The following is a 72,089-nucleotide window of genomic DNA, read 5'->3' as shown; positions in this document are numbered from 1 at the left end:
AGCAATGGGGAGACAGATAAAATAATAGTAAGCATGTAGGAAATTCACTTAGTTTTTGCCTTGTAATTGGGGAAAAAGCTTTCCATTACCCTCTTAGGAAATCTGGCTATGTCTGAAAATTAAGTTATTAAAGACATTGACAGGAGAAAAGCATACAAATGTTACTGAATTTTAACATGTATATGAGAGTCTTCACAAGACACTGAAGATTCTAAAAAGTGATCAGAGCAGGAAGCTATAACTTTCAGACAAAGAAAGAATAAACTTGTGAAGAATTGATAAGACAAAGGGGCTTGACCTAGGGATAGTCCAACTGGGACTAGGTCATGATGAGGGTTAGTTTAACAAGGTTAGTTTGTAGATTCCTCTGGGCTGACAAAATTCTGTCTCTAGAAAGAGAAGTATTTATATTCTGTCCATAAACAGAAAAGAAAGTTTTTTTCTGTGTTTACTGCTTCTTGATTGCCTCCAGCTTATGACCATATTATGTTAAAGGGGCAAATTTTGGAATGATATATTCTGATTTCCTGATATGCATTATGTCCAGAGCACTGTAAAACATAGTTGGACATTGAAGGAGGTCAAAGCAATTTTTACAGAGAAGATGATGCCTGGATAAAATCTTAAAGAATAGGATGGGTATACTCAGATGAAGGGTGTGGGTCAGCTGTGGCAGTATGTGGGTGGGAGAATTTAGGCAGTAGAAAGGATGAACCATGAAAAAATTTAATGCACTTAGAAAATTTTAGAGTATTCTGTATGACTAGATTAGAGTGGAGAGAAATGAGGCTAGACCATCAAAAGATAGCACAGCTGTGTTACACAAGGAATGTAGCACATTTGAGTTTCACCCCAAGGGCAGTGGAGAGCTAATGAAAGATATAAACAGTGACATGATTGTATTTGATTTAAAGGAAAAAAATTTTTCTGGTAGCACAATGAAGAGTTGAGTGGAGCTAAGACCAGAGCTTGATGGCTGTGTTAAGATGGCTATTGCATGCTATTTTAAACATTTTTTTAAAAAAATTCTCAACTGTTTGTTGCTAGGATATAAAAATACAACATAACTTTGTATGTTGACTTTGTGTCCTACAACCTTGTAAACTCATTATTTCAGGTAGTTTTTTTAAGATTCTTATTCCTATTTACACATTATTTCATTCTCAATTAAAGTTTTACTCCTACGGAAAAAAAGATTGCTATTTCAGTTATCCAAGTGACAGGCGACAGAGATGTAGGCAATAGTAAGGGTGATGGGGAGAGGGGCATGAAATACCAAGAAGGTCAGAAAAACAGGATTAATTATTGCTGAATGTGTGCAGTAAGTGAGGGAAGAGAAACTAAGAATGCCATTCAGATACATCTTGAATGCGATGACCACTTAGGACAGAAAATGAAATACAAGGGAAGGAATGATTAGCAGTATAAAATAGTACAGTAAGTCCCCTATGTATAAACAAATTCTGTTCTGAAAGTGCATTGGTAAGTCTAATTTGTTTGTAAGTCTTACAAAATTAGCTTAGGTACCCTACTAACACATTCAGCTATATAGTACTGTACTGTAATAGGTATATAATACTTTTCACTCAAATAATACATAAAAGCAAACAAAAAAGAAAACATTTTTAATCTTATATTACAGTACCTTGAAAAATACAGTAGTAGTACAGTACAGCAGCGGGCCTACGGGGACTGGCATAGGGTGAATAGGCAAGAAAAGTTACTGGCTGGAGGGGAGAGAGGGAGTGGGAGATGGCAGAGCTGAAGGGCCGTCAGCAATAGGAGACTGAGGCTAAGCTGCAGTTTCACTCATGCCTGACGTTGATGGCACAGGTTCTGGTTCCTTGCTGGAATCAAATGTATGCTCCCATCTTTGAAAGTTCACAACTTGAAGGTTTATATGTAGGAGATTTACTGGACTGAGAACTATGGAAATATTGACTTGGAAATTGGGGAAGGTTTGAAAAAGTAATAGTGTTTGAGATAAGCCGTGAATGATGGATGAGTTTCCTGAATGAGAGTTGCTTGTGATCCTTATAAGGATGACATCGTTAGCAAAGACTTGTAAGTGATGTGTACAAGGGTAGGTAATGTTTGCTTTCACAGGTAGGTAATGGTCTGTGGTTCATAGTGTTTATTGCCAGTGTTCACTTTCTCATTTGACTGCAATGACATTTTCATGAGAAGAACTTAGTAACTGAATGGTCTCTTTTTCAGAGGTGAAGATGCTGACACGTGGGTTAAATGAGGCTTCCAAGCTCGTCGTTTTGTAAGTAGAACCATGGCTTGAGCTCACATCGCACCGAGTAGAAGGCAACATAAAGCTGGATCCAAATGGAAGGTCAATCAGTTGCAGCTCATCTGTCAGGTAAGGACCTGAACAGAAATTGCTCTTTCAAACCAGATTCTGTTTTAGCAGTAGAATCCAGTCATGCTTCAACTGTGTCCTAGAGGGCAAATCTGAACCTGGAAGAGCAGCACAGGAGTTTTAGAGGAATCTTCAAGGATACTGTGAACCAACAAAAACCACTGAAAGGCAGGAAAGACCTTTATTCTTTTACTCCTGGAAAGTAGTAGCTTGCATGTGGCCATTTAGAAGGGTTATACCATAAATCCAGGTATTATAATAATAATTATTACTGTAATTCAATGTGATTTTATTTTGTTGCTCAAATTATTTCATCTTTGGCCATTGGGAGCTTTTTAAGTTGTTTCCTGTGTTCTTCTGACATACCTTCCTCATTGTGAATATTTATTTATGAATAAATTAGCACATACTTACTTTCTGGCACTATGGGATGTTTCAGGCACATCTTATACATTTTCTGTCCCAGTTCTAGAATCAGTAGACTCAGCCATTTTTACAAAGAGGACTTAGTTGGTTCTGTGTGTGTGTGTAACATTGGAACCAAGACCTGGGTGCTTGATGTGCTTTTTGTAGCTTGGGTGCCACAGCTTCTAAGCAGTCTCAGCTGACAGAACAATACAATATATTAACTTGTGTGTATGTGTATATATATGTGTGTGTGTATATATATATATTTCTCTTTAACTGTCTGTGTCTATATTAAGCTAAATAAGGGTTTATCTTAGTGTCTCTAACTCTAATCCATTTCCACATGGATCGTTATAACCTACTCCCTTTGTTTATGTGTAATTTCTTGTTTCAGCAATGAAAACCTGCCTCCCACCATCTGTTAATCAGTCTTAATTGTCCCAATCCAGGATGCATGCTTTATTGCTTTAGAGTTGTTCTGTACTCTCATGGGGCAAAAGGTTTTATCACTAGAGTGCAGTGCTTACGTGTAGTTCCCTTTGCCTTTAATCTTATAGGCTCCACAATTTTCAAGGTCAGGTTTATTCCATTCCTACAAGTAAGGGTGTGTCATACATTTGTACTACAGTTAAATTCCTCCATCACAGTTTGTATTTCATCCTGAGATTCTCTGATTTTCTAAATCATCATTTTTTTTTTTAAAGTTTGTGTGTTAGGTTCATTCTTTGTGCTATAACGTTTTATAGGTTTTGACAAATGTATAATATCATATATCCACCATTACAGTACCACACAGAATAGTTTCACTGCCCTGAAAAATCCATTGTGCTTTAATGCCCCTCTTCAACTCCTGGAAACAAGTTATCAGTTTACTGATTCTATGAATTTGTCCTTCCAGAAAGTAATATATATGGGATCTCCAAGACGTCCCCAGGTTTGATGATTTGTTAGGAGAACTTACAGGACTCAGCATGTAATACTCACAGCTAAGATTTACTACAGTGAAAGAATGCAAAGCAACAACCAGCGCAGGGAAAAGGCACATAGGGCAAAGTCAGGATGAAACCAGGCACAAGTTTCTAAGAGTTCTTTGCCAGTGGAATCACAGTGGATGTGCTTAATTCTTCCAGCACTGAGTTATAGCATGGTAAGTGTTGTCTACTAGGGAAACTCATTAGAGACTCAGTGTCAAGGATTTTCATCAGAGGCTGGTCCTACAGGCACACTCTGTCTAGTATATACCAAAATTCCAGGCTCCTAGAAGAAAAGATGTTTAGCATCCACCACATTGTTTGTATAAGCATTTTCATCACAAGGATCTTCTCTTATAAATACTTGCAATGGTAGGACTCTTCCTGAAATCTGCTTCTTGAAATACCAGGCAAGGAGCAGCTTACACACAGATCTTTCTAAGGATAGCAGTCTCAGGCCTGTTATGTTCATTCTTTTACACGCATGGTATACATGAAGTCACACAGTATGTAATTTTCTCAGATTGGCTTCTTCCACTTACCAAAATGAATTTAAGATTCATTCTTGTCTTTACATGGTTTGATAGCTTATTCTTTTCTAGTCTCTGAGTAGTATTCCATTGTTTGAACATACCACAGTTGGTTTACCCATTCACCTAGTGAAGGATATTTTGGTTGCTTCCAGTTTTTGAAGGTTATTAGCATTGATTCTGTAAACATTTGTTGGCAAGTTTTTGTATGGACATGAGTTTCCTAATCAGTTGTGTATACCTAGCATGTGGTTGCTTGCTTGTGTGGTAAGACTGTGTTTCATGTTATAAGAAACTACTATACTGGCTTCCGAAGTAGCTGTACCATTTTGCATTCTCACTAGCAATGGATAAGAGTTTCTGTACTCCACATCCTTGCTAGCAATTGGTATTATTTGTTTTTTTTAATTTTTATGTTAATCATTTGAATAGGTACACAGTAGTATCTCATTTTCATGTGCATTTTTTAAAATAACAGTTGATGTTAAATAGTTTTTCTTGCCATCCTGTATCTTCTCTAGTACAATGTCTTATCATATCTTTTGCATGTTTTAAAGTAGGTTGTTTTTTATCCTTGATTAAAATTTTGTATGTGTACATTTCGAATCCAGTCCTTTACTAGATATGTTTTACAATTATATTCTCTTAGTTTGTGGTTTGTCTTAATAGTGGCTTTCACAGGATTGAAGTTTATAATTTTAATAAAGTCCAACCTACTAATTTTTCTCTTTTATAATCATAATCATGGTGCTATATTTTAAAAGTAAAAGTGCAAGTCATTCAGTCATGTCTGACTCTTTACAACCCCATGAACTGTAGCCTGCCAGGCTCCTCTGTCCATGGAATTCTCCAGGTCAGAATACTGGAGTGGGTAGCCATTCCCTTCTCCAGGGCATCTTTCCAACACAGGGATCAAACGCAGGTCTCCTGCATTGCAGGTGGATACTTTACAACCTGAGTCACCAGGGAAGCCCAAGAATACTGGAGTGGGTAGCCTATCCCTTCTTCAGAGGATCTTCCTGATCCAGGAATCAAACTGGGGTCTCCTGCACTGCAGGCAGATTCTTTACCAACTTCAAAGTCCTCTATATTTTTCTTCTAGAAATTTTAGTTTTACCTTTTTATGACCCATTTTGAGTTTAAAGTGTAAGGTCTGTATGTAGGTTCATTGTTTGCATATAGGTTTCCAATTATTCATCATTGTTTGTTGAAAATACTACCCTTTATCCATTTAATTGCCTTTGTCCAAAACCATTTGACAATATTTGTCCTGGTTTATTTATGGGCACTATTCTATTCCACTGACCTGTGTTTCTGTTCTTTCACAAAAAACACACCATTGGTATACTGTAGTTGGTAATAAGCTTTGAAATTGGGTAGTGTGTCTTGAAAATGTTCTTCTTTAGTATTGCATTGGCTATTCTAGGTCTATTGACTTTCCATATAAACTTTAGAATTAGTTTGTTGACATCTACAAAAAAACTTGCATAATTATGTATTTTTAATTAAAGCACTTCTCAGAACCAGTGGAGAAGGAAATGGCAACCCACTCCAGTATTCTTGCCTGGAAAATTCCATTGACAGAGGAGCCTGGTGGGCTACAGTCTGTGGGGTCGCCGAGTCAGGTACAACTTAGCGACTAAAGAGCAAGCAGCTTAGAATCGTTAGTATACTAATGTCAATTATGAATATCAAGGGAGAATACATACTCGGCAGCGTTTCTCAGACTTGTCTTCAATATTATTTTTTTTCCCGGACCTGTGTTGTGCTTAGTCACTCAGTTATGTCCAACTCTTTCAACCCCATGTACTGTAGCCAGCAAGGCTCCTCTGTCCATGGGGATTCTCCAGGCAAGAATACTGGAATGGGTTGCCATGACCTCCTCCAGGGGATCTTCCCAACCCAGGGATCAAACCCGGGTCTCCCACATTGCAGGCAGATTCTTTACATCTGAGCCACCAGGGAAGCCCTGGACCTGTGTTATATAACCCAGAGAGAATTCCTTTCTTTTAACAAAACAAAGCTCTGAAGGTCTCAGAGGAGGAGTTGTTTTGGCTAGGGTGATGATTTTATTAGGATTGAGGCCTGGGGTAGGAATCTATTTATTCTGAGGCTATAAATATATTTTGATCACTTTTATATATGACATACATCTCCACTTTCAGATAATTTTACAGTTAGTATAAAAGCTCAGAGAATCACACTGTAGATATTGTGAAAGATTTCATTGATTCATGGTAGATGAATGGCTTTTTATTCTACTTATTCTCAAATAATAATGAGTGATTAAATGTGATAGTATATTGTATATAATAATTTTTATCCATATTTTGATGTAAAATTGTACAGCTTATTAATGTTGTTGTTCAGTTTCAAAGTCACGCCTGACTCTTTGCAACCCCATGGACTATAAGCCTTCTAGGCTTCCCTGTCCTTCACTATCTCCCAGAGAATGTGTAAATTCATGTCCATTGAGTCAGTGATGCTATCTAAACATCTCGTCTTCTGCTGCCCTCTTCTCCTTTTGCCTTCAATCTTTGCCAATATCAGGGTCTTTTCCAATGAGTTGGCTCTTTGCATCAGGTGGCCAAAATATTGTAGCTTCAGCAACAGGCCTTCCAGTGGCAAGTAGAAGATGTGGTTTCGATCCCTGAGTCAGGAAGATCCCCTAGAGAAAGGAATGGCAACCGGTTCCAGTATTCTTGTCTGGAGAATCCCATGGACAGATTTGCCTAGCAGACCATAGTCCATGGGGTCACAAAAGAGTCCGACATGACTGAGCAACTAAACAACATTATTAGCCCCTCAGTTAAAGGCTGCTTTCCTGAAACTCTGTCAGTTTATTCAAGCACTTCTGAAGGGTCATTGAAGTCATCCTCAAGAGCCCCAGGCTAAGTGTTATTTTACAGAAATGTGTGCCTCTCTTAATACCTCAGCTCTGTTGATTTAGGTCTTTTTATTCAAGTTGGGGCAACTTGGGTAAACAGTACCAGTGGATGATTCTCTCGGTGGACTTGTGGCTTTAGTTATATAACCAGGTTAACAGTGCCTGTCGTTAGCCAAAATCTCGGCCTTCTCTGTCCACCAAAGCTGAATGAAAAATACGGAGACAGAGTTTGGAGGAAATAAAGCTGGCTTTAATTCTCAGCTGGCAGAGAGGGGAACACAATAGGCTCATGACTCAACAACTGTGCCCCCCGAATCCATGAGGAGTCTAGGAGCTTGTATAAGGCAGGGGCTTCCAGTCAGGAGTTGGTGATGAGGAATAATGGTGATAAGATCTTCATTTCTTCCTCTTGTATTGTTTCAAAGACAGTCATAGACGGTCATCATTACCTAGAAATTGAGTCTGGCAGTTGAATCTCTCTGTGGCCTTGTTTCTGCTATGTAACTAGAGGGTACATGTGTTTGTAAGGGTAAACGCCAGATACAGGATATGTTTAGCGTAGGGTCAAAGGAAAAAATGTGAATTGTAGCTCCTGCAGGGTTAGGGGGCAGAAAAGCAAATTTAGTTATACACATACAGAGTTAGGAGTAGTTAACAGTTAAAAAAAATATTGGAATGTTCAGGCCTGCTCACTGTTTTGTCTTCTTGGTTCTCAGGAGAGGGAAAGAGAAAAACTCATTCCTCTTTTTTCCTTTTCACTACAGCAAAATGAAGGCATAGTTTGTTATGTTAATGAGGTGACTTGTTGAAAACCCTTTGTAAACCTAAGGATGAGGCACTGGTTGCCAGAAGAACCAACTTTGTGATTAGAGGGTTTGGTGGAGCTAGAGGCTTTAATGGCTGATCATTCATGCGTCTGAGATGAACCATCAAAGACAGGGTTTGGAAAGCTTTTGGGTTGGTGATGAGAAATGGAGTATTTCCTGCCATATCAATAGACAAGGGTGTTGCAGTCATCAGTGATTCCAGCCCTCTAGGGCACTCAGGAAGGAGCAGAATACCTGGTGATCTGGCAGCCATGAGGCTGCAGCTGCTCCCTACACAGAGCCCTAAGGAGGTTGGGAACGTGAGAACACAGGATCAGTCCAGTTCAGTTCAGACCCTCAGTCATGTCCGACTCTTTGCGACCCCATGGACTGCCCCAAGGCAGGCTTCCCTGTCCAACACCAACTCCTGGAGCCTACTCAAACTCATGTCTGTTGAGTTGGTGATGCCATCCAACCATCTCATCCTCTGTCATCCCCTTCTCCTCCTGCCTTCATTCTTTCCCAGTATCAGGATCTTTTCCAATGAGTCAGTTCTTCTCATCAGATGGCCAAAGTATTGGAGCTTCAGTTTCAGCATCAGTCCTTCCAATGAATACTCAGGACTGATTTCCTTTAGTATGGACTGGTTGGATCTCCTTGCAGTCGAAGGGACTCACAAGAGTCTTCTCCAACACTACAGTTCAAAAGCACCAATTCTTTGGTGCTCAACTTTCATTTTGGTTCAACTCTCACATTCGTACATGACTACCAGAAAGACCATAGCTTTGACTGTATGGACCTTTGGAAGCAAAGTAATGTCTTTGTTCTTTAATATGCTATCTAGGTTGGTCATAACTTTTCTTCCAAGGAGCAAGTAACTTTTAATTTCACGGCTGCAGTTATCATCCGCAGTGATTTTTGAGCCTAAGAAAATAAAGTCTGTTGCTGTTTCCATAGTTTCCCCATCTTCTTCCCCATGAAGTGATGAGACTGGATGCCATGATCTTAGTTTTTTGCATGTTGAGTTTTAAGCCAGCTTTTTCACTCTCTTCTTTCACCTTTATCAAGAGGCTCTTTAGTTCCTCTTCCCTTTCTGCCATAATGTTGATTATTGATATTTCTCCCTACAATCTTGATTCCAGCTTGTGCCTCATCCAGTCTGGCATTTCACATGATGTACTCTGCATATAAGTTAAATAAACAAGGTGATGATATACAACTTTGATGTATTCCTTTCCCAAATTGGAACCAGTCTGTTGTTTCATGTGCAGTTCTAATATTGTTGCTTCTTGACTTGCATACAGATTTCCCAGGAGGTAGGTAAGTTGTTCTGGTCTTTTCATCTCTCAAAATTTTCCACAGTTTGTTGTGATCCTTTAGAGAAGTCAATGAAGCAGAAGTAGATGTTCTTTTGGAATTATATTGCTTTTTCTATGATCCAACAGATGTTGGCAATTTGATCTCTGGTTCCTCTGCCTTTTCTAAAACCAGCTTGAACATCTGGAAGTTCATGGTTCACGTATTGCTAAAGCCTAGCTCGTAGAATTTTGAGCATTATGTTACTAGCGTGTGAGATGAGTGCAATTGTGTGGTAGTTTCAGCATTCTTTGGGATTGCCTTTCTTTGGGATTGGAGTGAATACTGACCTTTTCCAGTCCTGTGGCCACTGCTGAGATTTCCAAATTTGCTGGCACATTGAGTGCAGCACTTTTACAGCATCATCTTTTAGGATTTGAAAGAGCTCAACTGGAATTCCATCACCTCCACTAGCTTTGTTTTTAGTGATGCTTCCTAAGGCTCACTTGACTTCACATTCCAGGATGTCTGGCTCTAGGTGAGTGATCACACCATCGTGGTTATCTGTGTTATTAAGATCTTTTTTGTATAGTTCTTTGTGTATTCTTGCTACCTCTTCTTAATACACAGGATACTGGCCCCAGATAGTGAGGTGCGTATGAAAGGAATGATTTCAGTGAAACCAGACTCTTGCAAATTCCCATACATAGAAAAGCACTAAATTCCTTAACTTGGAATAACTGGTTTCCTTTAATTTGCTATAATTTCTTGATGTTCAGGCTACTTGCCCTTTGTTGTAAAACTTCTATGTAACCTGGCTCCTCCCCTCACCTCATCAGAGCAGTTCTCCCAGGGTTATTTGAGATGCTGTGTTCTGGGCTTAAAGTCCTAAAAATTACCACCGAACAAAATACAACTTTCACTTTTTAGGTTGTGTGTATTTTTGGAGGTGTTGGGAAGATGGCTAATGACACACCTGGAGAAGGCTTTGAAGCTGCCTGTCCTTCCTCTACACCTTACCTGCCTTTCCCCACACCTCTCTTCTGTCTGGTTGTTCCTGAGTTTTATCCTTTTATAACAATCCTGCAATCTAGTAAGTAAACTATTTCTCTGAGTTCTGTGAGCTGCTCTAGGAAGTCAGTTAAATCAGAGGAGGGAGTCTTGGGAATCTATGATTTATAGCCAATTGTTCAGAAGTACAGGTAAGAACTTAGGCTTGTGGCTGATGTTTTAAGTGTGATGGTGGTAGGATTGACCCTTAACTGGTGGAATCTGATGCTGTCTGGGTAGCTATTTTGTTGTTTAGTCTCCAAGTTATGTCCAACTCTTTTGTGACCCCATTGACTGTAGCCCTCCAGGCCCCTCTGTCTGTGGAATTTCCCAGGCAAGAATACTGGAATGGGTTGCCATTTCCTTCTTCAGGGGATCTTCCCAACCTAGGGATTAAACCTCCATCTCCTGCATTGCAGGCAGATTCTTTTACTCTGTGCCACTAGCGAAACCTGCGTCTGGGTAGAAAGTGTCACAGTTGAGTGGAATTGTAGCACCCAGTTGGGGTGCTGAGAATTGCTTGTTGATGTGGAACTGTCTTCCCTTCCCCACACCTGCCCCCGACATTGGCACTAATACCAAGACCTATCTGATAGGTTCTCAGTAAGTTTTATTGAGTAAATGGATACCATTGAATGGTTGAATTCTAGGATATCAGAGTTTAACAGCCCCAGGAAACTAACCTAACTGTCACAACTGGCTGATGATAGAGCTCCAGAAATGGGAAGTATCTTACTTATATGTTTTTACTTTATTTATTCATGTTTCCCAATACATGGGCTTAGTTACTTATTTTTTAAAACTTGATCATTTTTGGCAATGGAGAGCAACCGATAGATAATAAAATACCTATGTTTATACGAGACTGATTGATTTTACTTATATATATGAAAAGTATAGGGGCTTCCCAGGTGGTGCTAATGGTAAAGAACCTGCCTGCCAATGCTGGAGATGCAGGAGATGCAGGTTCGATCCCTGAGTTGGGAAGATCCCCTGGAGGAGGACATGGCAACCCACTCCAATATTCTTGACTAGAGAATCCCATGGACAGAGGAGCCTGGCGGGCTGTGGTTCATAGGATTGCAAAGAGACATGACTGAAGCAACTTAGCATGACATGCATGCATGAAATGTATATATTATTTTACATATTGCTATAATTTAAAATTTTTACCCTTAGCAATTTGGAAAGAGACTTAAAATCCCCTTCTGATCTTCAGCATCTCAGAAGCTGAAAACAAATTCTAAAACCATAGGATAACCTTGTGGTTTATATGAAATATAAAAGTACATCAGGTTTTATTCATTACTTTATCTTTGTGATACCGTTACCTGCATTGTTGTAATAACCTAATAACTGTCTCCCTTTTTCTAATTCATGCAACCTTTCCTGCTACTGCTAAGTCACTTCAGTCATGTCCGACTCTGTGTGACCCCATCCCTGGGATTCTCCAGGCAAGAACACTGGAGTGGGTTGCCATTTCCTTCTCCAATGCATAAAAGTGAAAAGTGAAAGTGAAGTCGCTCAATCGTGTCTGACTCTTCGTGACCCCATGGACTGCAGCCTACCAGGCTCCTCCGTCCATGGGATTTTCCAGGCAAGAGTACTGGAGTGGGGTGCCACTGCCTTCTCCAGCAACCTTTCCTACATATGGACAATTGCATCTTCCTAAATCTCAACTTTGATTCTGTTTCCCCCACTTAAATGTTTTATTCTGCCTTCACATTTCAACATGGAAAGCCCAAGCTGCTTAACCTGGCCCTAGCCAATCTCTCCAGGTTTATTCCCTCCACTGCCCACTTGTTAAAAATGTGTAAACATCTTCCTGATCACTAGACCAGTGCTGCTCAAACTTTAAAGCCTGCATGAGTCACTTGGGGGATCTTGTTACAGTGCAGATTCTGATTCACTAAGTCTGGAGTAGGAACCTGGGTTTTACCTTATAAGTAAGGCTAATAAAGTGGGCCCTAGAACCACACTTTGAATGTAAGGCCCTGACAGTATTATGGCCATCTCCTGTATGCACTCGTCACCTTTCATTGTTATGTGTTTAGTAACTGTCTTCCCATCACTGGAGAGTATGTCTCAGAGGACCGTATCAGATCTGTTAGGTTCACTGTTAGGTCTATTGTATGTGCTATCCCATGCTGAGTTGCTTCAGTCATGTCTGACTCTTTGTGACCCCATGGACTGTCACTCTCCAGGCTCCTCTGTCCATGGGATTTTCCAGGCAAGATTACTGGAGTGGGTTGCCATGCCTTCCTCCAGGGGATCTTCCTGACCCAGAGATCAAACCTGCATCTCTTATGTCTCCTGCATTGGCAAACGGATTCTTTACCACTAGCACCACCTGGGAAGCCCCTTTAAGTATATTAGTACCCATCAAAAGGAATCTGAGATTCTTAAAACTCTAGCTTTGGACATAACCTCATTTGTCCCTCCCCTCCAAGTTTCAGGCAGAGAATTGAATTCAGAGAGGGAAAGTGACCTCTCCATGGTACATGGCAAGTGGTGGCAGAGCTGAGAGGAGGAACTGGTTTCTGGAATAAATACCTATTGTGTTGCAAAACATCAAGTAAAGGTCTTAGGGCAAGTAGCAGCTTATTCAGAACTTGCACCCCCAGGTATTGGAGACTTAACAGAGAACTCCCATTATAAGCACTTTGGCAAGTTGCAAGTGTCTGTGAGTAGGCAAGAAGTACCTCTGGGGTGTTTCTCAGAGTCCAGGGAGCCTCCACAATTAGACTAATAGCTTATAGGATAACTAGAGTGTGGCCAATTGAGAAGGATTGACCTAATTCTTCCTTTTTAATTACCTTAATTTTATGCATCAGGTAATTAACTGAATGACTTAGTGATTACAAATGCTTTCTCTATTTCCAGCCAGGAATGAGAATAAGTTACATAAGAAGCATCAGTGGGAAAAGGAGGAGAGATTAGGACAAGGACCACTTGTTAAGAGTCTACATGAACCCCATGCTGTTACGCAGAAATCACCATAGTTTTTTTATATCTGAGCAATGGAGACCCTGGAGCGGGAAATGGAATCCCATTCCAGTATTCTTGCCTGGGAAATCCCCTGGACAAAGGAGCCTGGTGGGCTACAGTCTATGGGGTTGCAAAGAGTTGGACATGACTGAGTGACTAAGCATGCACACGCCCATACACATGTGCACACACATACAATGTATTTGTTTGCTCATAGAAGAAAAAAACAGGAAATGCGCCCCCCCACAAAGGTTTCTAGGACAAGATTGGTGTTTCTCAACTTTGGCACTATTGACATCTTGAGCCATATAATTATTTATCGTAGAGAACCATCTTGTCTGTTAAAGGATTTTCCCTGATGACTCAGATGTTAAGGAATCTGCCTGTAATGCAGGAGACCCAGGTTCTATCCCTGGGTTGGGAAGATACCTTGGGGAAGGGAATGGCAACCCTTTCCAATATCCTTGCCTGAGCATTCTATGGACAGAGGAGCCTGTGGGCTATATCTGGGTTTGCAAAGAGTCAGACACGACACAACTGAGCAACTAACACGCACACCATCAGCATCCCCTGAAGTTATAACAATCTGAAGTGTCTCCAGACATTGCCAATTATCCCTGAGGGAGAGCAGATCTTCTCCAGATGACTCCCCAGTTAAGAACAACTGGACCAGACCGTTGGTCAGGCTCAGTATGTCCATAGCACTTTGCTGCAGCTACACAAGTTGTGCAATAACAGTTCCATGGTGCACCATTCTTGTAGACTTCAATAACGCTTGGGGCAACTTATTGCAGATTTTGATAATATCTGCAATCTGTGTCTTTGACCTTTGATAATGAACCATTGTAGGCTAAATATGAAGTGACTAATTCACAAAAACCATGTGCTTATCAGAGTATCCAATGACTTCAGTATCTAAAAAGATGGTTCATTGGTCGCCTTCATCTCCAGTATTATTCTTATCTTCTGCCCCACCTCATCCTAAACCTTTATATCATTCACTGTCACCTCTGAAATCTTCAAGTATCTTTCTCTCTGATTACCTACCTCTGTGCTTCTGACTTGATTAATCATTTAGCCCTCCCAACAATATTTTGACCCCAACTAGGTCTCCAATGCATTGATCTCACCCATTTGCTTCACTGACTATTCCCTTCTTATCTCTATTTGCCTATTTATTCAGTTCAGTCTCTCTTGTCCACCATAGAAATCATTCTCTTATAGAAACCCTTCATAATCTTGCCTTTTTAACCCCATGATGTGTTTGCCTTGTTAAATCTAAGGCAGCAGATTGAATCTTATTACTCACCTTGTCTGTTGTGGTGGTGGTGTTCAGTCACTAAGTTGTGTCTGACCATTTGCGGCCCTGTGGACTATAACCTGCCAGAGTCCTCTGTCCATGGGATTTCCCACGCAAGAATATTGGAGTGGGTTGCCATTTCCTTCACCAGCAGATCTTTCTGACCCAGGGATCAAACATGGGTCTCCTGCATTGGCAGGTGAATTCTTTACCACTGAGCCATCTGTATCTACATCTAAACAGATTAACATCTGCACCTCAATGGAAAAGACATATACAGTATTATGACTAATCAACTGCAGTTTAAGTTTAAGATTACAAACCCCAAATAAGCACTCACACTGTCTGGATTTATTCCTTTGCTCCTCTCTCGGACAACTCTTCTACACTTCACCCCTTCAGATATCTTACCACTTGCATGCCCTCTCTCTTATCTGATAACTTTGCTTGAAAACAGAAGCAGAGGGATCTCTCGTATTTACATTATCAAATGAGAATGTATCCTTATTTAGACCCATATATTCTGTTTGTCATTCTTTTTCCGCTTCTATTAAGGGCCAGTCTCCCCCTGTGCTGTCTATTCCAGCCCTTATGACATCCTTATGTGTTTGTTTCTGTAGTTTCCCCATCTCCTGCATCACAATTGTTTCCTTTTATCCAAATCATTCCCACTGCATATAAATATACTGCAGTTGCTCACAGTTTGCCTTCTCGTGATCTGAATTCTACTTCTACTACCATCATATTTCTCTGTTCTCCTTCACAGTAAATCTTGAAGAATTGGTCTATACTCACTGGATCCTTGTCCTTATCTTTCACTATTTCTTTAATCTGCCTCAGTCTAGCTTTCACTATCATTACTTCTCTAAAGCCTTTCCTATCCATGATCATCAGATTGCCAAAACTAATGAACACACCTTCAAACTTCTTACTCATTATTTACTGTTGACCACACTTTACTTCTTAAAATTCTCATCTTGGTATCTAGGATACCATCCTTTCATAATATTTTAGTTGCCTTTTTATGTTCTTCTTTCTTCCCCACTCCCACATTTTCCCTTCACAATCCTGCCTTTAATTGTTTGAGTTCTCCACTAATTGGTCCCAGATCAGTTCTCAGTCTGCACATTTTCCCACAGTGATCTCATCTACCTCACGGCTTTAAATACCAAATGGATGAAAATGGCTCCCAAATGTGTATCTGCATCCTGTATTCTTTCCTGTGTTCCAGATTTATATATCCATCTCTTTACTATTTATAACTGAATATATGATAGGCATGTCAAATTATCATTTTCAAAACAGAATTTAAAAAATTTCTCCCTCTTCTTCTATACTCAGCACTTCCACCAAGACAATTTTATATCATTAAATGGCTCCTTCATCTATCTCAGAACCCACTCAGAGACTCTTCAGGCTGAAATCTCAGGAGTCAACCTTGATTTGTTCCTTACTTTCATTCCCTATTTATAATCCCTCATCACAATGTTTCATTCTAGTTCTGAAATATGTTCTCTTTACCTGGTCAAAGAGCAGCAGCTCCAAAAACTTGTTAAAGGTGACCAGACAGATTTTATTCAGACTGATGTAGTAAGGGAGAGAGACTCTAGTTTAAACTGAACTCAACTCCAACTAAGACAAAGATAACTGAGGTTTTTAAAGGGAAAGCAGAGAGAGATCACAAAGGGGCTATGGGAGAGAGAAAAGGAGGGACAAAAAGGAATTAGGGACTGTAGGAAAATGGAAAATTACAGAGAGAAGAGAATTACCGAAAATGGTTTGGCAGTGAGAGTTGGAACAATGCACATTTTGCAGCTTGGCAGAGTTGCATTTTCTTGAGCAAAGACTCAGCACTGGGCTGGAGTCACCTTTAGGGACATGACCTAGTGCGGGTGGAAGACAGTCTATAGTTAAGTCAGTTTCCTCAACACAGTGTTTGTGCCCTGGGAGTTCAGTATTCACAGCCTCCTTACTGTTAACACCTTGACCGTCATTTATTATTGGACTTTTGAAAGAGCTTCTTCAGTGATTTCCTTGTATAATTCCTTGCCTTGTGTCAATTAAATCAGTTGTTCTTTAATCATTAAGGAAATCATTAAGTCCAAACTACATCCTACCATTTCATATACATTGGGATGGCTATAATTATGATTAAAAAGACAGACAATAGCGTGTCAGTGAGGATGCAGAGAAGTGGGAACCTTCATACACTGATGTTAGAGATGTAAAATGGTACACCTGCTTTGGAAAACTGTTTGCCAACTATTTTAAATATTAAATATTGAATTATGATATGACCAAGCAATTCCTTTCCTAGATTTATCTACGCAAGAGAAATGAACACATTTGGCCACACAAAATATGGACTAACTAATATTGTCTCTTCACTATAGATCAGCAGAGGGATTCTACTTATTGAAGTTACTTGAGGACCTACGATGATGAAGTGGCCAGGATTCCTACCAACAGTTGTTAGTTGCTATTCTAGAAAGAAAACATAACTCTGGCAGATCTCACATAAGCAATTAAGTCATACAGATTACTTCTGTTCACAATTTAGAGGCTGGAATTAACTATGAGACCCCATCTAATACAAGAACAAGGAAGTGCAATTCTGCATGTGTCTGGGAGGTGGAGAACCAGAATTCGTCAGCAAGCATGCTAACAAATTATTTGCCTGGGTCCTTGCTGTTTCCTTGACTTGATATGATTTTCTTTTATCTATGTGCAGAGCTGGGTCCTTCTCACCTTTTAGCTTGCAGGACTTCCCTGAGAGAACTTCTGTGAAAAGTCTGTCCCAAGCAGTGTCTCTATCTCTTGCACAGTCCTTTTGAGCTGTGTATCCCATCTTCTAATGTTTTATGACCCTGCTTATTTCATGATATGAAATTGTTGGGTGTATTTCTATGTTCATTTTCCTATTTGACTAACTCTTCCCACTTGAACATAAACTTTTTGAGGCTGTAATTTGTATTCTTCTCTGCTTTATTCATTTCCAAATCCCCAGCATTTAGAACAATGCTTAGCAAACTCATAATAGAAAAATCAATAAATATTCATTAAATGAATGAATGGACATCCTTTTCTGCTTCCCTAGCATTTTCATGCTATTCCTTCTTACTCTTCTTTCAAGCAAAACACTATATATTCTCTAATGTTCATCTTTTTCTTGGGTATGGTCTTGATCCCTGTCTCCTGTACAATATCACGGACCTCTGTCCATAGTTCATCAGGCACTCTGTCTATCAGATCTAGTCCCTTAAATCTATTTCTCATGTCCACTGTATAATTGTAAGGGATTTGATTTAGGTTATATCTGAATAGTCTAGTGGTTTTCCCTACTTTCTTCAATTTAAGTCTGAATTTAGCAATAAGGAATTCAAGATCTGAGCCACAGTCAGCTCCCAGTTTTGTTTTTGCTGACTGTATAGAGCTTCTCCATCTTCGGCTGCAAAGAATATAATCAGTCCAATTTCGGTGTTGGACATCTGGTGATGTCCAGGTGTAGGGTCTTCTCTTGTGTTGTTGGAAGAGGGTGTTTGCTATGACCAGTGAATTCTCTTGGCAAAACTCTGTTAGCCTTTGCCCTGCTTCATTCTGTACTCCAAGGCCAAATTTGCCTGTTACTCCAGGTGTTTCTGGACTTCCTACTTTTGCATTCCAGTCCCCTATAATGAAAAGGACATCTTTTTTTGGGTGTTAGTTCTAAAAGGTCTTGTAGGTCTTCATAGAACTGTTTAACTTCAGCTTCTTCAGCATTACCGGTCAGGGATAGACTTGGATTACTGTGATATTGAATGGTTTGCCTTGGAAACAAACAGAGATCATCCTGTCGTTTTTGAGATTGCATCCAAGTACTGCATTTCGGACTCTTTTGTTGACTATAATGGCTACTCCATTTCTTCTAAGGGATTCTTGCCCACAGTGGTAGATATAATGGTCATCTGAGTTAAATTCACCCATTACCAGTCCATTTTAGTGCACTGATTCCTAGAATGTCGATATTCACTCTTGCCATCTCCTGTTTGACCACGCCTAATTTGCCTTGATTCATGGACCTAACATTCCAGGTTCCTATGCAATATTGCTCTTTACAGCATCAGACCTTGCTTCTATCACCAGTCACAACCACAACTGTGTATTGTTTCTGCTTTGGCTCCATCTCTTCATTCTTTCTGGAGTTATTTCTCCACAGATTTCCAGTAGCATATTGGGCACCTACTGACCTGGGGAGTCCATCTTTCAATGTCCTGTCTTTTTGCCTTTTCATACTGTTCATGGAGTTCTCAAGGCAAGAATACTGAAGTGGTTTGCCATTCCCTTCTCCAGTGGACCACATTTTGTCAGAATTCTCCACCATGACCCTTCCATCTTGGGTGGCCCTACACGGCATGGCTCATAGTTTCATTGAGTTAGACAAGGCTGTGTTCCCTGTGATTAGAAAGAAAAAGAAATGCAAAAGAAAGAAAAACAAATGCAAAAAATCCAAGAAAAAAAATGCAAAAGAAATGCAAAAAATCCAAGAGAAACAAATGCAAAAAAGCAAAATGGCTGTCTGAGGAGGCCTTACAAATGTCTATGAAAAGGAGAGAAGTGAAAAGCAAATGAGAAAAGGAAAGATAAACCCATTTGAATGCAGAGTTCCAAAGAATAGCAAGGAGAGATAATAAAGCCTTCCTCAGTGATCAATGCAAAGAAATAGAGGAAAACAATAGAATGGGAAAGACTAGAGATCTCTTCAAGAAAATTAGAGATACCAAGGGAACATTTCATGCAAAAATGGGCTCAATAAAGGACAGAAATGGTATGGACCTAACAGAAACAGAAGATATTAAGAAGAGGTGGCAAGAATACACAGAAGAACTGTACAAAAAAAGATCTTCATGACCTAGATGATCATGATGCTGTGATCACTCATCACCTAGAGGCAGACACCCTGTAATGTGAAGTCAAGTGGGCCTTAGGAAGCATCACTAGGATCTAAGCTAGTGGAGGTGATGGAATTCCAGTTGAGCTATTTCAAATCCTAAAAGATGATGCTGTGAAAGTGCTACACCCAATATGCCAGTAAATGTGGAAAGCTCAGTAGTGGCCACAGGACTGGAAAAGGTCAGTTTTCATTCCAACCCCAAAGAAAGGCAATGCCAAAGAATGCTCAAACTACCACACAGTTGCACTCATCTCACACGCTAGTAAAGTAATGCTCAAAATTCTCCAAGCCAGGGTTCAACAGTATGTGAACCATGAACTTCCAGATGTTCAAGCTGGATTTAGAAAAGGCAGAGGAATCAGAGATCATATTGTCAACATCCACTGGATTGTCAAAAAAGCAAGAGAGTTCCAGAAAAACGTCTATTTCTTCTAAACGTCTACTGACTATTGTCTGTGCCAAAGCCTTTGACTATGTGGATCACAATAAACTGTGGAAAATTCTGAAAGAGATAGGGATACCAGACCACCTGACCTGCCTCTTGAGAAACCTGTAGGCAGGTCAGGAAGCAACAGTCAGAACTGGACATGGAACAACAGACTGGTTCCAAATAGGAAAAGGAGTATGTCAAGGCTGTGTTTTGTCACCCTGCTTATTTCACTTCTATGCCGAGTACATCATGAGAAACGCTGGGCTGGAAGAAGCACAAACTGTAGTCAAGATGCCAGGAGAAATATCAACAACCTCAGATATGCAGATGACACCACCCTTGTGGCAGAAAGTGAAGAAGAACTAAAGAGCCTCTTGATGAAAGTGAAAGAGGAGAGTGAAAAAGTTCGCTTAAAGCTCAGCATTCAGAAGACTAAGATCATGGCATCCAATCCCATCACTTCATGAGAAATAGATGGGGAAACAGTGGAAATAGTGGCTGACTTTATTTTGGGGGGCTCCGAAGTCAGTGCAGATGGTGACTGCAGCCATGAAATCATAAGACACTTACTCCTTGGAAGGAAAGTTATGACCAACCTAGATAGCATTTTAAAAAGCAGAGACATTACTTTGCCAACAAAAGTCCATCTAGTCAAGGCTATGGTTTTTCCAGTAGTCATGTGTGGATGTGAGAGTTGGACTATAAAGAAAGTTGAGCACCGAAGAGCTGATGCTTTTGAACTGAGGTGTTGGAGTGGACTCTTGAGAGTCCTTTTAACTGCAAGGTGATCCACCGACTCAATGGACATGTGTTTGGGTGGACTCCGGATGTTGGTGATGGACAGGGAAACGTGGCATGCTCTGTAGAGTCTTCCCCTAGTTAGAGGTAAAGTCTAGCTCAACCACACTTTCATAAAATTTAACTTTTTTATTAATAGCTAACAGTCTGCCTTGTATCTTTCCAGTTGTATGTATGATTCTCCGTTGCTTCCTAATCCATACTTAATTCAATTTACAGAGTCTTTTTAAGGCCAAGTATTATAAGTATTTCATATTCTAGTGCCCAACTCAGTCAACATATATTTGGTGAACATCTCTATTCCAGGCAATATTCTAAGTGCTGTCAATAGAATTATGAACAGCTTAGAGTCTGTTCTCATGGGGTTCATTTTCTAAAGGGACAGACAGACCACCCAAGAAATAAATATATGACATAATTAAGATGTGATAAGTATTTCACATAAAATTAAAGTAAGATATGGAGGATAGACAATGAAGATGGAGTATTGGTTAGGGAAAGCTTTTCCTAGATGTGACATTTGAATAGACATCGACATAAAGTAATATGCAAGCTGGCAGAACATCTGGGAGAAGTGTGTTACAGAGAGATAGGACAGCCAGCACACATGCTATGAGATGGGAATGAGCTGAGAATAATTGATAGAATAACATTTGTTGCTAGGAACGATGGTCACTTCATCATCCTAGGTCCCTGAATAATTGCAATAAGCAGAGCCCCTCTGTTGATCTATTAAGAACAGATAATAGTAGTTAGATTAATTTTTTGCATGGATATAGTATATGTTTTCATTTCTCCATGTGGGTGGAGTACGACTGAGTGCAAGTCAGAGAGCTGTTAGGATCACATTCTATGCATTCTGTGGCCTCTCTAGGCCATGAGGTAGTTTTGGGTTTTGTTCTAAGTGTGTTGGCATGTCCTTAGTAGATTTTGAACAGATTGAGAGTTCTTAAAGCATGAAATCAACTATCACTCCATCTCCTGTGTATGGGAAACAAAAGTGGAATCAAGAAAAGTGGCTAAGAAGTTTTTGATAAGGTAAGGGAGGAGGGCTTGGATTAAAGTGGTAGTGAGGAAATGTTTGAGAAGTGGACGGAGGGTGAGTGTAGTGTCCACGGAGCCAAGTGAAGAAAGAATTCAATAGGGAGGAAGATGAATTCAACCAATTCTGTGGCAAAGATGAGCAAAAAGAGCCTTGGTAATTGACCCCTGGAGTCACTGGTGGGCTTAATAAATGTGGTTTCCTGGGAGTAGCGGAGGAAAAAAAAAACCTTACTATAGTGATTTCAAGAAAAGGTGGAAGCTGAGAAAGTAGAGACAGAGAATATAGACTCTTGATGGAATTTTGCTATAAAAGAGAAGCAAATAAATGGAGGGAAAGTATATAGTGTGCATAAAAATGCTTGTTTAGAGGATCAAAAGTTTTAAAAAACACAGTCAAGGAAGGGGAATGGATTTATTTATAACTATTGGGCACTTACTCTAATCTTAAATGGACCCTTGAGACTGCCTAATTCCTACAATAATACTTACTCACACGAGACAGTCTTCTCTGTTTACTCCTTTCACCTCTCGCTATCCCCAGGGAGGAGAAAGACTGCCTATGGATCAGGGATGAAATGGACTCTGAGGACCAGCCAGGCTACCTTGCTAGTGGCAAAGGTTCTAGAGGAAAACATAAAGTGGGAAACTGCAGCTCTGTACTGGACAAAAGCTCTCTTGTCCCTTTTAGGATCTCTCTCGCTTGTTCTCATTTTTTCTTGGCCATGATACTCTTTTCCCCTGTTTTGGGTTTCTGCCCAGTGCTTTTGAATTTCACTTTCCAGAAAGCAAGTTGTCCTGGCCAGAACTCTTAATTGCAGATTAAAAAGAGAACAACAGAAAAATCAAAACAGTAAAATTCAAAGCAAAAACTAACTCTAATTGGTTTAGCTCAAAATGATGAATCAATTTTTTTTCTTTTTCTTCCAATATTTTTCCCCATCAAAGAAATAAGACCTTAAAAAATAGCATTAGGTGAACCTAGGAGAAAATGCCAAAAAAAAATAATTTGCTTATATTGAGTCTATACTAGGATCAGCAAACCATAACCCATAGACCAAATCTGGCTTATTACCTGTTTCCTGTAAATAATGTTTTATTGAATCACAGCTATGCTAATTGATGTACATGATGTCAGTAATTCCTTTTATGCTACAACCACAGTACTGAGTCGTTTTGAGAGTGGGTGGTTGTACAGATCTGATACTTACTTAGTTCAGTTCAGTTCAGTCGTGTCCGACTCTTTGCGACCCCATGAATCGCACCACGCCAGGCCTCCCTGTCCATCACCAACTCCCAGAGTCCACTCAAACTCATGTCCATCAAGTCGGTGATGCCATCCAGCCATCTCATCCTCTGTCATCCCCTTCTCCTCCCTCAATCCTTCCTAGCATCAGGGTCTTTTCCAATGAGTCAGCTCTTCACATCAGGTGGCCAATGTACTGGAGTTTCAACTTTAGCATCAGTCCTTCCAATGAACACCCAGGACTGATCTCCTTTAGGATGGACTGGTTGGATCTCCTTGCAGCCCAAGGGACCCTCAAGAGTCTTACTCTCACATCCATACATGACCACTGGAAAAACCATAGTCTTGACTAGACGGACCTTTGTTGGCAAAGTAATGTCTCTGCTTTTTAATATGCTCTCTAGGTTGGTCATAACTTTCCTTCCAAGGAATAAGTGTCTTTTAATTTCATGGCTGCAATCACCATCTGCAGTGATTTTGGAGCCCCCCAAAATAAAGTCTGACACTGTTTCCACTTTCTCCCCATCTATTTCCCATGAGGTGATGGGACCAGATGCCATGATCTTAGTTTTCTGAATGTTGAGCTTTAAGCGAACTTTTTCACTCTCCTCTTTCACTTTCATCAAGAGGTTTTTTAGTTTCTCTTCACTTTCTGCTGTGACCCTTTATAGAAAAAGTTTGCTGACCCACAAGTCTATACTACTGTTTCCCAAAATGTGCTCTCAGTAACATTACCACAGTGGGATACGGTGAACACACAGGCATGAAAACTCCAAGGTAAATAAGGTTAAACAAATCTTTCACTGTAGGACTTCACAGAGCCTTAAAATGCCACTATGACCATGAGTCCCTAAAAGGGGGATAAAATGTGCTTTGCTGGTTTAAGAATGAAGTTTTAGGGTTATTATTAATAGGATGGTATGATGATTCTGGTTCCTAAAAAATGCCCAAATTCTTGGCTGAAAGATGTCTCTTCTTTCCATAAATTTAAGTGAGAACAAACTGCCACTTTATCAGTAGCTGCTCAAGTGTCCAAAACTCCAATACCGGGCTCTCCTGTAAAAAGCCATAGTGAAACACACAATTTATCATTTAAGACTACACAAGAGACTTCCTATCCTCCCCCGACTTAAATCTTGGAATATTACTGTCTCATGTCAGGCTATGGATAAAGGAAGTTGAAGGGAATGAACAGAAAGTTACATGCCAGGTATTTTTGTAGCCAAGATAGGTTTATTCAAGATCAGTAGAGAATAAAAAATTGAGGTCTACAATTGTAGTGAGCCACATACAAGTCCCCATGCAGAAAGGGAAACAAGGAAAGAAAGGGAGAAAAGCAAGTTGGCAGGGCTATATATTAAAAAATGTTCATGGCTTCCAGGGGATGAGTCCTTGCCAGGAAAGGAGTGTTTCTTCTCCTCTTGGGCTCTGCTTTCTTACAGAGCATGAGAGCTCCCCCTACTGGTCTTCAAGTTCTGTTTATTCAGTAATTCAGTTCAGTTCAGTCACTCAGTCCTATCCAACTCTGTGACCCCATGGACTGCAGCACACCAGGCTTCCCTGCTCATCACCAACTCCTGGAGCTTGCTCAGACTCATGTCCATCCAGTTGGTGATGCCATCCAACCATCTCATCCTCTGTCATCCCCTTCTCCTCCCTCAATCCTTCCCGGCATCACGGTCTTTTCCAGCGAGTCAGTTCTTCACATGAGGTGGCCAAAGTATTGGAGTTTCAGCTTCAGCATCACTCCTTCCAATGAACATTCAGGACTGATTTCTTTTAGGATGGATTGGTGCGATCTCCTTGCAGTCCAAGGGACTCTCAAGAATCTTCTCCAACACCATAGTTCAAAAGCATCAATTCTTCAGTGCTCAGCTTTCCTTATAGTCCAACTCTCACATCCATACATGACTACTGGAAAAACCATAGCTTTGACTAGACGGACCTTTGTTGGCAAAGTAATGTCTCTGCTTTTTAATATGCTGTCTAGGTCAGTCATAGCTTTTCTTCCAAGGAGCAACTGTCTTTTAATTTCATGGCTGCAGTTACCATCTGCAGTGATTTTGGAGCCCAGAAAAATAGTCTCTCACTGTTTCCATTGTTTCCCATCTATTTGCCATGAAGTAATGGGACTGGATGCCATGATCTTAGTTTTCTGAATGTTGAGCTTTAAGCCAACTTTTCACTCTTCGCTTTCACTTTCATCAAGAGGCTCTTTAGTTTTTCTTCGCTTTCTGCCACGAGGGTGGTGTCACCTGTGTATCTGAGTTTATTGATATTTCTCCTGGCAGTCTTGATTCCAGCTTGTGCTTCATACAGCCTGGCATTTCACATGATGTACTCTACATATAAGTTAAATAAGCAGGGTGACAATATACAGCCTTGATGTACTCCTTTCCCAATTTGAAACCAGTCTGTTGTTCATGTCCAATTCTAACTGTTGCTTCTTGATCTGCATACAGATTTCTCAGGAGGCAGGTAAAGTGGTCTGGTATTCCCATTTCTAGAATTTTTCAGTTTGTTGTGATCTACACAGTCAAAGGCTTTGGCATAGTCAGTAAAGCAGAAGTAGGTGTTTTTCTAGAATTCTTTTACTTTTTTGATGATCCAACGGATGTTGGCAATTTGATCTCTAGTTCTTCTGCCTTTTTAAATCCAGCTTGAACATCTGGAAGTTCACAGTTCATGTACTGTTGAAGCCTGACTTTGATAATTTTGTGCATTACTTTGCTAGCATGTGAGATGAGTGCAGTTGTGCAGTAGTTTGAGCATTCTTTGGGATTGCCTTTCTTTGGGATTGGAATGAAAACTGACATTTTCAGTCCTGTGGCCAGTGCTGAGTTATCCAAGTTTGCTGGCATATTGAGTGCAGCACTTTCACAGCATCACATTTTAGGATTTGAAATAGCTCAACTGGAATTCCGTCACCTCCACTAGCTTTGTTCATAGTGATACTTCCTAAGGCCCACTTGACTTTGCATTCCAGGATGTCTGGCTCTAGGTGAGTGATCACATCATCATGGTTATCTGGGTCATAAAGATATTTTTTTGTATAGCTGTTCTGTGTGTTCTTGCCACCTCTTCTTTAATATCTTGTGCTTCTGTTATATCCACACCATTTCTGTCCTTTATTTTGTCCTTATTCAATAATTAAGGTTTATAAATTAATTTTACTTTGCATTCTTCCTCGTTTGATCAAGATCTTTCTTTGAAAGCATCGCCGTTCAAGAGTAGGGTTGTCAGTTTCAGTGTTTTTGTTTCTTGTGTTTTTTTTTGGTCCCTCAATGCTAGGAAGAAACTTTCCTGGGTGTAGTGCTGGCAGGAATGTGCAGATTGGAAACTTACTGAGGTCACATACGAGTAACAGGGGAGAACTCTCAGGCACTTTTTATCTAAAGTCCATATGTTATCAATATCATAGACATTGGAGGGCATTGGAAGCCATTACATTATCATCAGGGGTTTGGCAATAAATTCTAACAAGCCTTTTCTGGATATCTTGGGAAAACTGTCTCATCAGATGTCTGCTTCAATTCTGGGAAATCTTTTTTCCCCACACACATGTTTGCTTTAATCAGTAATGCCAAAATTAACATATTTGTGAATAGTCATACACTCATGTTTATGCTCAGGTCACAAGATAATGTGCAGGCCCAGCAGGGTTTGGTGCCTTCTCTAGGTGTGAATCCAACAGTGTATTCCTTGGAGTTTGGTTGCAGGGGCATTTCTAGCAAGGCTGAAGAGAGTTATTCTGGAGGTATCTTTTCCAATAGATGGAATCCTTAAGTTGCAAAGTGTGATCCTTCAGGTCTTTGTCTCCTAAGACTACACTGTGAAAAGATTTTTCTTCCAAAATATGGTTATTTTTAATAGAAACAATTGGCCTTTTGCATATTGGAGTCTCCATCTCTCCTTTTATCACCATGGGTCAAAACAAACAGGAGGAAGTGCATAGGGCATCCTGTGACTATTTCAAAGGGTGAGGGGTTATAAATTCCAAACAGGGTGAATCTGAGACTTAGAAGGACCAAGGGCAATGTTTTTGGCTATGGTATTTGGAGGGTCTCTACAAATATTATACATTAAGTCTTAATAATATCTTTGATGCATTCAACTAAATCAGACAATTGAGAGTGATGAGCACATTGAAAGTGTAAAGCCAGTCCAACAGCACACTCTTGATGAGTTACCTGACCTGTAAAATGGGTTCCTTGGTCACTGTGAAGTTTGACGGGAATTCCCCAAGATAGGGACAGTCTTCCTCAAAAGGATCTTAGCCTATAAGAGGCAGTGGCTCATCTGTAAGGGAAGGTTCAGTCCAGTGAGAAAACATACAATCTATGATTGAAACTTATTTGTATCCCTTAGATGGAAGAAATTGTATGAAACCCATTTGCCAGATCTCAAATGGCCCATTAGGCAATTTTATTTTATTTATTTTTATTTTTTTCATTTATTTTTATTAGTTGGAGGCTAATTACTTTACATTATTGTAGTGGTTTTTGTCATACATTGACATGAATCAGCCATGGATTTACATGTATTCCCCATCCCGATCCCCCCTCCCACCTCCCTCTCCACCGCAATCCTCTGGGTCTTCTCAGTGCACCAGGCCGAGCACTTTTCTCATGGCCATCAACCTGGGCTGGTGATCTGTTTCACCCTAGATAATTAATGTTTCGATGCTGTTCTCTTGAACATCCAATCCTCGCCTTCTCCACAGAGTTCAACGTCTGTTTTCTGTATTTCTCTGTTTCTCTTTTTCTATTTCGCAATATAGGGTTTTCTTTACCATTCTTTCCTAAATTCCATATGTATGGTGTTAGTATACTATGTAATGGGTTTTATCTTCTGGCTTACTTCACTCTGTATAATGGGCTCTAGTTTCATCCCATCTCATTAGAACTGATTCAAATGAATTCTTTTTAAATGAATTCTTTTTAATGGCTGAGTAAAATTCCATGGTGTATATGTACCACAGCTTCCTTATCCATTCATCTGCTGATGGGCATCTAGGTTGCTTCCATGTCCTGGCTATTATAAACAGTGCTGCGATGAACATTGGGGTGCAAGTGTCTCTTTCAGATCTGGTTTCCTCAGTGTGTATGCCCAGAAGTGGGATTGCTGGGTCATATGGCAGTTCTATTTCCAGTTTTTAAAGAAATCTCCACACTGTTCTCCATAGCGGCTGTACTAGTTTTGCATTCCCACCAACAGTGTAAGAGGGTTCCCTTTTCTCCACACCCTCTCCAGCATTTATTGCTTGTAGACTTTTGGATAGCAGCCATCCTGACTGGCGTGTAATGGTACTTCATTGTGGTTTTGATTTGCATTTCTCTAATAATGAGTGATGTTGAGCATCTTTTCATGTGTTTGTTAGCCATCTGTATGTCTTCTTTGGAGAAATATCTGTTTAGTTCTTTGGACATTTTTTGATTGGGTCATTTATTTTTCTGGAATTGAGCCTGCACGGAGTTTGCTTGATATATTTTTGAGATTAATCCTTTGTCTGTTGCTTTGTTTGCTATTATTTTCTCCCAATTGAGGGTTTGTCTTTTAGCTTGATTATAGTTTCCTTTGGTTGTGCCAAAAGCTTTTAGTTTCATTAGGTCCCATTTGGTTTATTTTTGGCCTTTTTTATTTTCCAATATTCTGGGAGGTGGGTCATAGAGGATCTGGCTGTGATTTATGTCGGAGAGTGTTTTGCCTATGTTCTCCTCTAGGAGTTTTATAGTTTCTGGTCTTACATTTAGATCTTAATCCATTTTGAGTTTATTTTTGTGTATGGTGTTAGAAAGTGTTCTAGTTTCATTCTTTTACAAGTGGTTGACCAGTTTTCCCAGCATCACTTGTTAAAGAGGTTGTCTTTTTCCCATTGTATATCCTTGCCTCCTTTGTCAAAGATAAGGTGTCCATAGGTTCGTGGATTTATCTCTGGGCTTTCTATTCTGTTCCATTGATCTATATTTCTGTCTTTGTGCCAGTACCATACTGTCTTGATGACTGTGGCTTTGTAGTAGAGTCTGAAGTCAGGCAGGTTGATTCCTCCAGTTCCATTCTTTTTCTCAAGATTACTTTGGCTATTCAAGGTTTTTTGTATTTCCATACAAATTGTGAAATTATTTGTTCTAGTTCTGTGAAAAATACCATTGGTAGCTTGATAGGGATTGCATTGAATCTATTGATTGCTTTGGGTAGTATAGTCACTTTGACAATATTGATTCTTCCAATCCATGAACACGGTATATTTCTCCATCTGTTTGTGTCCTCTTTGATTTCTTTCATCAGTGTTTTATAGTTTTCTATGTATAGGTCTTTTGTTTCTTTAGGTAGATATACTCCTAAATATGTTATTCTTTTTGTTTCAATGGTGAATGGTATTGTTTCCTTAATTTCTGTTTCTGTTTTCTTATTGTTAGTGTATAGGAATGCAAGGGATTCCTGTGTGTTAATTTTATATCCTGCAACTTTACTATATTTGTTGATTAACTCTAGTAATTTTCTGGTAGAGTCTTTAGGGTTTTCTATGTAGAGGATCATGTCATCTGCAAACAGCAAGAGTTTCACTTCTTCTTTTCCTATCTGGATTCCTTTTACTTCTTTTTCTGCTCTGATTGCTGTGGCCAAAACTTCCAACACTATGTTGAATAGTAGTGGTGAGAGTGGGCACCCTTGTCTTGTTCCTGATTTCAGGGGAATGCTTTCAATTTTTCACCATTGAGGGTGATGCTTGCTGTGGGTTTGTCATATATAGCTTTTTATTATGTTGAGGTATGTTCTTCTATTCCTGCTTTCTGGAGAGTTTTTAATCATAAATGGATGTTGAATTTTGTCAAAGGCTTTCTCTGCATCTATTGAGATAATCATATGGTTTTTATCTTTCAATTTGTTAATGTGGTGTATTACATTGATTGATTTGTGGATATTAAAGAATCCTTGCATTCCTGGGATAAAGCCCACTTGGTCATGGTGTATGATTTTTTTAATATGTTGTTGGATTCTGTTTGCTAGAATTTTGTTAAGGATTTTTGCATCTATGTTCATCAGTGATATTGGCCTGTAGTTTTCTTTTTTTGTGGCATCTTTGTCTGGTTTTGGAATTAGGGTGATGGTGGCCTCATAGAATGAGTTTGGAAGTTTACCTTCTTCTGCAATTTTCTGGAAGAGTTTGAGTAAGATAGGTGTTAGCTCTTCTCTAAATTTTTGGTAGAATTCAGCTGTGTAGCCATCTGGTCCTGGGCTTTTGTTTGCTGGAAGATTTCTGATTACAGTTTCGATTTCCTTGCTTGTGATGGGTCTGTTAAGATCTTCTATTTCTTCCTGGTTCAGTTTTGGAAAGTTATACTTTTCTAAGAATTTGTCCATTTCTTCCAAGTTGTCCATTTTATTGGCATAGAGCTGCTAGTAGTAGTCTCTTATGATCCTTTGTATTTCAGTGTTATCTGTTGTGATCTCTCCATTTTCATTTCTAATTTTGTTAATTTGGTTCTTCTCCCTTTGTTTCTTAATGAGTCTAGCTAACAGTTTGTCAGTTTTGTTTATTTTTTTCAAAAAACCAGCTTTTAGCTTTGTTGATTTTTGCTATGGTCTCTTTAGTTTCTTTTGCATTTATTTCTGTCCTAATTTTTAAGATTTCTTTCCTTCTACTAACCCTGGGGTTCTTCATTTCTTCCTTCTCTAGTTGCTTTAGGTGTAGAGTTAGGTTATTTATTTGACTTTTTTCTTGTTTCTTGAGGTAAGCCTGTAATGCTATGAACCTTCCCCTTAGCACTGCTTTTACGGTGTCCCATAGGTTTGGGGTTGTTGTGTTTTCATTTTCATTTGTTTCTATGCATATTTTGATTTCTTTTTTGATTTCTTCTATGATTTGTTGGTTATTCAGAAGTGTGTTATTTAGCCTCTATATGTTTGAATTTTTAATAATTTTTTTCCTGCAATTGAGATCTAATCTTACTGGACTGTGGTCAGAAAAGATGACTGGAATGATTTCAATTTTTTTGAATTTACCAAGGCTAGATTTATGGCCCAGGATGTGATCTATTCTGGAGAAGGTTCCGTGTGCACTTGAGAAAAAGGTGAAGTTGATTGTTTTGCTGTGAAATGTCCTATAGATATCAATTAAGTCCAGTTTGTCCATTGTGTCATTTAAAGTTTGTGTTTCCTTGTTAATTTTCTGTTTAGTTGATCTATCCATAGTTGTGAGTGGGGTATTAAAGTCTCCCACTATTATTGTGTTACTATTAATTTCCTCTTTCATACTCATTAGCATTTGCCATTAGGCAATTTTAAATGTCCAGTAGCAGTTCAAATAAGTTTGCCTGTGTTCTATCTGGGACAAGCAGGATAAGTGGGACAGGTACTTTTTGTAGCCTTGTTCTTGCTTAAACAGCCAATGTTCATTCACGAATGCTATCACTTTGTCAGTAGACCAGTAGTTTAACCCACAATGGAGAGGAGTGGAGATTTTAGAGTTTTTAGTAGGACTGCGTTGTTTTTTTGTTCCGAGCCAGAGCTTTCTCCTTTTATCAGACTGACATTTGTTGAATTTCTTGACAGTCTTATTTTTCTTTTTCTGAGGCCAGTTGTGGGTTTCTCTTGCCATGTTTTCTAAATTATCATTTGGGGAAATATCCCTTTAGATCATGGCAGTGATTTGACCGTTCTTAATCTCTTTAAGGACATAATTTCTTGCAGGAATATCAGCAACACGATTTCCTTTAGCTTTCAGAGAGTCGAGTTTAGATTGTCCTGGAATTTAATAACAGCAAAAGTGTCAGGTAAAATTTTTTCTTCCAATAATTCCTGAACATAAGGGCCATTTTAAATTTTATTTCTGCTGGAAATAAGGGAGCCATGGTGCTTCTGCAACAGTCCAAAATTATCAGATACTCTGAAAACATCTTCTATCAGTTAAATATTGGCAGTTTTGCCCTTGACCACAGTACAGTTGTGTGTGTAAGAGTGTATAATTGAGCCTGTTGGGCTGAAGTAACAATAGGTAAAGATGCTGCCTCAACAACATCAAAATGAGTTGCAATAGCATACCCAGCACAATATTTACCATTGTCATCTCTTAAATAAAAACTACCATTGAATCGTGAGAAGTCAGCGTTACCCAGGGGAGTTTCCTGTAGATCATAGTGAGGAGTCAGGAGGTGGTAAATTAGTATTAAGTAGTCATAAGGGACTTGATCCCTGATGGAGGGCAGAAGAGTAGTTATTATAGCATAAAAGAATTATGTGAGAGGCAGTTAACAAAGGACTTCTTAGGAGGTAAGGTGGCTGAATGAGAAATGTTGACTCTTACTAGAATTCAGAAGAGCTTCTACTGCATGAGGTACAAAATTGGTTAAAGGAGATGACACAGCAAATTTCTTGGTGATCTTAAAGGAAAAAAACAGTGACTGTTCTAACTTTCAGGCAAGTGGCACATCCCCATTCCACCGGATTCAGTTGCTGGTTATGGTATCTTCTGAACTAATGGTGGTCCTCACGTTTTTGGGTGAGTACCCCAAGGGAAATGCCTTCCTTTCTATACATAAAAAGGAAAAAGAGTCTGATAATTGAGATGACAAGGGCAAATAGGTTCATCAAACTCTCCTTTAAGTGCTTAAAAGCTATGTTGTTCTGTTCTTCCCATAAAATTGGGTTGGGGTTGTTATTGTTTTCTAAAGCATACAGAGATTTGACCATAAGAGAGAAATCTGGAATCTAATTTAGGCAATAACCAACTGGCCCAAGAAATTGTCATGGTTGGTTCTTAGTTTTGAGTTTTGGAATCATAGTTCAGTTCAATTCAGTTCAGTCCCTCAGTCGTGTCCAGTGCTTTGCGACCTCATGAGCCGCAGCACACCAGGCCTCCCTGTCCATCACCAACTCCCGGAGTCTACCCAAACCCATGTCCATTGAGTCAGTGATGCCATCCAACCATCTCATCCTCAGTCGTCCCCTTCTCCTCCTGCCCTCAATCTTTCCCAGCATCAGGGTCTTTTCAAATGAGTCAGCTCTTTGCATGAGGTGGCCAAAGTATTGAAGTTTCAGCTTCAACATCAGTCCTTCCAATGAACACCAGGACTGATCTCCTTTAGGATGGACTGGTTGGATCTCCTTGCAGTCCAAGGGACTCAAGAGTCTTCTCCAACACCATAGTTCGAAAGCATCAATTCTTCAGTACTTAGCTTTCTTTATAGTCCAACTCTCACATCCATACCTGACTACTGGAGAAACCATAGCCTTGACTAGGTGAACCTTTGTTGGCAAAGTAATGTCTTTGCTTTTTAATATGCTATCTAGGTTGGTCATAACTTTCCTTCCAAGGAGTAAGCGTCTTTTAATTTCATGGCTGCAGTCACCATCTTGCAGTGATTTTGGAGCCCAGAAAAATAAAGTCAGCCATTGTTTCCACTGTTTCCCCATCTATTTGCCATGAAGTGATGGGACCAGATGCCATGGTCTTAGTTTTCTGAATGTTGAGCTTTAAGCCAACTTTTTCACTCTCCTCTTTCACTTTCATCAAGCAGCTCTTTATTTCTTCTTCACTTTCTGCCATAAGGGTGGTGTCATCTGCATATCTGAGGTTATTGATATTTCTCCTGGCAATCTTGATTCCAGCTTGTACTTCCTCCAAACCAGCATTTCTCATGATGTACTCTGCATATAAGTTAAATAAGCAGGTGACAATATACAACCTTGATGTACTCCTTTTCCTATCTGGAACCAGTCTGTTGTTCCATGTTCAGTTCTAACTGTTGCTTCCTGACCTGCATACAGGCTTCTCAAGAGGCAGGTGGCCTGGTATTCCCATCTCTTTCAGAATTTTCCACAGTTTATTGTGGTCCACACAGTCAAAGGCTTTGGCATAGTCAATAAAGCAGAAATAGATGTTTTTCTGGAACTCTTTTGCTTTTTCGATGATCCAGCGGATGTTGGCAATTTGATCTCTGGTTCCTCTGCCTTTTCTAAAACCAGCTTGAACACCTGGAAGTTCATAGTTCATGTATTGCTGAAGCCTGGCTTGGAGAATTTTGAACATTACTTTACTAGTGTGTGAGATGACTGCAATTGTGTGGTAGTTTGAGCATTCTTTGGGATTGCCTTTCTTTGGGATTGGAATGAAAACTGACCTTTTCCAGTCCTGTGGCCACTGCTGAGTTTTCCAAATTTGCTGGCATATTGAGTGTAGCACTTTCACAGAGTCATCTTTCAGGATGTGAAATAGCTCCACTGGAATTCCATCACCTCCACTAGCTTTGTTCGTAGTGATGCTTCCTAAGGCCCACTTGACTTCACATTCCAGGATGTCTGGCTCTAGGTGAGTGTTCACACCATCGTGATTATCTGGGTCGTGAAGATCTTTTTTATACAGTTCCTCTGTAGGACACCATGAAATATATCTGGATGTAGTTTCAGCTGTAGTTCTGATATCAAATTCTCTAAATATCAATCCTGGATTTGGGCAAATACAGTTTTTCTTTGGTGACCTTGTGTTTCTTTAAGGTTAAAAGCTTTAGCTAGTGGATACTGTCTCCCTGTGAAGAGGTTTGAGAGGGAGAGCAAAGAAGCAAATCATCCACATACTGCAACAATGTTGAACCTCTATTGAATCTTATATCATCCAGATGGATTAGCCTCCAGGATTTGTGAGAAATAAGGACTCTCAGTAAAACCCTGGAGTGTTACTGTCCAGGAGGATTGTTGTTTTTCCCAAGTGAAGGCCAAAAGGTACTGGCTAGCTTCATCAGCCAGAATACTAAAGAGTGCACTGCATGTATCAATTACTGTTAAGGAATTTACTTCCAGTAGGAATGGATATCAGTAATGTAAAAGGATTAGGAACAATAGGGTGTGTGGGATAACAGTGCTATTTATTAGGTGGGGATTCCTGGCAAATCTCCACCCTCAGCCCTTAGGTTTTCTCAACAGCAAAATGGGAGTGCCACAGCGACTAGTACAGGGAATAAATGAGGCCTTGTGCTTTGTAATGTTCTGCTATGGGCTCTGTGCCTTGAAGGACTTGTTTACTTATAAGCTACTGATTAATTCTGGGTAGAGGTTTTGAGAGATCTGTTTGAATCTTGATGGGAGGTGCACTGTGAATTTTCACTCACTTGGAGCTTTTGCTCATAAGGAAGGTAGTAGCTGATTCAACAGGGACAAATGATTGATGTTTCCAGAATCAGCTGTAGTGTCATCAGAGATAGGACCAAAAAAAAAAAAAAAAAAAAAGATGTCAAAGGGTCATTAAATTTCCTGGTTTGTTACTTTGATCATTACTGTCAATTTTTAGAATTATTTCCTCCTTTTGTGAATAAGAAATTCTGGCATGTTTCTCTAAGAAGTCTTGACTAATAAAATGGATAGATAGGCATAGAAGAACTAAGGAGAAAAATGTGCATCTCTCTCAAAGGGCCTAAACAAAGAAATTATATTCAGAGACTGAAACCTCTTGAGGTCTGTTAAAGATGCCAGTATTTGAACAATTTGCTCTGAGCAGAGGCTGTTTTATGCTAGTGGAGTTGAGCACCAAGAGTGTGGTTCTGGTGCCAATTAGGAATAGAAGATATTCTTCCCCAATCTGCGAAAATGTTTTTCAAGCTGCTTAAGAGGAAGGGATGGGACAAGCCCCTGTAGCTCTTTGGAGCCCTATCACTGAGAATTGGGAGGGCTTTGGAGGGCTGAAGCCACCTGAAGTGCTTAAATTTGTAAGAATATTGCTTCCAGTGTCCTGTGTTTGCAATACTAGCAGAAACTAGATGGTTTTCCTTTTGTATAGGAGTTTTTATTGGTTGGAGTTGAAGAGTTTTGGCTGTCTTCCTTTGAGATGGCTCATTTACAGTATGAGAGAGCTGGTTTTGCCAGATTAACTGAATCTGGAGTGGACTTCGTTTCTCATTCCATACTGGTCCTTTTTACTAGAAGGGTTCCAGTTCAGTCCATTAATAAAGTGTTAAAAGTACCTGGTTGGAATTAACATATGAATGAAAACTAGAATTTTATTTAGAAATAATCTGAAGTCAATTGTAATAGTCGTGAATAGATTCATCATGTTTTTGCATGCAAAGCTCCAGGTTTGGTAAAGCCCTAAGAACTGCTCAATGAAGTTGCCTTGCCTGATCATATAAGTTAGGAGGCTGGTTTCCCAGTTGTGATTCTAGAGACCTTTTAGGATTTTCCCACTCAGAAGTTTTCATCCAGCGCTGGACTTGCCTTCACTGACAAGCATGTGAACTAGCTGATACAAGTCAGAGAAACCAAACTGATAAATTTGAATGACTACATAACATTCCTCAGCCAATCTGCGAGGATCTTTGGTTACTTTGGGAGAGACTTTAACTATGGCTGACATATCAGCTTTAGTCCAGGGAACATGAGATTAGGTGTTTAGCCTCTGGATACTTTAAAAGCCTGATTTTAAAGGGACAGGTTCTGAGATGTTCAGAGAAAAAGGGAGTAGGGAGAGTTTCAGAGGAAAGGGGAAGTTTAGCAGGAGAATTGGTATGGGAAAACTGAGGGCGTCGAAGGGTCGTAGGTGGCAGTGAAGTGAAGTGAAAGTCGCTCAGTCATGTCCGGCTCTTTGAGACCTGGACTATACAGTCGATGGAATTCTCCAGGCCAGAAACTGGAGTGGGTAGTCTTTCCCTTCTCCAGGGGATAGTGGCATAGAAAGGAGTGAAAATGATTGTGCCAGAGGTGGAGTCTAATCTTGAGGAACTAATGGAGAGAAACAAGATGGCGCCAGAGGCAAGCCTGAGACAAAGGAGCCGAGGAATACTAGACTGAGGCTTCAAGAGTCAGTTTTTCTTTCTTCAGTGATTTGTTTGTCTCCATTACTTTAAAATCTTACTTTGCAGAGGGGAGATTTTAGACTCCTGAAAAGGTCAGAAAACCTCAAGATACCAGTTGAAATAAGCTTTCCATTCAATTCTGGACATTTTTGAGCTATTCTAATCCAGTTCAGCTTTAACAAAATTACATTTGAGGATTTCAAAAGTTCCCCATAATGACCATTAATACTGTAAATTACCTTTGGTCAGGTTGGTGCATTTAGTTAAAAATGCACATGAGGAAGGAACGCAGTTTTTAAACACAAAATCTGCCAGAGTCCCTGTGGAGCAGGGGTGGGGGGAGGCACCCTCAAGATATTTAGATAACTGGCATCCCATTTCTTGGAGATTTTTCTCTAGAGTAAAAGAGCAGTTTTCAAGTAGCTCACATAGCTCAGTGTAGACAGCTTGCAACTCATACAGCCTGCAGGCCTAACACCTGCCAATCCTAAGGAGGCAGCTTAGTCTCTGACAGCCCCTATTTTAAAAGAATGAGCCAATGGCTGAACTGGCACAGATTCAGTGAAGCAGCCCTTGTTCCTGAAGGAATGAGCTGCTGGCATTTCAGCCAGCTTTAGCTGAAACAGTCTGATCTCAAAATCAGACTGAAGTGTCAAATGACTACTTGCATACAGAAGAAAGCCTTAACCCGTAAGATGAAATCTTAAAAGGGATCCCTAAAGGGACTGGGGAGCTTCAAAAGCAAAGAGACTGTGAGCTTGGATCCAGGAGAAAGATACACATTTAAACTCCAGGGATCAGCAAGAAAAGCAATGAGCTCAATGGGTTCAATTTTGGATACCAGACCTGTTTGCTCACTAGCTGTGCAGTCTTTTTTTTTGGGGGGGGGGGTTGGTGCTCTTCTCTTGTCCCTATATAGAGCATCAAAATGTTGACCTAGAATAAATAGATTACCAGGTATTTCTCCAGCCAAAATGGGTTTATCTGGGATCAGCAGGGAATCGCAATTCAGAATCTGCAACTGCATGTGAGTCTCATTTAACAAAGGAAGGAGAAAGCTTTTATAGAGGAGAAAGGAAGTTGGGAGGGCTGTAGTTAACAAACAGTCCATGGCTTTTCATTGGCTGAATCCTTGTCAGGAAGGGAGAGGAATTTTTCTTCTTTTGAAGGGTTCTGCTGTCACTGGAGGGCCTGGGAACTCCCCTTTCTGGTATCCCAATTCTATTTAATTAAGATTTCTGTTTATTAATTTTTTTACAGGAATTCTTTGTATCTTAGGGACAGTTGAGTCTTTTTCACAAAGGAAACAATATTTGGATGGGTTTTTAGGCGAAGGCCCCAGAAATGTTAAAACCTAGTTCTCTGCCTTATTTGAATATGCTTTCCAGAGAGTTGTAGTGTCTCCTCTTCTGGAAATCACTAAGAACATTAAGAATAGTGTAGGTTACGTTAGCGATCTTGCATGGATTGCAGACAGTTCACAAGGAAAATGAAGACTTACTAGAATAACTATATTGGAGCTGTCTGCAAAGAGAATGAGCTGCCTGGATAGGCAGCAAACTTACATAACTAAAAAAAGTTCAAGCATGAGATACATTGTAGAGGGAATTCAAATATCTCACTCATTCTAGGATTCTAAATTTTACACTTGATCTTAGCCAAAAGGCCGAGAAGTTCTAAGTTTTATAGTCCCAACCAGCTCTGAGATTCTGAGTCTGATGTATAAGCATTGCATACCATTTGTTGTTGTTGTTGTTGTTTTTCAAAGACAATGCCAATTTTGTACTTTATTTCTATAAAAATAACTTATATGTCCACTTGGGGGTAGTAAAGTATTTTTCAGTATCTCCAGGGAACTTTCAGTATTTTCTCTGCAAATACATTAGATGTAAGTGAAAATAGCACCGACTAGTTGTGTTATTTCTTTTATTTTATAAGTGACAGTTTCTTCTAGTGCATAAACAAACACAATAGGAATTACAGGCAAACAGATTTCATTTCCTTTTTTCCCCCTGTAATGTCCAGAGATTTAAAAACAACATACAGATTAAAACTCTTTTATTAGCAACAGATATGCCCAGAAGCTGAATGATATTTGAGTTAACTCTATAATGGTAGTTTCATTATATTCAGTTCACTAAGATAGTCCCAAGATGGTTTGAAAATTCCTGAGTTGTAAAGATTGGCCAACACTTGAATTATTCTCCTCTTAAACTGTTTCAGAATTTTTACTGTTTTTTTTTTGGTTTTTTTTTTACCACCATAATAACAAATTACTATGAAACTCAGTGGCTTAAAACAATGAACCTTTATTATCGCACAGTTTCTGTGGATCAGGAGCTTGGGTGCAGTTTAGCTATGTAAGCCTGGCTCAGAATTTCTCAGGAGGCTACCATCAAGGTGTCCACAGGCCTGCTGTCTTTTCAGGGCTTGACTGGGAGACAATCTGCTTTCAAGCTCACTGGCAACTAGCTCCTCTGGAGAAAGCTAGCTAAGAGAGAGGGAAAAGGAGGGCATGTCAGGAGAGAAGCCAGTCTTTTCTGTAATTTAATCTTAAAAGTGACATTTCATCATAGGCTATTTGTTAGAAGCAAGTCAGTATCATCTCGCCCAGACTTAAGGGGAGGGAATTACAAAGGACATGCGTTCCAAGGGATAGGGATTATTGCAGGGGGCTGCATTTTATAGGCTGCCTAACACTAGACAGATTTCACAGTTATGTAATTTTAAGTTATTTCTCTTTTGAATTATTGCTAAAACAGTGTTCAGCACTTAATCAGATTTCCACTTTACGGGTGGTCCACTTTACGGGTGGAATAACCAGAACCTGTCTTGCCCTGGTGTCAGTCAACATGGATTCTGGCCTTTCCTCTGTGCTAACTAGCTGTATTACCCCAGGTTTAAGTCCTGAATCTTGGTTTCCTTATCAATAACGAGAGGCAATTTGATTATACTCTTTTTTAGAATTTAATTTTTATTTTATATTAGAGTATGATTGATTCACAATGTTATGTTAGTTTCAGGTAGACAACAAACTGATTTAGTTATACATATGTGTATATTCATTCTTTTTCAGATTCTTTTTTCATATAGGTTATCCCAGAATATTGAGTAGAGTTCTCTGTGCTATGCAGTAAGTCTTTGTGGATTATCTGTTTTATGTATAGTTGTGTGTATATATTAATCTCAAATTAGGAGTTTGGGGTTTCACTCTTTATTAATAAGATCCCTTCTAGTTTGGTTATTGTTTTCCAACAAGAAAGGTTCTGTTCTGTTCTGTTCAACTCTTTCCTTTAGACAAGAATTTCTTAGCCTCAGCACTGTTGATATTTGAGGTGGATTATTCTTTGTGGTTGTTGCATGGTGGAGGTTGCCTTGGGCCTTGTAGGGTGATGAGCAGATCCCTGGTCTCACTTGATGTCAGAAATTTGTGCCAATCAAAATGTCTCTGGACTGTGAGGACCACAGATCTAGGCAGAGCTATACTTAATCTAGCAACAAAAATGATTTCCTTTTCTGCAATATTTTGATTTTTCTCCACTAAGAAAAGAAAAAAAACCAAACTACAAATTAGCAAATACACAAGAGTTAATTTCTGTATTATTTTGAGTTACTTTCTGCAATATTTTGATATTTTCCATTAAGAAAAAACTCTATAAATTAATAAATACACAAGAGTTACTAACTTAACAAGTATTTGTAGTTTAAAAGAGAAAGGATCTTTGGAGGCATAAATTCAAGGCCTAGAGAAAACAGTATTGCTGTTTTCTTTTTTTTTTTCCATTTATTTTTATTAGTTGGAGGCTAATTACTTCACAACATTGCAGTGGGTTTTGTCATACATTGACATGAATCAGCCATGGAGTTACATGTGTTCCCCATCCCGGTCCCCCCTCCCACCTCCCTCTCCACCCGATTCCTCTGGGTCTTCCCAGTGCACCAGGCCCGGGCACTTGTCTTATGCATCCCACCTGGGCTGGTGATCTGTAGTGTTGCTGTTTTCAGTGACACTGTCAGGGAGTGGGGTAGAGGTAAGACACAATTCATCTTAATCATGAAAAATACTTATTCCACAGAAAATAATGAAACTACTGGATAATATTTTCCAGGCTTCACAGAAGTGATTGTGTGAAAGTACACATCTGTGATGGGTAATTTTATGTGTCACCCTGACAGGATCATGGGGTGGGATCCAAACATTTGGTCAGACTGTTTTCTGGTTGTTCCTATGAGGGTGTTTCTGAATGAGGTTAACATTTGAGTTCATCTGGATTAGAAGAATGAGTAAAGCAAATTGTCTTCTCTAATGCAAGTGGACCTCATCTAGTCAACTAAAGACCTGAATAGGACAAAAAGGCTGAGTTAGAGGGAACTTTGCCTGCTTGGCTGATTAAGCCGGGCTACTGGCCTTCTCCTGTCCTTGGGCTGGAAATTATATGATGGACCTGCCTTTCCTGATTCTCAGGCTTTCAGATGCATACTCTGTGACTACACTACCAGTTCTCTGGGACTCGGTCTCCAGCTTGCTTAAGATCCTGGCTCTTCTCTGAGTTCATAATCACATGAACCAGTTCCTTATGATTAATCTCTTTCTGTCTCTGTCTCTCTTAAGATGGATGGAAGAATTTCAGGCAAGTCACAACTTTTCTAAGCATCATATTCCAGGGCCCAGCACTATGTAGCACTTGGGACATTTCTCTGTCCACCACAGGGTCCTCCTGTTGCCATTCTCAACTCCCGAAAGCCATTGACAAGGATGTTCTCTTTGGTCAGACTTTCGTCAGCCTCCTTGGAGCCCTCTTTTTGCTGAGGCCTCTCTTTGGTCCCTATCTTTTTTTTTTTTTTTTTATTGAAGGATAATTGCTTTATAGAATTTGTTGTTTTCTGTCAAACCTCAGCATGAATCAGCCATGAAGTGAAGTGAAGTCGCTCAGTCATGCCCGGCTCTTTGCAACCCCATGGACACCAAGCTCCTCTGTGCATGGGATTTTCTAGGCAAGAGTACTGGAGTGGGTTGCCATTTCCTTCTCCAAGGAATCTTCCCGACCCAGGGATCAAATCCAGGTCTTCCGCATTGTAGACAGACGCTTTAGCGTCTGAGCCACCAGGGAAGTCCGAATCAGCCATAGGGGTACATGTATCCCCATCTTTGTCTGAGTCTAGCTGTAGCAAAGAATCCTGCTAAGTCAGTTTATAGATCATCCTTGTTATCACTGATAGCCAGTCAGGCTCTTTTCCTATTTATATCCTTTATCTAATCAAGTTGCTCTTCCCTTCCCCCACCCTTGATGCTTAACCATGTTTCTCTTGGTAATTTTATATCCACTTCCTCACCTAGGCCTATGTCCATAAATCCCCATGAGGTCCTGTTATATATGAGCTGATCTCTTCTCTCCATTGTAATAGCCTCTATTCTTTATTACAATAGTCTTGAAAAAGTCTTCCTTACTATTTTTAATATGTCTGGTGCAATTTTTATTTCATTTCACACCACAGTGCAATGACAGCTCCAGTAAATAAAATTTTCAGTAGACAGATTAAACCTAGATTCTCAGACATTTTTTCAATTTGAGTCAAAGTATGATTTAGTTTTTTTTAAACTCTTAATGTGAACCATGTAACAGTTACCTAGGCATGTTTTAAAGCTGCAACCTTCTGTCAAGAATTGGTCTGTGTGTAGGGAATAGAAACTAATTTTATAGCTAATCAAATAGACATAAACCCATTGATGAAATTTTCTTTCTTGAGGTCCAAAGACCAATATTATAGGTTTAAGAATTATGGTTTTTTTAAAGATATACTTTATCTTCTGAACTATCCAGGCTCTCGCTTCTTGCTATTCATTCAGATGTAGCGAGATATAAGAGGAGCTATGAACGAGAGAGGGAGGAAATCAGTCCTGATACCAGCCTTGGCACTCACTGTTTTATCTCAGATAAGGCACCTTTCTGTTGTGTGCTTTAGGTGTGTTGTATATATTTTAAACTCAGAGCTAGAGATCTGTACTTAGCAGTGAGTTAAACTTCATCTTCAACAATTATTAGCTGTATGACCTTGGGTGAGTTCCATAACCTCTGTGTTTAAATGTATCTTTCTTCTATGGAATGAGGATTATAATAATGCTTATCTCTTGGGATTTGGGGAAGATTAAATCAGATGGTAAATATAAAGCTCTTAGTACAGTAGCTGGAAAAGTATCAATAACTATTATGGATGTATGGAAGAAATGTTGGGTTAGATGATCTTGAAGACTCCATTCTCTAAATCTCTATGAATTTCATAAGTTATATAGGAGTTTAAAATAGGTTACTTGTCTCCATTCAGTCAGGGTCAGAGTTAAGAGTATATAATGAAAAAAATAAATATAAATTTCCTTTCAATCAGTAAATTTGAATAACCATAGATTCAGTAGGTTAAGGATAAGGGCTTATTTGTCATTCATTCCTTGTTTTTTATTTTTAAAATATTTATTATGTATTTGACTTGTCTCAGCTCTCAGTTATGGCACGTGGGATCTTTAGTTGTGACATGAATTCTCAGTTGTGGCAAGAGAGATCTAGTTCCCTGATCAGGGGTTAAATGTGGTCCTCCTGTATTGGGAGCATGGAATCTTAGCCACCAAAGCACCAGGGAAGTCCCCATTCTCTGTGTCTTTAGATCGAGCTCAATGTCTGCTACTTGACGTGTATTTAGTATTTGCTGGGGTGGCGCATTGAATAGAATATAGATGCACAGCATTGAATAAATTTCCAGTCCTACTTCTTGCCTTTGGCTCCTGGCCCTTTCATTTATCTGTTTGTATGAATCGCAGCTCAGTTGTCCTTGTCAAGCCTTAGTTATCCCATCTGTCAAATGGGGATTGTTTTAAGATTTACTTGATGAAGATGTCAAGCATGTGGTCCAGGATCTGCCTCCTATTAAGTGTCCAATAAAATAGCCACATATGATATAAACTTGATACTGAGTTTTGGGGATGCAGCTAAATATCCTTTTCTACGTGTACTGGAAATAGTGTACCAGTTAATACCCCAGTGGCTTTTCTCCTTGTTACTTATCTCCGAGCTTGGTGTTTATACTTGAGTGACCACATTAATTGGAGCCTTAGCCCTGTCTTCTCATTTGGAAAGCCAAAAATCAGACATTTAATTACCTAGCTGAAGATAGGCTGAAGGGCTTCAGAAGCAGTTAATATGCATGGCTGTTCCTTAGCAGCTTGATACCTTATAGTTCTGCTGACTGCCATATATCAAAATATTGATTAATCTTTTATGTAATAGAGAAACAGTCTTTAATACATATTTGTGCCTTCATTATTCATGAAACCTTAGCAGTTGGTGATAGCATCTTGGGCAGCTTGTTTATGTGGTGAAAATGGCTACAAAACAAAAACAAAAATGCCTGACACAGTTCTTGGTGTAGCACTTATTCAAATCACCTTACATTTGAATACTGTCAAAGAGTTTACAGTTCCTAAAAACTGTAAACAAAATAAAATGGTGTTAAAAAATATATCTTCATGAAACAAATGTTCTGATTCCTATGTGTCATTTTCTCACACTTATTATAGCACTTCCTAGGTGTCAGACAATGTCCTAAGAATGTTACCAATTGTATATAACTTATTTAATCCTTTTGTCATCACTCAGATATAGATACTGTCATTATGTCCATTTTATAGAGAGGGAAACTGAGCCACAGGGAGATTAGGTAACATGCCCAAAGTCACACGACTAATCGTCTCACAGCCAGAGCATGAACGCAGGCATCAGACTCTTGTGTCCATGCACTTGAATTCTGTGTCTGCTGTCTTGTCTGTATTAATGATCTAATGGAAAGTCAATGGAGAGGTAATATTTGGGGATGACATTAAACTGAGAGGCTTTTTGATGAAGTAAGAGTCTCACTTGGAATCAGTGTAGTGATGTGGGGGACCACAGATACTGGAGTCAGATAGTTCTGGGTTCACACTCACTGTACTGCTTACTGGGTGTGTGTCCTTGATCCATCATTTCACTCTCTGTGGTAGTGCTATACCTCCCACCCTTGGTGGGGCCAGGGCCTCAGAGAGATTGACGTGGACTGCTGGCCGCCCCCCCCGCCCCGACTTTGGGGTTGACAGTGTGACTTGCTGGCCACGAGAAGCAGGTACTACAGGTGGCCACTGGTCTTCATCAGCGCCCCGCCTCAGTTGGAGTGGAGCCAGCCCAGCTACAACCTGTAGGTGTCTGAGTGAGATGTAAATACTTGCCACTGTATGTCTCACTCACACTTGGTGCTTGTTTGTCTATTTCCCTGAGTGTAAAGTGAGGCTAAGTCAGATTTTGTCAACTCTTAAGGGGGAATGCAATACCTCCCTCTTAGTGAAGCTGTGAGAACTTACTGAGCTAAGAGTACAGATGAATGTTATGAAGTGAAACTTACTTCAGTTTCTATTGTTAAAGAATTGGTAATCAAGTTAGGGTCAGTATTAAACTTTTCAGTGTTTATAAACGGAAGTATGAAATTATGATATACTGTGTTACTATAATATTCAAATAAGCAATATTTACCCAAGCCCTATTAAGATCTAGTTTCAAAATTTTTTTTTTACTAACAATATGTTCTTATCTATGCATTAACATAGGGTTCTTAATATACAAGTACTTTCATGTATTTGAAATTAATAAAGTGCTTTTCTTTTAGAATGGGCTTTTTATTTTATTTTAACCAGCTCAGTCTAACCATTTTAGCCCCCTAAATTCATATGTATATTTTTTCACAGTGTGTTTATTTCTCATGTGTAATTTGGCTATATGCAACAATTTCTAGGCTATGTTAGTTAAAACTTTCAAACATTGACATAACCTGGAAAATATTTCCAAAGTATAACATATGCATATCTAATGTAGAGTCTAAATATGGTTTAATGATTTAAAAGGATAAAAAGAGAGGAAATAGATTGTTTAGATGAACTGAACCTTTGCTTGGCTTGCACTTTCCAAGTATTTAAAAAATGAGGTCTCAAGCCAAGGAGAGAGAATGTAGAAATTTTGCATCTTTATGCAATGAATCCTATGGGGTATTTAAAAAACAGATGTATAGGGAAGAAAATTTGATCTGTTGCTTTTTTCTGCACTAATTTTAATGGATAGCATCCAAGGGTAATTCTTCCACTCTAGGTTAATTATAAAATGCTGATGAGTCTTTCATGTGATAATTAGTATGCTTTCGCTTATTTTTATCTCTTACCTCTTTGGTCAAAATCTGGTCCATTGACTTTTTTTTTTTCTTCAATGAGTTAACTGCAACTTTAATTATTCTGTAATTATAGCGGTGCTATTGGGGATCTATTCTACAAACAAATCACATATATTGCAGCAAGATGGAGTGTTGCCAGCATATTGATAATGGTGTGCTGATAAGCCAGGTCTTTGACGGGCAGTGTTGGCCAGTTTTTATGGCATAAATATTTCCACTGTGGCTGATGTCAAACTACCCATCTTTTGACAGCTTCCTCTCAGAATTCTAAATAGGTAACAATAAACTTCTGTAAGCAAGTTCAACCCAGCACACAAATAAACAGCTAATTCTTACATACTGGACAATTATGTTGGAATAATGATACCTGTTAATTATCCTGCAGTACCTTCACTCCACTGCAACTCAGCCATCAAGAGAGAATCTTTGTATAAGACTATTAAGGACCCTTTAGAACAGAGATTATAATCATTTAAGTCATAGACTACTTTGAAGAGCAAATCAAAGCTATAAATTTTCTCTACAAGTAAAAAATAATCACTGCTATCTCTTTGGGCCAAACTAATTTGGCAAGCAACATTCTGAATATCTTTGCTTCTGTTCACTAAGTTTGTAAATCACTAGAGAGCTCAAAAATCACTATGTCATTCCAGTAAAGTTGAATTGCCAATACTTTGTTAACTGTGTTTACTATCTGGCCTCCTCTATCATTATCCTAAAATTCAGGGATCACAAGGAACTCGAGAGATGATGAGGTGCACTACTGAGTAACACTGAACAATTTAAGTTTTAGTTTCTCCCTTTATTCTACTAATTTTGTGTCAACTATTATATAAGGTAACTCTAGGACTTCAACTTTCATTGAAGGAAATATTCCTTATAGGAAATATAAGCTTCCTGCATGTACTATATGCACATATGTATGTATGTCTCTATAGACAAAACCTTAACACTTTCCCCTCCTTTTTAGTGTAACGCTTAGTTAAACCTATTGCTCTCTGACTTGATCAAACACTGTTTTTTTATATATAGTCCCACAGTGCTTATATTTGGATTTTGTGGCACATTTCAAAATTAGATTTAAACAATTTTGTAATGATTTTCAAAAATAATCATTTCTTCTACTAGGTAAATAATTTAAAGATCAGGTGATGCCACAATGCACATTACCTAATGGGCTCTGAAAATTTGTTGAATGAAAGAATTAATAATCATTTTTTGATTTTTACATCTTTAAGAGAAGAAAGAAAAATGAGGATTTTAAAAAAGACTAACGTTTTAATCAAACAGCCAGATTACTAGCTTCAGTTTTAGTATTGTTTCCTTTGGAGTTGATGTTAAAGATAGTAATTGTACTAGACCTTCAAAAGTCAAGAAAGAAACTCAATTGTCCTTTTTTTTTTTTTTTTTTTTTTGAGGTTTTTCTTTGGTTGAGTCTTTTCAACTTAATCCCTAAATGGCCAGAGAATTTTTGCTCACCAACATAAACCATCACTAAGAATTCAGATTCATTAAAGTTGGTTTATAATTAGCTAAGAGATTTAAAAAATATATTGAATTACTTTGAAGATGACTGTTCAGTTAGAAAATAATGTCAGAGACCAATATCCTCATTTATTAGTAGAATGGTCCATTCAACTTGGGGAAAATTCAGACTAAAAGCTGGAGCTTGCATGTTTCAGCATCAGTAAGGCCTGGGGCAGAGAAGAGTCTTCTCACACTGCAGACACAGCGGGCATGCCATTATAATCACAGCTGATTAAATGGCCAACTGAAGGTCAGATGTCCCTGTCAGAAACAGAATCTTGGTCTTTCAGCTCTTTCTCATGGTTTCCTGTGGAGCCATTTTTTGGCTCACTACATTGGAATGTGAGGTCAACTTATTTACTCATATTTATTGTGACTGTTATATTGTCAGGACTCCAGTAACAGCAAAAAGGAACACAGGATACTTCATGTCTTTGGCAAATTTACATTCTAGCAAAGGAAGAATATAAACCATGGAAATACAAAGCAGGCTGAAGGAAAAGCTTAAGATACATAAACGGATAGAAAAGTCAGATTATATTCCTATTTGAATAAATCAAGCAAGGCTTCATGGAAGAGGTACCACAATCAGCTAGATATTGAAGAATGGATAGGATCACATCTGATGAAGATTGGAGGTATAGAGAGCATTCTGTAAGCAAACATATGCAGCTAGGGAAACTGGGGTGTGACTTCATAAGAGCAAGTAGTTGTGACGATGCAATGGCGTCCACTATAGGAGTGATGAGGGCTATAGAGGCAATGAAGGATTGAGTAGGAAAAGTCATGAGTTTGAAACCAGTAGTTATCACTTGACTTGTCCTTTTTATGAGACAGTAGACATACATCTCTTTATGACACGAGTTAATAGAAATCCAGGTCTAGACCAAATGATGAAAACAAGTAGTATAGGTTGACTCTTTGGACCTTCCACCATATTCTCTTTCTTCCCTTTCTGCTCCAAGTAGAACTTGTATCTGATTTCATCCCTGGTGAGAAATGACTGATAATGACTTGTGGATCATTAAAAGAATGGTGGGAATAATAATTCTGAAGAGCATTCTTATGTTACCAGGACTCTTTAAGTCAAAGGCTTCAGGACTCCAAGGAATCACATTGTAATTGAACCGTATGAAGCAGGGTACAGATTGCTGTGGAAGAACTGGCATGGGCCCCTCAAATTACATTAACAGCATTTCCAGGTCTCCCTCTGTGGCTCATAGGGACCACTGGTTGTAAGAATGACAGCCTGACTCAGAGTGTGAATAGCAAGACAAATCATTCCAGATTGTGAGAATGACTCAAAGTATAGGTGCTGTGACTTGTTAGTCATGCTCTTTTCATGGACTAGTGAAGGACATGAAGCAGTTAAGACAGTGGAAAGCTAACTAAAAATCAAGAGGTTCTGGGTTTTAAATCAAGATTTAAGTATCAATTTTCACATTTGTTGGGGGAAAAGCTAGAATTGGATATCTAAGTTCCAAGAGTCATTTTACCTCTTTAATATCATATAAGAAGGCATAAATTATGGGATATCCCCCCACACCTCCAGCATACAGAACCACACAGGGATGTCAACTCTTTGAGAGCTCCTTTCTCAGTGCCTGTCCAGTACAGAGGGCTCTGGGAAGGTGAGAGCTGAAGACGGACAGCTGACAAGGGAACTGGGGACCTGCATCCTCAGTCAGCTCCACAAGGTGACATTCTGTCAGGAAGATGTTCCGCTGCACAGATGGCCCTGGTGAGTGGTTATAGGAGTGCTGCTGTTGGCAGGAAGGAGGGATCACGGTCCGGAATGCTGCTTGGAAGCGGAGAGAGAGCAGGTTGTAGATAATGGGGTTGACCGCTGAGCTCAGGTAGAAGAAGACACCTGGAATGCAGAGGGTTAAGAGACAGGCTGAGGAAAAACTGAGGGGGAGGCACCACACGGAGAAGCATAAATATTTAATAAAGGTCTCAGGTCCCTTTGATTGCCTCTTTTGGAAGTGATAATATATACAAGACTCTAATTGAGAATACAAAATGCTCTGAACAGATCTACCACCTGTGTACTTTAGGAACCAAACCTAGGAAGATTAAAGAGTCTTGGAAAAATTTAAGCTGGCATGGGATCTCTCTGAGATGTTCAGCAACTTCCTTTGATCCCCACTTGTTTAATTAAAGAACATGTTCCCATAGCATTAACGAGAGATGCTTAAGTATCAGAGGAAAGAGATGTTTTTATCTTATGCTTCAATCTATCATTTGAAACTGAAAGTAATGGAGGAATAGTAAATCAGTCAAGGCATAATCTCTGTTAAGACTCCTTATGATGCCAAATAGCTCTTCAAAGAAGCATTCCCCAGTGTCCTTTTCCTGCCAATTCCTTCCCCTTGATGGCTCTTCCCACCTTATTTCCAACCTTAATGAATTCTTGTATTGTTTCCCATTTGTTTTCTCCACCAAATGCCTTACACACTGCCATTTTCTTGGTTGATACACACTTTTCATTTATCACCATATCCTATTTTATTTCCCCATGGCCCATGGGAGCCTGAAGAATCAGAGGACTTAAGTTTCTGATCTTGGCCCTTGCTTATTCTGTGACCCTGGACAGAACAGGCACTTCAATTTCTTGTTCTTTGTAAAATGGAGATGATAATACTATTTTAACCCACCTCCCTGGTTCATTGTGAGGATTAAATTGAGGTACTGTCCACAGAAGGGTTGAGAATAAGAATATAAAACAAGTGATAGATGCTATCCTCAACACATTCATTGTCATTCTCATTTATATAGTCCAGGACACATAGAGGGCCATTTGCCTGTGGACAGAATTGGGCACAGAGAAATGTTGTTGTTTAGTCTCAAAGTCCTATCTGACTCTTTTGCAACTGTATGGACTACAGCCTGCCAGTCTCCCCTGTCCATGGGATTTCCCAGGCAAAAATACTGGAGTGGGTTGCCATGCCCTCCTCCATAGGATCTTCCTGACCCAGAGATATAACCCAAGTTTCCTGCATTGCAGGGAATTATTTACCACTGAGCCATCTAGGAAACCCAGGGAGGAATGTCTGCAGACCTGTGGGGGAGGGGGGTGCATTTCTGTACACTGTTAATTTGTTCAATAAAGAAATACTGATTGAACTTTTATTATGTGACTTTGAGGCACACTGGAAGGTAATGGATTTAGACTTTGTTCTCCAAAGATTTAGAATAGTATTACAGAGATAAGATTTATGCCTGATTTCAGTAATTAACAAGAGGATGATACCTAACAATATCTGTTAAGAAAAGAGCAAAATATGTGATACTAACGGTCATGTTATGGAAATTCACATAAGCACAAAAACTCTAATGATCATGACAAATCACCTTCATAATAATGGGGTGACTGGACTCTAACCAGACCATGAAATGGATAGGAGACATTGGGGAAGAGAGGAAGGGGTCTCAAGAGAGGAGTGGAAGAGAGGTAGAAGGAACAGCATGCACCAGTGTACTGAGGCGGGAACAATTATTGTGCAAGAATAATGGAGGATGTGCAGAAACCCCTAATTCACTGACTTGAAAAGTATATGGCATATGAATTGAAAATACTATAATCTGAGGGTCGGAAGGCAAGTTGGGGGCGTTTTGGGCATAGCATTTTAAGAGGTTTAGATATCATCTGGTTGGTAGGGTCAGGGAGGGAAAAATTATATCTTAATAGGAAAATGTTATTGTGTTGTAAATGCCACTACTTGGGAATCTTAAAGTGGTTGTCTTGATGCCTCTGGAAAAGTGTAATCAACTAGTGAAGCCTCATGTGATCTTGTGTGTTTTCCAATTTTTTTTAAAGAATAATTTATCTTATTTAAAACACTTTTTTATTGAAGTATAGTTGATTTACAATGTTGTGTTGGTTTCAGGTATAGAGCAAAGCAAATCAATTATGCATATACATATATCCTTTTTAAAAAAATTCTATTCCCATATACACCTATACAGAGTATTCCATAGAATCCCTGTGCTACACAGTAGGTCTTTATTAGTTATCTATTATATCTATAGTAGTGTGTTTATTATTTAAACACTTCTATTTCTCAGACAAACCACAAAGATCAGAGCTATAAACATTTTTGAGATATTGTCCAGAATAATAAATAGTTTAACATGGAGGAAGGTCCTAATGTTCAGATATAGGCTGTACACAAGCCCTGCTGAATAAAAAAAAAATAAGTGGTGGTAGAAAACAGATAATATATATGGTACTCAGTACACATAGAATGTTATTGCTCTGTGCACATCTGGACTTTAATTTTTACAAATTGCTCTTATCTTTCCTCCATAATGATGTCCTTGTCTTTGATAAAGAGCTTGTAGAACCAGCCAGTGACTAGAGGAGGTAGAGGGATAAAAGTGGTCTGAACTTAAGGCTAACAGTTACACTAACTGAGAAAGAAAGACTTGGGGGGGCCATCCTTCGCCGCATTTGAGAGGAAGGAACCCTGAACTTGAAGTTAGGTGACTCAAGCCTGAATCTTAATTTTACTATTTGCGCATTATCTTTGGACAAGTCATTTCTTTTTTGTGGAACTGTTTCTTTAACAATAAAATGTTGATGATAATGTTTACTTTACAAATTTGTGATAGTCATAGACAGATCTACTATAGTTTAAAAAGTTCTTTAATAGCTATTATTTTATTTGCTTCTCACCATCAGCCTGTGGGCTTTCCAGGTGGTGCTAGTGGTTAAGAACCCACCTGTCAATGCAGGAAATGTAAGAGATGCAGTTTGATCCCTAGATTGGGAAGATCCCCTGGAGTAGGAAATGGCAACCCGCTCCAGTTTTCTTACCTGGAAAATTCCATGGACAGAGGAGCCTGAAAGGCTACAGTCCATGGGGTCGCAAAGAGTTGGACATGACTGAAGTGACTTAGCATGCATCAGCCTAAGGTGTGTATAGAATAGGCATTATTGCCATATTATAGTTGAGGAAACTTGGGAAAGAAGGAATCCATGATTTGCATATTGCTAAGAATATTAATGGTATTGAGATCCAAATCCAGGCCCTCTGATTCAGCAACCTTTCCACCACTCTCCACCATAGTCTGTGATGTCCTTAATGAGCAGCGTTAAAGTGGCCTAAAAGCAGAAATTGATGTCCCACGAATGCCCTTTGGCTGGCTTTCAGGAGGATATAACACTTGCAGAAGACAATACTGGGTTTCAGGGACATGGATGTTTAATAAATAAGAACCAATTAAATCCCATGGCCATTGGCAGAAAAACCAAAGGAATCATTCCTTAGACCATTTTCCTCCTGTGATCATCATGTTTAGAGTTGAGGGTTTTCATAAAATAGTGTCTAAAGTAGTAATATGGTATATTTCTTTTGAGTCAGTAACCTATTTAATCAATATTTAATAATGATATTTAAGTATTAAATATTTAATATTTAAATACAATAAAAATCAAATGTCTTCATTATATGTATATATGCATGGCAAATCTCCATGATACATTGCTATATACAGATAGAACCTCCTTGCTCTAAGCAAGATGAAAAAGCTGCAACTACCTGAACACTTGTGATGCACGCAAAGGATCTATACTTTTACCTGACACCACATGGATGAGATTGAACACAGCAGCCAGAGGTTCAGTCCACTCCTCCACAAAGCTGAAGAAGAGCCGATCGATGTGGAATGGGGCCCAGCAGATAGCAAACACTAACACCAAGACAACTGGAAAAGGAGGATGAAGGGGAGAGAAGAAGGCAGTCAGAGCAAGAAGAGGTATACAGCTCCCTCTGAGTTCCTGCTAGCATTTGCCCTGCATCTTTGTTAAGTTATACTTCCTAAAGGTCACTAGATCCTACAGAACTTCTACACAGAATATGTAAACATAAGAATGAATTTTATAGGATTGAGAATCAGTTTCCCAAATGGTTGTACAAGATTTCTTATATAATGTAAATTTCCTTTAAGGTATTAAAATAGTATTGAATGCATTCAAAGTTCTGAAAACATTCTACTGTGGAACATAAATTATTGCCAGGAGACCGCTGTAACCACATAAACTGGATATATAAGTAAAATGATTGTGCTCAAGGAAGTCCGTGTTCTTTGAAGTTATAGATTAATAAACTATGAAGTGCAGTATGAATTTATATTGTTATTCTAGAAAAAATAGAAGTTTTTTTTTTTTTTTTTCCAGTGGGTTTTGTCATACATTGATATGAATTTTGTTATACATTGATATGAAAAAATAGAAGTTTTTATGATTTTAATCATTTAAAATTCTGAAAGAAGTCAGGGAAAAGAGAAAGATTGAACAACCATGAACATACTATAAGCATCTCTGGATTGGAATGGGGATGTGTCTATTATAAATTGCTAGGGCACAGAATTCCTTCCGTTGCTTTATGTTTGTTTTTACTTTTTGTTTTTAAATCATTACAGATTCACAGGAAGTTGCACCTTCTAGTTTCTTATTTTCAGCTCCCCAGACAGAGATTGGTGCTACCAGAGTTTCTCTGTAGGGCATTTAATCTCCATAATATAAATATGTATGATTTTTCTTCTCTCCTGGCATTGTAAAATACTTTTCCTTCCTTTTCTTTTGAGATCTACTTCAAAATAATCTTGTAGGGGCTAAAGGAGAGAGAGAGGTGTAGAGGAAGCAAGATTAGTTATGCACTGATAACTTAAAGCTGGATGATGGGTACTTTGGTGTTCACTTTACAGTTCTCTGAACTCATGAGCATATTTGATGTGTTTCATAGTAAACAGTACATATGTTTCCCATTGGTACTAAACATACTCAGAGTAAGTTGTCTGCTTGCTTTATGTGGTTTCAGTATTGTTTGAAAGATTCTTCTGAATTTACCTTTGAAGAAAATGTCCCTAATCTGCTTACTAGTGTCTACAACTTCCTCTAGTTAAAAATTTTAATTCCTGTTAAAATTAAACCCTCTACTTGCAAAAGGCAAAGGGTTAACAGTGTATTTTATCATTGTCACTTTAGTGTGAGTACACTTCAAGTCTCCTAGTGAAAGATTATGTTCAAAAAGGAAGGGAGAGAAATACTGAAGGGACTAGATTGCTTGGTAGAGAAGGTCAGGTGCTAACAGGTGGTAAACAGTTTCCAAGAAGATGATTAGTAGAGCTGAAAAGACATATTTTAGTGACCTCACAGGTTTTGTTGTTGTTGTTCATATATATCACATAGTTGCAGTGAATGTTTCATATGCATATTATCCTGGAAGATTTTTTTTTCTTCTAAACCTCACATTTTGAGTTGGAAAGTATATCATAAACCTTCTTTCTTTAATTGATCAGTATCTTGTTAGACTAGTGCTGGATCTTGTATTTTTATAACATTCTTTTGGGAGAGTGTGGATCAATGCCTGGATTTTGTTTTAAATTCTTATCTATATAAAAGAGAGTACTGTTTATATAAAATCATGCAATGTCATAGGAGGAATGACTGCTTAGAATATTCTTAACCAGCTGTTCTTATTCTGGAAATAAAAGATTTCATGAAGTCCAAGCTTGGTATCAGAGGGTTTTGTGATCCCCTGAAATGGACTATCAAACATTTGACGGATGCTCATTTACGTATCTTCTGAGTGGAAAATTCACTGTTTCCATAATACTTTTAAAGAAACTCATAATACAAAATAGGTTAAGAACCACCTGCTTATTTTAAAAGGGAAAAGAGATACTCGAAGGCTCTGAGAGTGGGTATGATTTACCAAAAACTGAACAGAGTGTATTATAATGGATGCAGTTTAGTGTGCTGTTCTGAGGTCTTTAAAACAGAACAAAATAGGTAGGCCCCAGATGCTTGAGTAAGCCATGGAAGAACAGAACATGATATTTTGCTTGAAGAGAATTTTGATCTGATACCAGCAACACTTAGTCATACCAAATATAACTGCTTTCTTTCAACAAACAGTTACAAAATAGAGGACTCACACAGCATTTTAGTGACTGATTTTCTGGATGGTCTTTGAATATTTGCAGTCGCTTTATCTGCCTCAAGGTGTTGGTCTTTCTTCAGCTGCAAGGGAAATGCAAAGAGATATAAAGAAAGGGAAATGGTTTTTCCTCCCGTTAAGATTTAAGAAGTATGAGTCTAACACTCATTTTGTAAGTTAAAAAAAAAAAACTAAGAGAAATGTAAAGTGAAAGTGAAAGTCACTCAGTCATGTGCGATTCTTTACAACCCCATGGACTGTAGCCTGCCAGGCTCCTCTGTCCACGGAATTCTCCAGGCCAAAATACTGGAGTGGATAGCCTATTCCTTTTCCAGGGGATCTTCCCATCCAGGGATAGAACCCAGGTCTCCTGCATTGCAGGTGGATTCTTTACTGTCTGAACCACAAGGGCAGCCCAAGAATACTGGAGTGGGCAGCCTATCCCTTCCTTCTCTAGAGGATCTTCCTGACCGAGAAATCGAATTGGGGTCTCCTGCATTGCATGTGGATTCTTTACCAGCTGAGCTACCAGGGAAGCCCCAGAGAAATGTTAAGAATTAGCTAAATGTTTAATAATAAGTTGGAGGGGAACTGGACTCAGTTCACCTAACTCAACTGTATAGATGGTTGTGGCCAAGTTACAGGCAACCATTTGTCCCATGGGCTTCCCTGGTGGCTCAGATGGTAAAGAATCCGCCTGCAATGCAGCAGACCTGGGTTTGATCCCTGGGTCGGGACGATTCTCTGGAGAAGAGTGGCAACCCACTCCAGTATTCTTACCTGGAGAATTCTATGGACAGAGAAGCCTGGTGGACTACAGTCCATGGGATCTATAAGAGTCAGGCACAACTGAGTGACTAACACTTTCACTTTCATTTAACCTATACTATTCTGTAAAACTGTTGTTTTGTAGTTTATTAATAGACATTCCATGAAAAAAAAATTCCTAAAGTTAAAAAGTTAGACTTTTCCATTCATTCATTCATTTATTATATACTTATTAGACATCTATTAGAATGAAACCCCTCAGCTATGAGATGGATAGGCAGTAGAAAACAGAAACAGGTATTATTTCTGCTTCATGATCTTTATAGTCTTTATTGTGGGTCTTCTTTGAGCCTCAAAATGCTAATAGGTATAATTCATCCTCACGGGAGAGAGTGTATCATCTTTCCTCCACCTCCACCTTCCACATCCCACATCTCTTATCCTCTCAGGGGATAGTGCTTCTTAGACTAAACAATACCCTTCCCAACCCTTTTCAGTGGAATACCTGGTACCATCTTGAGAAGCACAATTTGGAAGACTCTGTTTTACAAATACTATCCATAAAGGCTCATATGTTTCTGAGTTTAGATGTTAAAATAACTTCTCCTTACTGGCAGATATGGTGATCTGTAAAGTAGCATCTGAAAATTTCAAATATTAACATTTCCTGTACATACAGCCTCTCTCACCCAATTAAGTGCCACCTACTCCTGGGAGACTTTTGTGGCAACTGTAGACCATTATCACTTTCTTCCTCTGAACCTCAATAGCACCGAAGATCTACATCATTTGTCTAGTTGTGAATTTTTTTTTTCTCTTTCTGTATTTCAAGTTTGTGGGGATGTTCAGCCAGATAAAAGAAGCTTTAAGGACTCATAATAAATTACTATCAGATATCTAGAAGATAGTATAGTGCTTATTCTCCCTTCTCTTAAAAATAGTGCCCTGATTTTCCTTTAGGGAATTTATTCATTCTCCAGTTCATAGTCATTAATTTGGATCTGAATGATCCCATCTCCGGATACAGATTTGCTTTTGTTATTATTGTTTAGTTGCTCAGTCATGTTCGACTCTTTTGCTACCAATAGACTGTAGCCTGCCAGGCTCCTCTGTCCATGGGATTTCCCAGCAAGAATACTGAATTGGGTGACCATTTCTCCAGGGATAGAACCCATGTCTCCTGCATTGGTAGACAGGTTCTTTACCACTGAGCCGCCAGGGAAATCCCTTCAGTCAGAGTGGTTGGATGATTGAGACCAATGAGATTTCAGATACTTATATTTTTAGGAATGAAAGTTTCATTCCTCTTTTATTGGAACTGCCAGGGAGAGTTGTTTGCTTGTTTGTTTTTTTTTCCTCCTCACCATGAGGAATGTGCTTGGAGCCACCAATGGGCTGCTATGCAGATTTCGAGGTTGAAACCAACACCACAGACAGAAGAGCAAAGAAATGGAAATAAAGCTAGATCCTTGCTGTCACTGTGTGTCCTACTAGATTAATCTTCCCCAAGAGCCAGCTCTATCTCTGGATTTTTCAGGTCTGTGCTCCATCTTGTATTTAGTCAGATTGAGTTGGAGTTTCCTCTTCGCAGTGTGGAAAGTCCTGACAAACTGAGGCCATCAGTGGGAGGAAAATTCAACCTGTTTTTATAACCTGTGTAGATTAGGATCAATTGATTCAGTTATAAGGAGACATATTTCAGTTCCAGCTAAAGAAGAAATTAGTGTGGTCTGTGTAACAATGGAACAGACTTAGACTTCTATAATAATCAATGACCTTCCTGGGCTAGATGGTGTTTTTACAAAGTATTTTAGAGAAGGTATTTAAAATTAAATAAGACTTGGAAGAAAGGATCATTAAAAGTTGCCTCCAAAGTTCAACAAATCAATATCCTGTCTTCCTAAAAGACAGATATGCTCCTCGAAGTCAGGTAGCTCTCCACACTGCACTGCCGTGGATGATTAATAAACTTGGCCATCTTGAATATATTGGTGTTCTCTACATATTCCTGTGCCTTCAGAAAGTAGGGGACTAAGGTTCCATGAAATTTGACCCTTTGAAGTCATCTAGAACTTGGAAAGAAATAGGGGGAAATATTGTGAAGTTATTAGGAATAAATGAGAAGGAACTAAAGATGATAAGAAGTTATTTATATAAGAATAAGGGCTTCCCAGGAATATAAGAGTAAAACAGAACAATGCAGGTAGAGTTCTTAACTCAATGGCTGGCACATGATACTCAGTAAATTATGTATTGTGATTCTGGGAGTTCCCTGGTGGCCTCATGGTTAGGATTCTTGGGCTTTCACTGCTGTGGCCAGGGTTCAGTCCTTGGTCAGGGAACTGAGATCCTGCAAGCCATGTGGTGTGGCCAAAAGAAAAAAAAAAAAATCATGTATTGTGATTCTGATTATTGTCCTGAGTTTACTCAAAAGGCATAATAAATTTTCATGAAATATTTATTTATAGCTGTGGGTCCACTCATCTGTATTATGGAGTCCCTTCTAGAAATTCTTCTCATGGTACCACTCACCCACAAGCTATACCTGTGTTGACACAAATAAGGATCCAGATACACTGAGAAGAGAAACACTTGTGTTTAAGTTTAGAGCAATAAATCAAACTACAAATCTTTCTAACTCACCTTCAATTAAATCTACTAAAGTTTCTGATTATTTCATACCATTTAAAACATTTGTCCTTATTACAAGATAGTTATTCTATTATTTGATTCCAGTCTGTAATCAAGAACAATGAAAGATTATTAAGATCTATTAGTCACTTCCCTGGGTGCATTCAACAGTTCTCATTAGAAATTTTTCTACTCCAGGGAACAGTTTCCTTAAATCAAACAGCTGGCAAATGGCTCGCACAATCCTTTTAGGAACAGGCTTCTTTTTCAGTGTAGTTTGCACTGAAAAGAAAATTCATGTGTGTATTAATCATTACTTGTATTTTGGCTTTCTTAGGTTACAGTGACACAACTATTCAACTAGAAGAAGATTAAGAAACAGAATACTTATACATGTTACACATGGTTTCAACAGAATTTGAAGGGGTTAACATAGCATAATAGAATCCAAACAACTTGTTTAGCCAATATTAAATGCTGCATTATTTCTTGCTGAATAATTTCATTTCCCTTCAGATGTTTAACAAAATATATATTTACCTATTGATTATTCCCACCCACCACTAAACATTTATTTTAAAAGTGAGGTTACAAAAAGAGGAGAGGAAAATTGTTATCACTCTGTAGGAAGTTCAGAAGTCTTGCTACTCCACTCCTTTTAGCTATGTATGATAAAAAGCGAAGGGAGACATGGGGTTGACTATCAATCAGATAATCCCGATCAGTTGTTTATATTGATTAAAATCATTTTACCAGTGATTCATTTATATAGTTTTTGAGTTCATTTATATAATTTTAGATACCAAGATATAATTATAGCTTTTGTGTAAGTATCTCCACAATCTGAACAAAATCTGTTTATTAAAAAAAAAAAAAAATCAGTCCAACCCTGTTTGCCCTGGCTGAATTCTGCTGCTATTCATAATACATCCTCTCTAGTTCAAGCATTAATGCTGCATGCAGGAGATGGGAAGGGACTTGCCCTGGGATTGGCTATTTTCCATCTCCATCATGTTAGAACCATAGAGAGCAGCTCATTGGAGACTTGAGTCCTGGAATGATGAAGCAGCTCTGAGTGGTCAATTTTGAGCACACATATGGCTCCCTTCCTTCTTTCTTGCTCTTGGGATTTCATCAGTCTTGGTTTTCTGCCTTCTGAAGGCATTTGTCCAGACTCAGTCATCTCTTTAGACTTGCCATGAGAATCAGTACTTATCAGAGTTGATCAAATCTCTTTAAAATCTTTCAGATCAAAAAGGCCCTCTGAGATAATATTTCCACTTCTCCTGCTTTGAAGGTAGAGAAGCCTAAGTCCAACAATAAAGGAAAAAATTTTGGCTCATTCATTCATTCATTGAGCTTACAGTCTAGTTGGAGAGGAAGAAGTTAAGGAACCCACAAGTATAGACTTATAAATTGTGATAAATGCAATGATGGGAAATCACTAGGAATCATGAGCACCTACAGGGGAACCAGGCAGTTAGGGAATCAGGGAGAACTTCCTGGAGGAAGTGTGGGTCAAGTATGACTTAAAGGATAAGTGAGAGTTAGAAAGGCAAAAAGGATTGTGGTGGTGGGCAGTAGGGATGTTTCTGGCAAAAATACAGCAAAAGGTGCAAAGGGCTTGAGACCAGTGTCACAGACTAGGGTCTACTTTTGACCCCCAGTCTAGAAATCTTTAAATTCCTATAGAAGAGACGTTCTGAGCAGAGAGTTCCTTTCCGGTGTCCTCTGGGTTACACCTCATCCTTCCTGAGAATAGGATGCTGCATACACAAAGCGAACTAGCGTGGTTTCTTAGCTGTTATCTATCACCTAGCTCCTGATAACCAGGGAGCAGTAGGTTCATGACAGCACAACAAAGTGACACTTAAAGTAATTGTTTGGAAGAGGAATCATGTGTTTCCTATTCAGAGCTAGATAGTTCCTCCAAACTGACCCGAGACAAGTGATTGTTCACTGTTAGTAGAGATTGTATTGGTACATTTGGGGTGCATATTTCTCATAGGGCTCATGGAATCATGCAGAAGTCCTTTCCCCACAGTGCAATGCACAGGGCTTGCTAAAGACATGGTGACTGTGAGTTAGTCTGGTTTGACACATGTCTCTGGAATTACAGGGGCCAGTCCACCAGGAGGCACAGTTCTCTGCCTGATTAGATTTACTCCTGTGTACTTGAAACCTGTTCTTCCTCCTTAGACTTTGCCACTCACTTTAGGCACAGTATTTATTCAAAAGGACGACCTGTGGAACACTCTTTTTTTTTTTTTGGAACACTCATTTTTGACACACAGTTTTCTCAGAGATGCACTGAGATGGGAGTATATTAATTATCACATAATACATGGTACCAGAGCCATCTTACAACATAGGATGTGAATGTGATGCCTGTTTTGTTTTCCTTTCATTTATAACTCACATTGCTTCCACTCAAAGATTTCCTTTTCCTTTTCTAAGGAACCATAGACTGTTAGAGCGATCAGGAGTGCTAATACATAAGATCTGATGTAAACTTCTCATTTTATAAATACAAAAACTAATTCCAGGAGAGAATTGTGTGACGTTACCTAAAGGCATCTTATATATGAGCTTCATACCTGGGAGTCTAAATGGTCTCATGACTATTTCCTACATAACTACCTCCTTAAATGGGTATAAAACTGTCATGTTTAGTTTTCCTCTCTGTGATTTTCGATGCAGAATATACCAGGAAAGGAATCATATAGACTCACTTCTCCTTTCATTAAAAACAAAACAACAGTTTCAGATAATTTAGATCCAGAAAAAAAGAAAAAAAAATCAGTTTATCACCATAAGCACATGAAGGTAAACTCTAATTATAAAATGTTGCAAACTAAGTAATAATATTCTATTAATTCCAACTATATATTATTCACACTGTCTTCTAATCTATTTTAGGCACTCTGTTTACCTCTTTGTCCTTCAAACTCCACTTGTCCAGGTTGATCTCACTCAGGCCATATTTTTGCATTTTAATCTGATATTTCCACGAAAGGATCAAAGCAACCACCACAAGGAAGTGTCTGACTTTAAAACTGTATATCTGTCTTGGAGTATAAACTACACAGGAATAGTTTATTTTATATTCAGACGAAGTTGGTGCAGAGGAAAATTTCAATGCAGGCAAAGCAGGTGAGGGCAGGAAAGAGACCACAGGATATGAAACAGTCTCTCCAGGGGTGGCTGCCTTGTGCTATTTAAAATGAAGCTCTATCCCAGACCTACTGAATCAGACTTCTCTGTAGGAAGGGACTCACACATCAGTTCCTATGGTAAAGTTTCAAGGTGATTTGTAGGAATACCTAGGTTTGAGAACTACAGTTACAGAAGAATGATGAAAGGTGAGTTAAAGGAAATGATTTATAGCTGTGGTTACTGTCTGTCCAACTGAAAGCCAGTCTGTTAACTTCTGAGTTTCCCCTCTGAGTTCACCCTGTTTTTCTCTAAGGTCCCTTCCAGTTCTGAATTTCTCCAGTTCTAAGTGTTTCTCTGAACTTTGAGTCAGAGAAAAGAGAGGCACGCCACCCTATGGGTTGCAGCCAGCTTGGATACTCACCTTGAGCCCCATGAGGTAGTAGAGGACACTGATGACTGTCATGGGGAGGATGTAGAAGAGGAAGGAGGTGACCTGGATAATGAAATTATAGATCCACATGGGCTTGATGACCGTACAGGTGGCAGAGCCCGGGATGAAGGACCCGTTGGGGAAGTAGTGGAGCTTGATGCCATGGATGCTGGTGTTGGGCAGAGAAAAGAGAACAGAGAGGCCCCAGACGATGCCAAGAATGCGGAGGGCCCGGCGCCGGGTGCTCTTGAGTTTGGCGCGGAACGGGTGGAGGACAGCCACGTAGCGCTCCACGCTGACGGTGGTGACGCTGAGGATGGAGGCGAAGCACACGGTCTCGAAGAGGGCCGTCTTGAAGTAGCAGCCCACCGGCCCAAACAGGAAGGGGTAGTTGCGCCACATCTCGTAGACTTCCAGGGGCATCCCGAGAAGCAGGACTAGGAGGTCGGAGACAGCCAAGCTGAAGAGGTAATAATTGGTGGGGGTCTTCATCGTCTGGTGCCGAAGAATCACCAGGCATACCAGGAGATTGCCAACGACCCCCACCACAAAAATCAGAGCATACACCACAGTCACCGGGAGGAAGAGGTGGCTGCGACGAGGCCCGCAGAGCAAAGCGAGGTAGTCATCCGTATTGTTCAGGTATTTCTTGAAGGGATCTTCCAGCTCCTGTTGGTAGATCCAGGAAACATTCTCATGTTTTTCCATCACTGCTATTAAAACACAAGACCTGAGCCCCGTCTGGAATGAGCTTCTGTCCCAAGCTGAGCCAGAAAGGAAAAAGAAAGCAGGCAGGGAAGCACAGGCTTGGGGAAGGAGGCCCGGAGAGGGATAGTGCTTCAGAAACTGCTCAGACCTCGGATCCCTTTTGAAGAGCCCCCGACACAGAAGCCCCGCCCCTTCGCGGGCTGTGGGCCAATGTACTTGTCAGACGTTCAGTGAGAGGACAGCTGGGTGGGGCGTGCTGGTTTCCTGAGCAGGGAGCAGGAGAGGAGGGGAGACGTTTCTCTGAATTGGAAGGAGCTGGGAAAGCAGAACTGTCACAAACGGTGGCACTAAATTACGTAAGGTGTGGGCACTCAGAGCAGTGCATTCTGCAAAGTTGTGGGAATCTGGGTGGAAATACAAATTGAGGTTGCAAGGTCGTGTGTAGAAAAGTACAAATCTCCGTTGATCCTCGTTACCTGTACAGCATAACAAAAATGGGAGATCAATAGATTTCTCAAGTATCTTGTTCCATTGAAAATTCAGGGCTCCTGGGGGAAAGTGTGATCAGTATGCCTTTTTGGTTTTGATTGCCTCCATGATAGAATCCAACACCTGCTCATCACCTAGCCCTGCCTGCTGTCTGACACTTCATTTTTAACAGTACCTTGCTGAAGCAAAAGGCAGTAGGATTTAGAATCAGGCACACCTGTAAGAAATTCTGTAAAACTTTGGGAAAGTAACTCAGACTCTCAGATCCACATTTTCTTATCTGTAAACTGGAGATTCGTGTTATTGTATTCAATAAATACTTCTTGAGGACTTACTGTGTACCAAGCAGTGTTCTAGGCTTTGAAAAAACATCAGTGAACCAACAAGACCAAGTCTCTGCCTATGTGAACTTTTCTTCTAGTAGAGATTTCTGAAAACGTCCAAGCAAACTAATGAGTGAATTAATAGAGATGCAGATCATAATCTGTGCTGTGAAGAAAAGGGACCATACTAACATAAGGCTATAGTCATTCCTTTTTTTTTTTAATCAAGAATGGTCAAAGAAGACTTATCTCAGATGTCATTTGGGCTGAGTTCTGACTGATGAAAGGTCAATCATAAAAGAGTTAAGGGAAGTGTATTCCCAGAAAAAGTAATAGCAAGTACAAAGGTCTTGAGGCAGTAACAAGCTTGATGTGTTTCAAAAACATTAAGAAGGCCAGCTGGAACTTAATGAGTGGACAGGAGAATATGAGAGTTTGAGATTGAAATGACTCGAAGGGACCAGATTATATACATTTTTTCTAGGATCTGATAATAAGTTTGGATCTTATTTAAACTGCAGGGACTTTGGATCTGGTTCAAGACACAGAGAAATCTTTGGATGGTTTTAAGCAGGAGGGTTGCTCCTGGGAGCAATAATTCCCTTATGTCTCTGGACTGTTCTTGCCCATGGACTGAACAGGCTTCCATATTATGGGTAAGAAAATAGAAGTGCAGAATGAATTCACAGTGTACCTCTATCAACAGAGGTAAATCTGAACAAGCGCAGGGCTACTCTCTGTAGCTATGGGCCAAAATAAATACATGGCATTTGTCTAGCAGTGATAGTGGGCAATGACAAAGATGTTATTAGAGGCTGGAAGGATCCATGGGTTGGGGGGGCTGCTGATAATTTGTTCTTTAGTTTACAGGTATCTGGAACAGGAGGAGACACATGCAGATGTGATGGATAGAAAACCATGCACCACTCAGAGTTCCTGGACTTTTACAGTTGTGTCTGAATAGGAGTAAAAATCAGGGGGCCAAGGGGATGTGATGTGGGGATACAAGTGGCATCTATGTAAAGCTTTCAAAAAATACAATAGCTAATATTTATTGAGCACTTATTCTTCCTAGGCACTATTGTGAACATTATGTACACACATGGTTTTCTCACCATCAGAACTATATGTGGCTCCTTTGGTTCCAGAGACCTATAAATTAAAGGACAACTTATCAGCCTCCCCTATGGATTCTTCCAACCTTTAAATAACATCTTTCTTATTGCCACCATCTCATCCTTAAACTAATGCAATGCATTAAAAAATATTTTTTATTGAAGTATAGTTGATTTGCAATGTTGTGTTAATTTCTGCTGTATGGCACAGTGACTCAGTCATACATATATATATATATATATATATATACTTTTTAAAATATTATGGTTCATCATAGGATATTGAATATAGTTCTGTGTTATACAGGGGGCCTTGTTGTTTATCCATTCTGTATATAAAAGCTTACATTTGCTACCCCCAAACTCCCACTCCATCCCTCCATAAAACTCCTCCCCCTTGGCAATCACTAGTCTGTTCTCTGTGTCCATGATTCTGTTTCCATTTCATAGATAGGTTCGTGTCCTAATTTGGACTCCATATTTAAGTGGTATCATATGGTATTTGTTTTTCTCTTTCTGATTTACTTCACTTAGTATGATAATCTCTAGTTGCATCCATGCTGCTGCAAATGGCATTATTTCATTCTTTTTTTGTGTCTGAGTAGTATTCCATTATATACATGGACCAAATCTTCTTTATGTTGATAGACATTTAGGTCGTTTCTGTGTCTTCACTACTATGAATAGTGTTGCTATGAACTTAAGGGTGCATGTATATTTTTGAATTATAATTTTGTTCAGATAGATGCCCAGGAGCAGGATTGCTGCATCATATGGTAATTCTATTTTCAGTTTTCTGAGGAGCCTTCTTACTATTTTCCACAGTGACTACACCAACTTACATTCCCACCAACAGTGTAGGAAGGTTCCATTTTTTTCCATACTTTTTCCAGAATTTGTTCTTTGGTAGCTCATTGTAGTTTTTATTTAATGCCATGTATTTTAGAGTGTTTGTTACAGCAGTGCTCTGCTTCCACATCCAGTTTTGAGTTAATAAATTGGACTACATTATGCTGCAGTAACAAACAACACAAACTCTCAGTAACTTTAAACAACAAAAGCTTATTTCTTTTTTGTGTGTGTGCTATGCATTGACGGGGCTGGGGAGAAAAAGCTTTGTAAATAGTCTCTTCATCCAGGATAATATGGGAAAGTCTACCGTTGAAAACACAGTGATAAGACTGTTGGGAAGACCTGACATGAGGGTGCAGCTTCTCTGTCCCTTCCTTTTGGGGGACTTTTCTTCATCTTTTAACATCTGGCAATGCTCTGGATACTGGGAATGTACTCAGCAAGTGGGTTATAAATAAAGAGGTGCAGAAACTAGATTGTCTATGAAGCAATCATACTTGATGAAGGAGTAATTAGGAAAATTGCTCACCATCTCATAAGAAAGTGTTTCTGTTATGGATGTGAGCAATTTGAACACATTTCTCAGAGACTCTGGAGTGAGAACAGACGCTTGTTTTAGAAAGAGACATAACATTCCCAGTTTTTAACTTTGGCCTTCTCATGGGTGAGGAAGAGCTCATGACCTTGGATAACACTGACAAAAATGTAGTGTGTAAAACAAGGAAGGTTATCATCAATTCTGTTACACACTCTCTAAGCCAGACCAAGAGTATTGGCTCTAGTCTTGACTCCTGCTCTTAAAGAAGGACTTAGTAAGTTGACATGATTTACTGAGGACAGTTGGAATGGTAGAGGGATTTGGAGTTACTGTTCTAGGAAAGAGGAAGCCTGGCTTAGACATTATTCCTGCCCTCAACTATTTAAAAATGTACATTTTTAATGGAAGAAGAATTTGATTTATCCTAATTCACTTCCTGGGGCAGAACTGAGAGCAATAGCTTGTCAATATAAAGAGGAAGATTTTGAGCATTTGGAGTAGATTACAATGGCAATGGACCACCCATGTCACTAAAGTCACTCAACTAAGGCTGACTGGCCATCTGTTAATATTTTGTCAGGTTATGTCAGTTAGTATTAGTTTACCTTTAAGATTCCTGAAAACAGTCATATTGTGCTGCATATGTGCTATTGCTTACTCAGTATCTCCTCTTGGTATCCAATGTGCACCTCAAAGCTAACATGTCTAAAACCAAGTTTATGCATCATTTTCCCCCTTAAAAAAGTGCTTCTCCTATATTCTCTGTTCAGTGAGTGAATTACCATGTGCTTAGCTGTCCAAGCTAGAGAGATGTGTATTATACTCACTCCACCCTCTCATTTACTCACTATCATCTGATTTATATGCAGATCTTTCCTGTCCATTATACCTTTCTATCTCAAATATATATGCATGTGAATATAACCCTACTCTTCTCTATTCTCACTACCTCTGCCCTCTTCCAGGCCACCATCATCTCTCCACTGGATTTCTAGCTGGTTTCCCACTTCTACTTTGCTCTGTCTGCTGTCCCATCTTATCTTGTAGCTAGAATAATGTTTCTAAAATGCATATATGACCATATATCTCTTCTACTTCAAATCCTTCTAGGGTCTCCATTGCCTTAATATGACTCATAAAGTCATTCACGATCTGTTTCCTTCTCTTCTGTTACTTTAGTTCCCAAGTCTCCTTTATAAACATGCTCTTGTCAGAGTATGTTGCTGGCAGTTCCCCCACAAAGATCTTCAGACCTCTGTGTATGTTGTCCCTCTTCTTGAGGTCATCTTCCCTCCTTCTACATCTCCCTTCACTCTATTAGCATGTCTTCATTATCCAGAATTCAGTTTATTCAACACATTTTATGAGAAGACATCGCCTGTATTTCCAAACTGGGTGAGGTGTCCTTCTTGTGTGCTACTCTTACTTTTTATATGCCTTCAGCTTAACTCTTTATAGCAGGATCAGAAAAACAGTCCACAGACCAAATACATCCTATCACATGTTTTGGTAAATAATGCATTATTAGAATACCACATTTATTTGTTTATGCTTTGTCTATGGCTGCTTTTGTGTGACATAGGACAGAGTTGAAAAGACTGAGTTGTTCACCAAACCTCAAATAATTACTATTGGGTTGTATATTAATTTGCTAGGGCTGCCATATCAGAGAACCACAGATTGTTCAGCAACAGAAGTTTATTGTTTCCCAGTTCTATAGGCTTGAGGTCCAAGATCAAGGTATTGGCAGGGTAGGTTCCTACTGAGGGTTATGCCAATGAATCTGTCCCATGCCTTTTTCTTCTTTTGATGGTTTGCCAGCAATTTTTAGTATTCATTGGCTTGTAGACATATCACCCTAGTCTCTGTCTTGATGGTCACATGGCATTTTCCCTGTGTCCTATTCTGTCTCAAAATGTCCTCCTTTAATAAGGACACCAGTCATATTGAATTGGGGTTTACCATGTTGACCTTATTTTAAGTTGATTACCTCTATAAGACCTCATATCTAAATAAGATGACAGTGAGAGGTACTGGGGAGGAATTCAACATATGGATTTTGGAATGGACAAAACTCTGTAACAGGCTTTTTATAGAAAACCCCAGGTTTATAGTGTTATATTCAACCATATATCCCAAAGGGCAAGACCCAGGTCTTAACTAATGATAGTGTTACTAGTATTTAGCCTAATGCTTTGGACAGACTAATCACTCAATAAATACTCAGTTAAGAAATGATTTTGAGATTCCACCTGGTGACCTGACATCTCATTTTTTACCATATCTATGCTGCCTTATATAATTATTCTCCATTTCATAATTCCTTCTAGATGTCTGAATGTTTTCATCATGGTCTTGACTCAGTCTTCAGTTATCTATAAATAAATTACTAAATCTCTCAAGGTGTGAGTTTCCTTATCACCAAGGCTAAGACCCCTAAAGCCCTAATATTCTATAATACTGATGGCATTTTGCAAATATGGTAGTCCTTTTATCTTTGGTGACTAATCTTGTCCTTTGTTTACAAAGCCCAGTGGGTCTGCACTTTGGTAGGTTTATAGGACAGAGAGAAGAAGAGGACTTTGATTTACCCTAATTTTCACAAAGGCTTCTCTGGGTTCATAATTTCCCGGAAGGTCAGTGGGGGCTTCTGTGGTAGGAGATGCTGTATATCCAGGAAAAGAATCATGGTAGCTGTTGATTTCTTTCTAAACTATCTGATGGAAATAAAGTTAATTTCAGCTTCAGTCTCAATGACTTATATTAATTGGAAAGAGAAAATGACTGAGGGTGCTTAAACTACTAACAAATGGAGGGTTTAGTAATTACCTCTTTATGAAGGTGTCACCCAGAATAGTTTCCTCTGTAAATCAGAAGGGGACTCAATGGAAGTCAACCTCAGATTATGTGGTGTGATTCACAAGTAGAGAAAAGCCCTACTGGCTAAATGTCCTGCCCTGACATGGCTAAAATCATATTATTTCTTTAACTTTCTCATCTTTTTGAGGGAAAATATCCTTCTCCTCAGCCTCATCCTCCTTATTGGGAGCAGCAGTAGCATCAGCAGCAGGGCCAGCTTCCATGATAGAATATGTTAACTAGGTGCCAGGACCTGAGCTAAGAGCTTTACTTTAACCCTCTAATACGATCCTTGAGACAACCCAATGAGGAGGTATTTTTATTACTCCCATTTTACAGGCAAGAAAATCCAGGGTTTAGAGAGGTTAAATGCCTCATGAACTCACATAGTTAACTATCATTAGTGCCAGGACCTGAACGGGACCTAACCCATTGCTTTTTTGCCTTATTTATGAGTCAGAATTATCATGCAACAAATGCTATTTTATTCTCATGTGAACTACTGAGCCATGTATTTCTGGGATATCTACTTTCAAATAGAGTATTCCTATGGACCCAACATATTCACATGGAGGTCAGTCCATAGCTGACATGTACTCAGTTCTGGGATTCACATTTTATCTGGTTTAAGTTAAAACATTATATTTTAAGCACTCAAGTTATTAGAACTTGTCAAACTTTCACATAGGAGCATATCTAGATTTTCTGTTATAAATTGGCCCACAAATTAAAGTAAATGGCAGTTTTCCATATTAGTGCTCTTTGTATAACAGGGCTACTTGTAGATATGGCTTCCCAGGTGGATCAGTGGTAAATAATCCACTTGCCAATGCAGGAGATGCAGAAGACATAGGTTCGATCCCTGGGTCAGAAAGATCCCCTGGAAAAGGAAATGGCAACCTAGTCCAGTATTCTTGCCTGGAGAATCCCATGGACAGAAGAATCTGGCAGGCTACACAGTCCATAGGGTTGCAAAGAGTTGCACACTGTTAAACATGCAAGCACGCACTTGTAGATAACACTATTCAGTGTCCTTGTCACTGTGGGAAGTATTTTGAATAAAAGTATGCAGGATTTTTTGGTGATCCAGTTGAAGAGACAGACTAATCAAGTAATCTCATAAATTATGCAAAATCATTGCAGGGTTGCATAAAAGAGGTGCTTTATTAAGAAAACTATAAGATGTGATCTAGATCTAAGACCTGAGAGATGAAAAGCAACTAGAAGGAAGTGTTGAGGGTGGGAGTTGGGAGAAGAGCATGCCAAGCCAAGCAAAGAGCATGTGCAAATATCCTGTGGTGGGAGGGGAGCAGTCTAGTACATGAGGAGGGGATGAGGGGGTCTCTGATTCAAGAGAGTCATGCTGTGAGATGGGACCATGCAGGGACAAGTGTAGACCATGCCGAGGACTTTCTTTGATTTTATTTCAGTTTGCTACTGAAGGAGCCAGTGGCAGATTTAAGCAGGAGAATGACATGATCTTCAGAAAGATCTCTTTTGACTGTAGTAGGAAAATGGATGGAGATGAGGAATATGAGGGGATATAGGCTTTTCCTGTTTCTTGTAATACAAGTAAGAGATCACATTCACTTGGATTTAGATGATGGCAGTAGAGATGATGGGAGGAGATATAAATAGAGAAGAATGTCAACGGGACTAAGTGGCCACCTCTTCCTATCTGTGTGACCTTAAGAAAATCCTTAACCTTTCTGAGTCACTGTTTACACCTCTGTACAAATTCAAACCATAATAGTATTTACTTCAAGGTTATTGTGAGTTGACATGGGTACCTGGCACATGGTAAATGCTAAGTGAGTGTTAGTATTTAACACTTAATACATACTACACTTAATACATAATTTAACATTTAACACATAATAACAAATATGTTATTCATATTTGTTGTAGAAGAAATCTTCATAGTAAGAATAGTCATATTACCAAATGCAGGATGAAGAGCTGAGTAGGGTGAAAACATTTGCAATAACTGGATAAATAAAATCCCTGAGTCAAAAAGATAGAATTAAAAGTAATTAACCTGCAATATACTTCTTTGTAACTTCCTTTTGTGACTTCTTTGTAAAGCCTGGTGTTAGGGAGACCAAAAAAAGTTGACTTTCACATTTTCATCCTTCCCCAAAGCTCTTCAGAGTTATAGTCCCACTGAGGAGACTGGAAGTCCATATGCGTCCCCCCCCAACCTCACCAACACTAAACATCAGCAAAGTTTCCTTTTAGGGGTACAGTATTACTTAATTTTTAGTTTAAATTTGACTATCTTTTCATGTTTAATGGTTTCCATTTTTTTTTCTTTGAAACACCTTTTCACACAACTTGCCCAACATAAGTAATAAATAGCAAAGAAGACTTTTGATAACAACATAGAAACAGATTAAAAGGCAACATTCCAGTAAATAGTTAGAATTTTGAGGAGTCAGATGAGGGCAACCAAAGTAGTAAGGAGATTAGAAATCATCAAAGTGATCTTTGTACAAAGTCCCCAGGAGGATTGGTTCTGGAGGAAAGAGCAGTTTGGAAGATTGTCATGTGGAAGATAAACATTTCCCATGGTGCTTCTTTGACCCAAATAATGATGCTACAAGCAGGTATGTAGTAAGTTAAATAAGGAAGAGATTTCTAATGGTTCTCTGAATACAAATAAAGGAAGCTATCTGAG

General features: G+C 39.2%; 1 protein-coding gene across 1 annotated transcript; it reads right to left on the bottom strand.

The window, feature by feature from the left end:
- Positions 1-48,404: 48,404 nt before the first annotated feature.
- Positions 48,405-63,338, bottom strand: NMUR2 (neuromedin U receptor 2). Its single transcript, XM_043464281.1, has 4 exons — positions 62,520-63,338; positions 55,542-55,626; positions 53,181-53,306; positions 48,405-49,467 (listed from the first exon to the last, which is right to left on the bottom strand). The coding sequence occupies exons 1-4, from the start codon at positions 63,234-63,236 to the stop codon at positions 49,172-49,174; spliced, it is 1,224 nt and encodes a 407-aa protein (XP_043320216.1). The 5' UTR covers positions 63,237-63,338; the 3' UTR covers positions 48,405-49,171.
- Between the last annotated feature and the right edge of the window lie 8,751 nt (positions 63,339-72,089).

Source organism: Cervus canadensis, chromosome 4 (genome assembly GCF_019320065.1).
Source record: "Cervus canadensis isolate Bull #8, Minnesota chromosome 4, ASM1932006v1, whole genome shotgun sequence".
Lineage (NCBI taxonomy): Eukaryota > Metazoa > Chordata > Mammalia > Artiodactyla > Cervidae > Cervus > Cervus canadensis.
Note: the sequence above shows the minus strand (reverse complement) of the source record. Positions and strands in the feature narration are given on the sequence as shown.

Coding starts and splice junctions, on each gene's coding strand:
- NMUR2 (XM_043464281.1), bottom strand. CDS start 63,236: ATGGAAAAACATGAGAATGTTTCCTGGATCTACCAACAGGAGCTGGAA. Junction 53,307..55,541: donor ATCAGTCACTAAAATGCTGT/GTGAGTCCTCTA, acceptor CTCCTTTTCCAG/TTGTCTTGGTGTTAGTGTTT. Junction 49,468..53,180: donor TCTCATCCATGTGGTGTCAG/GTAAAAGTATAG, acceptor TCTGCATTCCAG/GTGTCTTCTTCTACCTGAGC.